The sequence below is a fragment of the Brienomyrus brachyistius genome, chromosome 15 (assembly GCF_023856365.1).
Source record: "Brienomyrus brachyistius isolate T26 chromosome 15, BBRACH_0.4, whole genome shotgun sequence".
Classification (NCBI taxonomy): Eukaryota; Metazoa; Chordata; class Actinopteri; order Osteoglossiformes; family Mormyridae; genus Brienomyrus; species Brienomyrus brachyistius.
The window spans coordinates 22506988-22561167 of record NC_064547.1 but is presented as its reverse complement, the minus strand read 5'-3'; the positions used below and the strand labels follow the sequence as shown (position 1 = coordinate 22561167).

Here is a 54180-nt window from a genome sequence, read left to right as displayed (position 1 = left end):
CCAGGTAGAACCTTTTAAAGAAGATGAGTTTTGCATCTACATAACAGATCCGTCCTGCGTTGTTATTATTATATGATAAGTGCACTGTTACACTGAGCTGCCGTTTTTGTGTTGGCAGCCTTCCTGCTTTAACGAGTCTGGCCATCTGATCTCCTCCATCGACGGGGTGTTTTTAGCCACAGAAACGCCACTGCCTGGATGTTTTCTATTTTTTTTTGTTCTTCACACCGTTCTCCGCAAACTCGAGACCACGGAGTGTGTGAGAATCCCAGGAAGGCGGCTGTTTCTGAGAGGCTGCGGGCGCTACGTCTGGCTCCAAAGATGACACCACCTTCAAAACCGCTTAGATCAGGCGTCTTAGTAGAACAGTAAGTGAACCCCTCGACCTCGTCTGCTTGCTGCATGTATTCAGTTACAGCCATATGATTGGCTGTTATGAAGAACAGGGCCGTTTTTTTTTTTTTTTTTTTTTTTTTTTTTTATTTTTGTTAACAACTCATTGTCCCTAATAAAATGGCCACTGAATGTAATAATAAATCCAATAAGGACAGAAAGAGAAAACGCATGGCTGCCATTGGACGACAAGGTCTTTAAAGGGGCTCATTATGAAGCAGCTTTCTGTTAAGGAAATGCAGACAGTTTGGAGGACAGCACAGCAGTGGAGAGGAACCCGGAGGGCGAGGCGCATGTCATCATTACCTGCGTTAGAAAGGGACGCCCCAGTGCCGCGATTCATGACATCAGCATAAGGACGCAGTGGCAGCGAGCCACGGCCTTCCCTGCACTCCCAGCGGACCGGAACGCACTTTTCCGTCGCGCTGCAGTGCTCGAAGGAAAGCGCGTCTCCGCGGAAGGTTAACTGCACGCCTGTCAAAACACGATCCTGCCACATTCATCTTCAACGGGCACCGCAGGCAGACAGCAGACAGCCGCCCTCTCTGCCTTCCCCCTCCCCCCACCCTTGACATTCCCCCGGGGGCAGTGGGGACACAAAGCCGACAGGGTCAGAGAGGGACACCTGAGGTTCTTGCGTGTATGTGGGGGCTGGGAGGCAGGGGGGTACACACACACACACACACACATTTTAACCATCAGCCCCCGGGCTGCGATGTGTCAGAGAGAAGATGCTCTTCAATAACCTGGCCTGGCACGTACCGGAGTGCGGAGTACAGGACGAGCTGCCCAATGAAAGTAAACACATCCGCCAATTACCTGGGAAATCGCCATCAGTCCGGCCACATGGCTTTAGCCACAATCCTCTGACAGCCGGACCCCAGTTATGAATGAGGCACCTCCGAGGAGTAAGACAGAGTGAACGGGGAGTGAGAGAGCATGAGAGGGAGGGAGGGAGAGCAGGAGCGCCGCAGCGGACCGCTATGCCCCCGTGCCAAGTATAGCGTGGGCCGGATATTTATAGAAACAGAGAAGCAGAGGCCTCAGCACCCGGCGAGCCGAGCATGAATCACTCATACAACCTGGAGAGAAGTGAAGTGAAAAGCCCGCCTGCAGCTGGGGCACACCCCCGCCCCCGCCCCCCGCCCCCACCCCCACCCCCACCCTCACATGTACACCGATACTTACAAACACAGACGCTGACGTGGTTTCGCCTGCCCCCTATCAGGACCGTGAAGGTGCCTGGACATTACCCCCCCCCCCCCCCCCACTCCACCCCCGCCCCCGGCGAGATAACGTGCGGCACTGAGAGAGTGGTAAACGAAGGGAGGGGGACGACTCCTAATCTGTGCCGGCAGAGGGGCCAGGGGGCGGTACCGTAGATTAAGGTGGACAGTGGGTGACAAGCTGGGGCCATTAACCCGCACATGGCCGATGCCCCCCCCAGGGGAGCTCAGTCTGTGATAAAACACTCTGCTGTAGTGATACTTAAAGCTCTAAAACGTTTTACATGAAAACCGCAGCCAAATGCCCTCTGCCTACTAACAATAAAACCTACAATATGCATAAATTACTGATAAAATAAGAAAAGACCGAACAGCCAGATGGAATGTCTGTCTCATGTTGTTTCAAGTCCTACCTGCATGTGCCCCTTTCGGTACGTTTGCTTGCTCCAATCTGCAGTTTTTCCGTGTCGAAGGGGAATCGTCCAGATCCCCCACATACATAAGGTGGCCCCGCAGAGCCAAGCATAAAAACTTAAATTAGCACACTGGCCCGATTTGTGACCTGTTTCGGGAAAGTGACCTCACTCGCGCTCTTTTCCAAACGACCTGACTCATCAAGTGCATCACAAACGCCTTAGTCTCCTGGGACTGATTCAGCTGCAGTGAATCTCTCTCCCTCGGCACTGTCCACACTGGCGCAGTGGGAAGGGCACGCATGCTGGAGGATGCATACTGGCCATGAGGAAACCCAAAGCGGACCTCCTGTGCACATAGAAGACCACCACAAAGACAGCGTCGGAATGCAGAGAATGTGGGACTCTACTTAAGGAAAGCATGGTCCGGAAACATCTAAGATACACTTATGTACCCTATATAAGAACAAGATCAGTAACAGAAATAACATTAACAATAAAACAATGTGCTTAACAAAGGGGGGTCTGAGCATATTTCTGTCGTCATGGAGGGACAGAAGTACATATAATACTGGAAAAAATACACTGGTGTTTCTGTTTGGTTTAAATGTGTCAGATTACTGTAGTAGGTCTTGTGTTTGAAAGGACAAATAAAACTGAATGAGCTGATTTGCTTAGTTTTAGTCTCTCGCCAGTCTCTGCACTGTCCTAATCCAGTCTGGATACAGCTGTGAGCACATGCAGCCTGGGCGGAGTCGAGTGACCTAATTTGAACGGAAAGAATGTGTTTCAAGTGATTTTTTTTTTTGTTGCTACAATCTAAGCCGCCAGTGATGAGAAAAATCAAAACCTGCACGATCAACCTAGCCAGCAAGATTATGGAACGAAACGCAACAGCGCCATCTACTGGGCACTTAAAGAACAACAAAAACATAGGAATTGCGCATGCGTTGACGTGGAGGAAATTTTGTATTACTTGACAATAAACACATGAATTACAATGTAAAACGAGCCACGAAAGCCATTAAGAAATATAATAAAAGTGATGGAATTACTCAGACTGAATCGTACGATGGAGACTCCAGTTACAAATGAAATCTGGAATAAACGAATTCTGATTCTGAAAATATCTCGCATGTGGCATATATACTAGAATTAAACAATGGTAATAGCTCGTGGTTGAAGCAGAGTATAATATATTCATACTTTACAGTGTAAAATAAGAATCGGTTCTTCACTGAGGTTCAGGTATGATTGAATAGAATGGAAATTAGACTGAATTAATTACTGATATCAGAAGGACAATATAAGTCTCTGAATAAAAAATAAATCCGCCACACAAAACGCAATATATTTTTATTTTTAATTAAACGCACGGCTTCAAAGAGTAAGTCTTTTGCACAAAACATTTTTTACGAATTGCAGAGCCGTTCTCAGGAAACGCCAATAAAATACACTTTGTTTCGACCGCGAGGGTTACAAACATCTGATGGTAAAAGTAGTTCTGTATTCGACAGCCTTCGTAAGAGGGATCAGACGCTTTAATCGTGACAGCAGGCTGCCAAAGTTTTAGGAATAATACGTCGAAGGAAACGACTGTGCAAGAATCATCCCCATGTTCCAAATACACACTTACTGCGCCTGAAGCAGTAAGGAAACATTCCAATGGATATAAGTCTGTCTATTAGTCGATTTCACTATGTCTTGCAAGTAATTGTTTGTTACTAAACATTAGCACTGCGTATTTTGTAAAAACTGTATGCCCGGAGACCGTTAAAGGATGACGCCTAGCATATAAGAATAGAGAGATTTCAGCAAATGTGCCAAGTACGGCAGTTGATGATGAAATTTGACATGTGATGAGTGTTTATTGAGAATGCAAAATTAATAATGATACGGTTTTACTCCCATGCGACAAACATCGCTATCAGGATTCATCAGTACCACGTATCACGTAGGTCGGACTTAAGGCGGAATAAAGTACCACCAGGATCATTAATCATTAATTAAGGTACAGGCTGCTGGTTTATCATAGTACCACCAGAGGGCAGGCTTGTCTTATCTATCACCACATTTTAAGCTCAAGAGACGCTGTGAACGCACCTTATCATCGACACTCCAAAAATGAAACTGCTCAATATTTAGCACGCGGGAGGAAGTCTTACTCTGCGTCACGTAATGTAATAACCGTCACGTAATTTTCTGTCAATGGTTGAATAATTTGCTTGATATCTATGCGTATATGTTGTAAAGTGAGTCATTCGTTTTTTTAAATTATTATGATTTGATTTATTTTGTGTATCCAGCCCCACAGACAGCTATCCAGTATTGACTGATGTTCCAGGAACCTCAGTGAGAGAGGAGAAGAGTGAATGGATTATAACAATTATCTCTAGCCTCTTATCTACCCAACAACAAACACCCTGTTCACAAACTAATTTCACTGATTCTCCAACAAAGTGGATCTAAAATGCATCCAACGGACTTAATACTTCATTCAGCTTTTGGCTGAATGTCATACAACTAGGCATGAGCTAAAAATGAATTTGAACTAAATGATAGACAGAGAATTGAGAGGAGCAGATGAGAACAAAGGCCATAATAATGGGCTTTTAATTCATTATGTTAAAATGGTTTTAACAAAATCAGTTTTCAAGCCATTCAAATGGGGGGAAAAATCCATAACATGCTAAGTGCTATGAGTCCTGCTGGTGATAGTGATGTCGTCCATTTCTGTCAGGAATGTTAGTGGTCAGATCAATGATGACCCAACTGGGTGCCACAAACTCAATCATTTACTGCTTTTGTATTCGGTCCAAATGATCCATTTTCCATTTAAACATTAAATAGGAAAAATAGTCATGTGGTTTAGTCATAGGTGCGATCAAGCTCATGTTGATTCCTGGTACTGACACAGACTGCATTTCTCCGAAATGGTCTGTGTCTTCAGGCATCCCATTGTTGTGATGGTTGAGACCATCCACTTTGTTACCAGTTGCCTTCTTTTTAAAAAACATGCTTTATTTGCTATAGTACATTGGAATGCTTCTTTGCAATGACCCCATTTTGCTTTGGGGGGGGGGGGGGGGGGGCGCTGAGCCCACAGGCATAGAGACTTAGACTGGCCCTTTTCATGTTATGCCATGTCATGGTCTTTTTGATGGACTGCTTCTTTGCATAATCCATTCAAAATAAGACAACTTCAATCTGCTAAATTTGCTTCAAATAATAGTTCAGGTTTAATTTTATCGAAAGTCTGCAATTTTCCCTGCAGTACATGATATTCTTAAATGTCTTCGCATGCAGTTAGAAGTGCTTTCATATCTTCATGAAAGAATGTTGATGTTTCCTTCACCGATCTTGAGTTCACAGTGGTCTTCTTCCAATCCAGCTTCTCCCTGTTAATATTTTGCTTATAAGCTGAAAATTGATGTTACGCATCCTGGTCAATCTTCTCGCTGGAGGGCAATGATCTCTCCTGCTCTCCTGAATCTAGCAAGTACATTAGTAATAGGTAGGGCTCTGACCTGTGCTGAATGATCATCACCATTATTTTATTAACATGTGATATGAGGGAAACTAACAACAGTTAGACTGTTAGTGGTTTTATAACAAAGTGGTAGCAATTGGGAACAACAGCCACTCAGCTATGACGTTGCAGGCCACATAAAATCACAGAGCGGGGACAACGCAAGCTGAGGTGTACAGTGTGCAGAAGACCTCCAAACTTCGTGTGGCCTTCAGATTAGCTCAAGAACAGTGCGCAGAGAACTTCATGGAATGGGTTTCCATGGCTGAGCAGCTGCATCCAAGCCTCCAAGCGTCGGATGCAGTGGTGTAAAGCACACTGCCACTGGACTCCATAGCAGTGGAGACGTGTTCTCTGGAGTGACCAATCATGCTTCTCTGTCTGGAAATCCGATGGATGAGTCTGGGTTTGCTGGTTACCAGGAGAACTGTAGTTGCATGACTGCATTGTGCCAAGTGTAAAGTTTGGTGGAGGGGGGATTATGGTGTGGGGTTGTTTTTCAGGGGTTGGGCTTTGCCCCTTAGTTCCAGTTAAAGGAACTCTTAATGCTGCAGTATTCAAAGCCATTTTGGACAATTTCATGCTCCCAACTTTCTGGGAACAGTTTGGGGACGGCCCCTTCTTATTCCAACATGACTGCACACAAACACACAAAACAAGGTCCATAAGGGCATGGGTGAGCGAGTCTGGTGTGGAGGAACTTGACTGGCCTGCACAGGGCCCTGACCTCAACCCGACACCTTTGAGATGAATTAGAGCGGAGACTGTGAGCCAGGTCTTCTCATCCAACATCAGTGCCTGACCTCACAAATGCTCTCCTGGAAAAATGGTCAAAAATTCAATAAACACACTTCTAAATCTTGTGGACAGCCTTCCTGGAAGAGTAGAAGCTGTTATAGCTGCAAAGGGTGGGCCAACTCCATATTAATGCCTATATATTAAGAATGGGATGTCATTAAAGTTCATGCTTGTGTAAAAGCAGGTGTCCCAATACTTTTGGCAATATAGTGTATCTTGGATGACAATGTCCTGTAATACACACTCAAACCAGGGGTGGCGCCAGAGATTTTTTTTTTCTTTTTAACAAGGATGCTCTGAAATTTTGTTTCCCCCTAAGTGCTGGTCGCAACAGTTTAATTTCTACTGCAACGCCCCAAACACATGTATATTAACAGTTGGTTTGTTTTATTTATGTATTTATTTTAAGCATATTTTATTAAGTATAAATTATAGGTCTGGTATTCACACATTAAAATGTAACAAAATTCTAAATGAACCACAGGAATTTCCTGGGGGTGCTAAGGGGGTGGCTATATCATAGGGGTAGCTACAGCGCCCCAAGCCCCTCCTTGGTGCCCCCCCGCCTCACCTCAAACTTGCTTTTAATCTTATGTATCCACCCCATTTCTACTTTGCTGATCATTTCTTTAAGTAGTAAATGCTGTCCTAGTCCAGTCCATCTACGTTTGCTAATTTCTAACATATCGATTTCCACCTTCACCGCATCTGGCTTTCCTTGGTTCACGCTCCATGCATTTCATGTTCCAACAGTGATTCTTTCTGCCCAGCGTTCGAATTTATTTTGTGCAATGGCAGCATTGGTAGACAAATATTCAACCACACAAACAGCAGACGTGCTTTGAATGACCCTTCCTCGGTCACCCGAATGATTTTCATCTTCCAGCAACATGTTTTGGGGGGTGTCCATCCATTTGGTTTCTGGCATGGTATGGATGTGGTTTACCCTTGTCCTCTTTAACACTTAGATTGTAATTTATCGTCAGTGATGTTGTTCCCAGTGCTCGCGCCCTGCCAACACACTGTTTACTACATATTGTCACTGTCCAGTATAGATGGTGGGTTAGGTCTGATACCTCTATTCCAACCTGCCTGCAATAAAAGACCACAGATGACCAACTCTGATAAGAGGTAAGAATGCATGCAAGCCTTACAAACAGTACGATGTAGACTTATTTGCTTAAAAATATTACGTAAAGAAATACATTTACAAAATAATTGCCAGTTTTTAGTTTATCAAAACAGTTTACAATATTTCAATCTATGAAATCCAGTTTGATTGTCATTCAGTGGAACACGCTGGGTATGTTGTCTTTATTATAACAAAACAAGGTGTAACATCGTACTCTCCCTCCTTTCACAGTCACGCAGCGCATATTACAAAATTGGATTTTTTTAAATTGTTTATCAACTTAAAGTTTCATTTGCGTATTGCCGAAGTCATATTCACGAATAACTGTTACTAGTAACAGGTTACTTCGGCTCACCAGTCACCATTTATGTGTTACCTCAAAATGATCAAAGGGGGGCGCCAGTATACCAAGCAATCTTTTTTTTTATCAGCCGTCTTGGTCTCTACAACCTGCTTAGCGTGTAGGAAAGTGAATATGGGATATTTATAAAAGATGACTGAATGTATGTGTAAATGGCCACACCGTTCCCTCCAACCCCACAGTTAGGAAAACAGTGGGACTGTTTCACTTTGAGAAAAACAAACTCTTTGGTCGTGGAAATATTCGTATCTTTGTTTTATTTTCATGTTTTTAACAATTAATTCTGTTAGATTTATTTTTCATCACATTCTAACAATCATAAGACTTATAACTATATTATTATGATTTTCAAATTTTTATAACATTTCGGGAAATGGTTAATTTTAACAAGGGAATTCAAAGAACACATTTGTTTATTTTGGTCCTTAAAATAATAATTACGCCGAATGTAATTACGGTTCATTATTTAAATGTTTAGCTTGCATAATAATATATGGCGCCTGAATTAGTACTAGTAATTGAAGTGCGCAAATGAGCAGAAGAGAGCGAATTCATTCATTTCAGCAGAAATGTGCGTCATAAGTCTGAACGATATGTAGCTTGTAGCTCTTAATAACATTCTGAGTATCTGAATTTTGCTCATGAACACCAGGCTTTGAAAGTCTTTATACGTTTATACGTAGCTACACTAATACATTGTCGGGGGGGGGGATCCTTTATTAACCTATTACAGACCAGCTTTACAAAACGAAAATTCCCGAAACTTCAAAAATCCTGTTTCGGGTCATGAGATATAAGTGTTATGAAGGGCAGTAATTACACGTCAAATGCAGATCATTAGAAACATTCAGTCTAAATCAATAACCGACGAGGAAAAGCGACACTTAAGCCGCTGTTGTTTTTACAGGGAGTTATGAAAAGTGCCATCTATCCACAATGTACCATAACTTGTCACTTCCACTAATTTGTATGCACATTTCCTTTTTTAAAAAGTTATGACAACAGTCTGACCAGCAATTCAAATTATACTGACGATTTTTATACTTAATGACTTCCCGAGAAACAGCCGGGACATACAGTAGTAGAAGCCACACGGCATTGGTGCTGGAGTCTTTGCAAGCAGCGGCCCTTTCTCTTGTTTCCTGCCTTTTTTGAAAGACTTTGGGGGGAGGTATGTGTGGGAAGCTGAAACTGGCAGAGTTTCCTGTTTGGTATTCTTCCATTTTAGCCCTCATCCACCACACCAAGCGCCCGCAATTAGGGACGCGTGTGCAGGATGTTGGTCGTGACGACGGCCTGGCAAATGCGAGACGTACAGGAGGACTAACATCGTGACAGAGAGAAGAGCGCGTTCTGCTACAAACTGCTTTAAGACCCTTTAGAGTGTCATTCAAGTTAAAAGACCGGCGTTTGAAGTTACAGAGCAGAAGTTGGAAATGGCTCGTGACCAAAACTCCATATCTGTTTATGTTTTTATTATGCATATACTATGTGTGTGTGTGTGTGTGTGTGTGACACACAACAGTTTGCGAAATGTTGTTGTAAAATACGAGTGTTTAATTTTATGTGACGTTCTGTTTGCTTTAATTTGTTTAAGAAGGTTAATTGCGCTCAATTGATAGGGAAGAATTGATGTTTCGCGCGTGACTTCTGAAAGTCAGATCGATGCCCAGGCGTTGCAAAGATGGTGTGATTAAAAAATAACAGCGATGAAGCAAGAAGTGAAACAGCGGGAGCCGGAGGCGACGAACGGCGCCGTGTTGTGCTGAACCGAAAGCGCCGGTACATTGCGACATCCACAGGTTACACGCCCGGCTTATCTGCGGGGGTCCCTCTCCTGCTCGTCGCCTGATGGATGAACTGAAGGTCACGGCCGTAATGATACTGTCTTATCGCAATTTGCAAGGGTGCCCTTTGAGATTTACGCCAAATCCAGAGAGTGTCTTTGGCCATTCTTCTTAAATTCCAGTTTTGGTTGATTTAAACATGTATGCAGACTAAATTAAACGTTTTTCATTAAAATTGAAATTTCAGTGTCCAACGAGTATACAGTCATATGAATCCTACTTGTGGCAGCAGTACTGACAAAAATATAACAATAAATACTGACAAACAACATAAAAACGGGCGAATTGTTACTGTTAATCTTATCAGTAACACTTAGCTTACACTTTTAGCTTTGCTGTCAATGCACCGCGCCCACGTACTGGATAACGAAATGTGTGGATGGATGGATTGTTGAAAATGACTGCCTCTATTGAAGCAAAAATTGTTAGACATGGCGCAAAACACTGAACATAGACGGGGTCAAAGACGTCACACACCCACAGCAGTGTGTAAAAGTGTGTAAAAGGCAGAACCGCTTCAATATATTACACTTCTGTGGGTTGGAGCATTTCCTGAAGCGTGACCAGATACAAGTTCTGCTTTTCTCTCTAATCACACCACTCTGTGGTCAGTCTATGACAGATGGACCCACAGTAAGCATTAAAGAAATTAATACGCAACATTTACTTCTCGCAGTTAAGAAAAAATAACTTCTTAATCTGCCAGAATTGACTGTTATTTAACATGTAAAAATGAACAAACTACAAAGCCTCATTTGCGCAGATTTGTTCGCAGTAGCGTAAGTAGCGTATTTTCTGTTCAATCCAAACTGTAAAATCTTACCCTGTATTACAGTGAAAAGACACAGAAACGCCCAGCTCATTAGAGAAATATGCATATTGGAATGCGTTAGATTTTTCATTCATCTGTGGCTCTATTGCTAATTGAGGTCAAACTAGATTTGACGATGATTTGATAACAGAGAAAAGCCGCGGTTTTTCTCAAGTTGTTTATTATACAATTCAGTCTATCGCTATGGATTTACTTATTTGAATAGTGGACTACAGTCGAGAGAAATTGACTGTTATATCCGTAATTTAATCCTATGAAATTATTTTTGCAGTAGTGCACATAAAATCCCATACTTTTCCTGTTTGTGACAGGTATTACCTAATAACTGAATAAGTAAAGTGTATAAAATTTTAATTCTGTATGACAAATTCTTTGTGGTAGTTGGAGAGCGGAATACCTATTCATGTCAGAGTTTATTTCTTGGTTGTTTTATAAAATGACATTCGAAAGTTAGAAGGTAATCTGAAAAAATACGCCGCAGCAGAAGCTGCAGTCCTCGGTTGGCATTACTCTTAAATGATTAGCAGCCTGTGTAGAATTTGAACATTTTTGGATGCTTTCACGTTGCACATATCAACCACTCAAACATGATCAAACATTAATCACTTTAATAAAACCTAAAGTGCATTCAGCCATGTATAATTACTCGAAAATTGAATGTCAGTCTGTAAAGAAAGTCATACTCAAGTCAAGGGTGACAAGGCTGACATTTTTAACTGTCTTTGCCACATATAGGACAGCGTCGCTTTGTCTTAGATTTATGATTATTTATACATCCTATCATTCAAATTTGTTCCGTCACTCTGCCCAATTAATATTTACCTATGTCGTGAAGCGTTTAAACAAGACAATTTTCGTCTATTTTATTTATTTATTTGAAGGACAATGCGAAAGGCAACGATGAGCCCTTCCTATGCATATCCATATACAATATTGGTCTACACAGTTTTTTTTCTTCGCGTTTGCCTTCGATAAAAAAAGCAAAATAATAATGAATCATTTCATAAATAATGGGTTTAGGGGCTTATCGACAACGAAGTGGCCACTGCCGAGCTCTTATCTCGCCTGGCCACATTGCTCCCGTGTTCCGCTCCCCATACTAAGAGGCGCGCTGGACGTGATGTGGAATTATATAGACCTCACTTCCAGCTGCACAGAGCTCTTCAGTGAATCTAAAACCTCAGACATGGATGACCCTCGACAAAATGGCTCCACACATACAGTAACATCAACAACACTGCGAAAACGGTAAGGGGAAAATATAGCCGTATCCATCGACCTTATAGATTTATTGCAAATCTAATTCGATACGAAAATATTGGCATTTTCATAAACATATGCATTTCAATATGTCGGTTATTGTCCATTAGCAGGGATATTTGGTTTGTTTTATGAATCGGTTTTTGGGATAATGAGGCCCAATTTCCTTTTCTATGTCCAAAGTAACGTTACTGACCATTTTCTTATAAACTGATGCGGTACTTCGAACGAACCAAGTTCAACAAAGCTATATATTTTATTTTCATTTTTTTAAAATGGCAATACATGACGCTTTATTTCTTTAAATGAAGCTCTGTCCCCATACGTAGCGTTTTTTATTAATCGCCTTAACCGTTAAGTTGATAATTCTACTATCGACATTTTTAGATTTCATAATAAAACGCACATGGCAGTTGAACCCAAACCTGAAAAAACAAACGTTTGTTGGAGATGAATGCTGCAACGTGCGCACATTTGAGAATATGATATTGTGTTTTTGTCTGGAACACGTTTAAGGATAAGCATGCTTGTTTTCAGGCAGCATAAAAATACCTTACTAGTAAGAACTATTTATATAGTCCCATCGATTCAAATAATCGTCGATAGTGTTTCTTACTACATAAATATCACATTAAAGATACATTAGGTTTGTTACGAATAAATGGAACTTTAAAACAAAGTCTTGCGATTTCATGTTACGTAGGCCCATGATTTATCACATGATTTGTATTTATTACAAAGGTACTTTGTGCTTATATATTTAAATTGTTACGCCCATATGAAAACCACCAATAAAAGCAACAATATAAATTTACGTGCATGTTTGAAAAAAAGAAAGATGGAGTCCAGGAGTAATAAACACACAAACACGCAACAAACGATTTTTCTGAGGATAAGATAATTTCGTGGAAGACACAAATCATGTTACAGGCTACATTACGATTGTTGCTTCAGGACTACCTACACATGACCGTTAGTCAAAGGAATTTTCGAATTTATTTACTCGACTTACTGTCTGTATTATTTCCCGAATGGAACAATCATACTTAACATTTAAGGGATATGATTACCGAATCGAAACGTAAATTCAGTCGAACTGCTTTACAAGATATCAATAACTGTATTTTAGATTATATATGTCGCGCCTTGGATATTTTAGTGTAGATGAGCAGGTTAGGTTGATATAATTTTACAAACGCTTGTGGCAATTTTGTTTTTGAAGATATGAGAAATGATAGAAGGATTGGTTTATATGGAGGCTAAATGAAAAGATAATGGCTGTTGTAAATTAAAAGAAAATTAATTATTAAAACGAAAACAAGAATTAATTACTGACAAACCATTTGTTAATTGATGCATTATCTGAATCTTTACATTGTGAAATGAACATAATGCACATTTTTGATTATTATTATTACTATTACTATTAGCCTATTATTATTATTATTATTATTATTATTATTATTCATAGTTTATATCACCAACCTCTCTAGAATAAGAACATGTTATTATATGTGTCACGGAGACTGACGAATAATTATATTATGTTATAATGGATATGATCAATTTATAACAAAATGATACCTTTCTTTTCCATCCCTGTGGAATAAGAAATCGCAGTGAAAAAGAAATAACTTGTTCTGAACGGAACATTGCTGGCCGAATATATACGTCGAGGCAGATATGTGAGATTTGACCACATATGTATTCTGTATAAAGATCTCGACGCTATGGGAGGACCCGTTATATAAGCCTGACATAGTCTGACAAAGAGCAGTTCGTATTATGTGGAGACCAATCAAAACATCTAGCTGCCCAGTGATACACATGAACGTCAGTTAAACTGTACGCCGCCTGATGCGCAGGATCTAACAATGTTTCTGGCTGATAAAGTCACACCCCGTGCTCGCTTACACTTCAGGCGCCTTATCGGTGGATATAAGGCAGGTTGTATGAAACTATACCTCAAGTTAACATACCTCAGCCGGGGAAAAGGAGGTAAAAACAACATCAAGCGTGGAATGTAATCTATATGTGTTCAGGAGTGTTTGTACTATGCAAACAAATTAAAGTTCTAATAAATGTATTTAGCTCAAAATCCGTCAATCAGTTATAGTTTATTCCCCAACAAACAGTATTTTTTTTCAAGTATTCTAACTCATTTTACAACACTAAATTATTAGTAGGAGTCGAGTCATATATCACGAACCACAATTTTCTAACTATGCTGAATTAAAATGATTTAGGGCGTGACTTCATTTCAACCTGAAAATTAAGGAAAACGCGAATAATTTACGCAGTACTCTCTATTAACACGAAAACCCCTTATGCCTATTCATACAGAAAGAAAAAAAAAACAACAAGACAGTTATTATAATACAGTTACAAATAAATTATCAAGTATAACTGATAGAGGGACAGCCTACCCATGCAGTATGCATAAGACGGTAGTAACGCCTGGGTTAGGTACACAGTGTTAGGTACACAGCAAATGGGAAAGGAGTACATTTGTCTCGGATATAAGTTCAGCTTCTAAATCATATTTTTCTAATGTTACACATGCACTTCATACATGCTCTTTTTCAGGTTGCATCACGGATAACGATTGGTGGAATGCGAGGTTCGCTAAGGATTTTGCCTAAAACGTTTTCATACATTGTCACACGCGGCCACACGTTTTATGTTTTTCATTAGTTTAGTCGCAAAATAAAGATAATGATGGAAAAATTGAAATCGGAGCTCGGACAGAGGAGTCCCGAAGGAGATGCGTGCGAATCGCCGCATCACGACGCATCCACCCCTTCTGCGGGTCTTTTCGGCGCTCAGGGGGGCGAGGCATGTGAGAAACAGGAAAGCACGACTGCGGACTCGGCTGAGAGTGAGCGGAGAGATGAGACCGTCTCCGGGGACCACTGCAACGGGACTGTCATCGTTAATGGCGTTGCCAAGGAGACGGCTTACAACAGCAGGGAGCCCAAAAAGGAAGTGCCAGTGATCGAGCTGGGCAGGAGAGGAGGGAGTACCGATATAAAAGCCAGAGACAATAAGGCAGATAGCAACCACAAGGTGCAAACCACCGAACTGCGCAGACCGCCTGTGTCTCTGCCGCTGACTACCCGGGACCCGCTAAGCGAAACTCGAATGGTGCAGTTGAGCCCACCCGCTTTTCCTCTCCCAGCAAGAGCGATGCTGTACAGTAACGTGACGCAACCGCTCTCCACCCTAAACAGGTAAGACTTTAATCAGCACTTACAAACATTTTCTCTATTGCATTGAATACCAGGCTACAGATTGTACTTGATGCATTTTATGTAGTTATTTTAAGAAGTTACAGTTAGTTAAAATGTTTAAATGGCGGTTTCAAATGACAGGACGCACTAGGAAGAAACTTTCAAATTAAAATTGATAACATTTCATTGAATGACAATAAATGGCATAGTTATTAATATGATCACTTCATACCCAAATTCGTACCCAATATTTAATAAACCATGAATAACTTCAGTTTCAGAATGTTGGCGAAAGACTTCGTTTTAGATTTCGATTTAAAAGTGAAGGACAAGAGTGTTTTGATAAGGTCGCCGTTTTATTTTCAAGATTTTAACGCTATTGAATAATATACATTATGCATATATATTATATACTTAATATAGATTTCAAACGTACAAAATGAATCGATTTGCATGTTCTCTGCAAACGGATATTTTCCACAATGGAAATTCATAATGATAGGCCTACGACGACATGATAATTATATGCACACCATTTCTTGTTGATCGTGGGTTAACGTTTTTATTTACTATATATATTTCGCTCTATTCATTATATGCATAAAGGGACCTAAATACAGGTTTTCAGAAGCCGTGTAGTTCACCTCTGTTTGGAGCAATTCACTGTTATCGGTGCCGTTATTGAATTAAAAACGCAGTTGGGTAGAGACACGGTCGCTACAGGTTTTAACTGGATGACTAAGTTAAATTATTCAAAAATGTTGTTTTTGCTATGTAATTAACGTATGACGGAATCTTGTGCCCACAGTGGGTTTGGTGACGATCCGGAGCAGTACGGAATGTACCCCAGCAGCCGAGTAAAGCGTCGACCTGCGCCTTATGAGGTTGAAATCAGCGACGGTAGGCGGATTTTGGGTCTTTATAAGTAAAGTATAAGGCACTTTCGTTGTGTCTTGTTTTTATCCTAATTATACTAGCGACCTTGTATTTACTCCGTCTCTTTGACGCACTTGTCGACAGTCAACTTTTAAAAAAATATATTTATGCCCATAAAGTATAGTGTTTTTTCCTCGAACAGCTGATATCAAAGACTTAAATATACAATGCTGTCTACAGTCACGTTCTTTTTATTTACGCATTTACTTCATTGTTAAAATATAAGGTGAAATCAAGGCAGGCGGCACCCTTCGCCAAATTTTTACCTCTAACATGTGCCTTCTGAAATCAGCGACGGCAACAGCAGGATTTATTTTCGTCGGCACGATATTTTATGCAAAATAACGTCAAAATGTTTATAAGAATTCCCCTCGAAAATAATAATTCCCTTTCGATTTGTGCATATATTAAACACACGCGTGCACACACACACACTGAGACACACAAAATCTCGGGCAACTGGCACAATTTAATTAATTTGGTGTTTTTCTCAATTTCGTCCCCCTTTGAAAAACATTCCGTTATGGATTCTGTGAGTCTAAGGGAGGGATAACCGGAAGTGCGGAGGCTCGCTCTGAGGCAGCCCCAGGCACAGCTTATCCAGCGCAGATAGCTGGTGGATGCCCATAAAAATGCTAATGGTTAGCAGTGGACCCGGGTGCCGTGGCGGGATTAGACGTGAAGGCAGAGCTGTGTTATAACCTGATATAGTTTCACATAGGTGGGCCTGTTTTCATTTGATCATTTTCTGCTTAGGACAGCACTTTGACGAGCAGCCTTCAAGCACAGATTCATTCAAGTTATTTTACTGTATTCATTTAACGCTAGACATGTTTGCTTTAACATGTTATTTCTGTGAAATTCCTGGATTTGTGCAATATAAATGCAAAATGTTGAGTCAGTTAAGCCAAATTATTTGCCTGGGTGAGAAGATTGCAATGCAAATTCCGCCAGATAGAGTAGCAGGCCAACATATTCTGAGACCTGAATGTACTCAGATTGTTGCAGGTTGATTTAGACCAAATGTAAGCTAACAAATAAGATGGTTATTTAGATCAGCCAGTTTGTGGTCCAGTGAAAAAAAGCATTCGAGACAGCAAACCACATACATATGCAATTATTATATATATGTACGATTATGAGAATCTCCCAGAGAAATGAACCTGATCAGAAATGACAGGAAAGCTAGTTCTGTTCTTTAGAGGATGTTGTAATTGTAGTCCAAACAGGAGCACAGGCCATGTGGTGCTGTTGCTGGTGGACACTGGGATAGGAAACTGACCTGCAATCAGTCATATCCATTTCACTGGGATATGAAACCTACCTTTTGCGCTGTGAAACTGACCTGCAATCAGTCAAATCCATTTCACTGGGACGTGTGAGGTCAGATTAGACGCCGTAAGCCACTATTCATGCTCTCCTTCTCCCTCTTGCTCCTTAGGCTCGCAGCCCAAGGTCGTGCGGCGGATCTTCACCAACAGTCGGGAGCGTTGGCGACAGCAGAACGTCAATGGCGCCTTCGCCGAGCTCCGCAAGCTCATCCCCACGCACCCGCCAGACAAGAAGCTCAGCAAGAACGAGATCCTGCGGTTGGCCATGAAGTACATCAACTTCCTGGCCAAGCTGCTCAACGACCAGGACGACATGGTCGGGGCTGGGAACGCTGTTGCCAGGGTGCGGGAGGGCCATGAGGCCAGCCTGGCCAGGGAGGACCTGCTGCAGGAGATGCTTTCGCCCAGTTCCAGCTGCGGCAGCCTCCTGGACGGCGACGGCAGTCCGGAGAGCTTCACCGAAGAGCAGGACTCCTCGGTGGAGATGCGACCTGCCCCCAGGGCTTTGCACCACCATGGACTGCCATCAGACGGGAGCCACCAGCGATGATCGACTCGGCTTTCAGGAGAACGAGAAAGCCAAGTTCGGAGGGGAGATGTTTCGCAGGCTCTGGATGCTGGGAGAGCAACAATGGGGGAGTGAAGACGGCATCCAGCAGCATCCTTGGAGAAGCTCCTGCCCTCATGCTTTGTTGACCATACGGCTTCTGTACCTAGTTCTGTTTCATTTTCTTGCCCTGTTGTTTTTCTTTCTCAGTCTTTTCTACTGATGCTCCCCCAGCAGAGTCTTCTCTAACAGACTGTGGTACATGGTGGTGTGTGTGTGTGTGTGTGTGTGTGTGGGGGGGGGGGTCTCCAGCTGATGTAGGTCTGTTTTTCTTCCTGCTGTTGTAAGCAGGTTAAGGACTGTGGGCCAGCAAGACGTGTTCCAGGACAATTTCAGAATTTCAGCTCATGAATCAGCCCAGCAAGAGAAAAAGCAAACATAATATTACAAGACAAAATGGGACATTAAATGAGAACACTGATTCCAAAAGGGTAGCTTGCGTTCACCAAAAATCACAGAAGGTACTGTACAACAGACTGATGGGAAGATTACAGTGGGATTGTACTGTACTACACAGGTAGTACAGCACACAGGTTGTAAACATACCATATTAACTCTTTGCTTGTAGCAGACTATAAACAGCATTTCTTCGAGAAAGCACACATTTTAGGCAGTACTAAATCAAACTAAAATGGTATTTTTTAAAGCATACAATTACCTATGTTGGCACAGGTTATGCATTGTGTGTGTGGGGGGTGGTCTAGGACGGAAGCATCATTTTATTTCGGAACATTTTGTTAACTAAAGCAGGTTAACAAAGGTTTGGATGTCGTCGTTGCCACAAAACCTTTTCAACTTTATTGCCCTTTAAAAAAGGGAGAAAAGACCACGGTATTCCAGGAGGAAACACAAAATATTTAAGGTATAGAGAGGGACATGTTGGTAAGTTACAGGAAGTACTTTTCAATGGTGTGAGGTACAAGTGGTCTGAAGTGTTCAAATGGGGGAGGTGTATATCTGCGTTCGTTCCCTATACCACTCACTTTGTACATATATATATTTTTATTGTGCTATAGTATGGTACATTGGATTTCTCTCCTTCTACACCGCCCCCATTTCATTGGTATTAAAGGCACCGCCAGACCGTCCATCGACACACCTTGGTTAAGTAAATGTTTTATTAGTGTTTAATATAATCAACCCCTGCTTTCTTTAGCAGGTGTTTAAGTAACCAGTCTTGGTACCTTCAACTCTTTTATGTATTGAACAAAAAAGGAGAGTTTTGATGTGACATTAGTAGAAACATGATTGTTGTAAAATGATTATATCTATAAATAGATGCGGTGTTATCTCAGAATTTATTATAAAAAAATCGCAATAAATACAATAACAAGAAGGACTTGAATTGTATTCTTTATAAAATTACAGTTGGCGATGGCTTTACTGAATGATCGCAATATAAATGACTCATGTAGACCTTAAATGTTGTTTCTTTTGAATTCACATTGAGAAAGTCTTAATTTACCTCTGATGGTGTACAGGAATCCGATAGCAATCACAAATGAACGCGAGTACAAAGTACGCCAAATTTATATCACGTGGTTTTCATCTTGAAACACATTTGGAAATTGGAAGTTGGTCAATTTATTTGAAAACGACGTTTAATGTAAAGGCATGGCAGACTGGACTGAGCACAAAAAAGCCTCGCTTTTTCCAGATGTATATACTACATGCATTGTAAATAACGAATGAAAGAGAGAGGTACAGCTAAAACCAATTATAACAACGTCACATGTGTCATGAAGTGTCATAGATCTACAGTAGATTGAGACCTAGACTGGCACACACACAGCGCCCTACAAATCGCAGTCGGGGTGTTATAAAACATCGCACCATTACTGATATGTTACAAACGGTTCTTTATAAGAAAGTATACATTGAGTTGATTTTTTAAAATAAATATAATGCACAAGTCTTACACATTTCAGACACCGTGAGACTTTCTGGACAAAACCAGGAAACCTCGATCGCGGACCGAAGCCCGAAGCTACCGTTCTCCTTAAAGTGAGGCTTGAATTCAGATTCAGATAAGAGCCAACCGAGACACGGTTAACGCTTTTATCTATTAGCCATTAATGCCCTGAAACAAAAGCACTTTGTAATTTAATTATACAGATTCAATTACACCTTTTCAAGTGTGAAAATACAGTAATGTAGGATACGTGAGGCACAACGAACAAATTATGATTAATGTACTTAATTAGGTATATTTCTGTCCAAATAACACTTGATGATACGATACAAAGAGTGGCTACAAGCCCCTTCTTTTGGCATTACATCTGATGGTACACCTGGGGCGATTTGTTGGACTGAAGGAGGGGAAAGAGTGAACTAGCGTTACCTTTTCTGTGCCGAAACGCCAAAAGGACATACAGTACAAGCCAACTAATAAACTCACCGTAAACACTAGTGGCCACAATCGTGGAAACACTTCCGGCTTCAGAGGTTGCAGAACTTTATTTAACTGCTGCTCCAGTTACTTGTTTATTCGCCCGGTGTATGATATTTGTAAACATTTGTAACATATTGTGACTGTTTATAAACATTACCGTCAATATTCGTATAGTAATTTTTGAAAGCGTCAAAAATGCTAGGTGTTTGCACAATTTTGGTCATTAGTGTATGTGAGCAATAATAAATAATAATAATAAGCAGGTTAGACCCACTGAGATTTAAAATTTCTTCTAGAAGGGGGACCTGGCCAAGAAAGGCTACTATAAGCATAGTTTCATAGCCAACACATAAATAACGCGTATAAGTGCAGTGAAGCAATTGTCACGCTTTTTACCGTTGGCGGTTGGCTTATTTCCTGACTCGCGGGAACAGGTCACGACCTAATATGAGTGAAATAAAATACTAAAGTAAATAAGATATGAAATACCAAACACAGGTGCATCTCCAAGATCAGCTCTGACATGTAAGGGCCCAGCAGATAATACACTGTCACTGCTCGTGTCCCCAGCTCTGACTTAAGGGGCAGTCAGGACCCCCGGAAAGACAGAAAGCTCATTTGGTCCAAAAGGGATAATTACCAATGACTGATAATGAAATCCTTGATGTCTCCCCCCAGTTTCCCACGTTTGGAAAGCAGTTGATCATGTGTTCATATCACCAAGTCAATGTCTGCTGTGGGTGGGGTAGGGGACACTAGGATTTACCCCAGAGCTGCTGTAATGGGTGCCGGATAGTGAATCTGATGTCTGACAACATCTTATGCCAATGAAAAAGCAATCAGGCCCTTCTCCAATCCCACTGGGACGGGACAGCAGCCTGACAGCAAAACCCGAATCCCAGGAGATTCCCAGTGGGATCATGCACTGATTCCCAACACAGACCCCCTGTCGCACCCTTCACCCTGCAGAGCCAATGGAAGGCAGCGGAAAAACACTTAATACATAAAAAAAGGCAAATCTTTATACCGATACACCTACCGATTACATGTCTCCTACATAGAGTATATTAATCCATCGTAAAAAATAAGTGGGATCCCAAACAGAAACGTTCCTATCAACGCCCAACAATACAGATTGTAATACTTTTAAGTATAAAAATATCTGCATTAAAGCTTTTTAAACATTGTGCTAAATAGATGAGTCAGTACGAATAACAGTGTCCATTATCTACCCATTAACTCATCCATCTTGTATGTTGCGTACATGCCAGTGATTTAAACAAGTCTGGTGGTCCCCAAACAAGCCATTTAGACCTGCTAACTAAATCAGCACAGGGTCTCACAATAGTTTTTCTTTTTTTTAATTAAAATGAATAATTCCTCAGTTTTCCCATAGAATCCCACGTGAGAACAGGCAGGACCCAAACTTTGATAGATCTCAGTGGACCATCCTTTCTGTTAAAGACCTGCTTACAGGGCGATAAAAACCATCACCGAGGCCTGAGATACGTAGATAGGGGAGAAGAATTCAATTAAAGGGCTCCTCCCTCCCCACTGAAGGGACGGTCCACAGGGACCCACGGGCCTTCAGTGAACCTGAGAGCGGGCTGGTTCTCAGCGTCCGCAGGGAGTGATGGAAGGAGCCCGCAGCGTTCTCTCATCAAGTGAGCGATCCCCTGAGGGGGCGGGGCATCGTCAATGAGAAGGGGAGGCAGCGAGGGTGGGGAGGGGTGCATGTTCATGAAAGAGTCCGCTAATTTGGCCCACCGAACAATGGCCCACCGTCACAATGCCGGGCTCTCCCATAGTGCAACTGAGCCGGGCTCCCACCCTCACGAGTCCCTGGGGGCCGCGAGAAGGGTGTGGCCCCTGCCCTTGCAAAGGTCCCTTCCCTCCGCACCGCTAATCAACCCCGCGACCAGTTTCCTCATCATCCTCGGCCCTCACAGCCACTGCAGCAGTTTGTCACTAAGGCCTCTCAGCAGTGCCTGTAACAATAATGAAAGAGACACACATACATGTCTAACAAGGTAAAAGGATAAAGACAAGAGAGGATCTCTTCCCAACACATCCCAACCCCAGGCAGCACCTGTAGCTGCTGTTAAATGACATCAGAATTAAGCTGAATTTTTGACATCCTGCGTAGGAGAAGTGGGTGTAGAAAATGGATGGATGGATGGAGGGATTGGCTGGATGTATGGATATCTGTGTATCTGTGCCATTTATGAATATGTGACAATTTCAAACTAATATTTCTAAAAGTGTCTCAGACACTTGTAATTTATAAATGTAAATCTGCAAAATCTGTAACCATGCAAATAAAAGAATCGCCATAACACTTTTCTTACATTTATGACGCATTACTAAGAACAAGAGAGTCTCAGGGGCGGCATGGTGGTGCAGTGGTTAGCACTGTATGGGGTGGCATGGTGGTGCAGTGGTTAGCACTGTATGGGGCGGCATGGTGATGCAGTGGTTAGCACTGTATGGGGCGGCATGGTGATGCAGTGGTTAGCACTGTATGGGGCGGCATGGTGATGCAGTGGTTAGCACTGTTGCCTCACACCTCTGGGACCCGGGTTCGAGTCTCCGCCTGGGTCACATGTGTGTGGAGTTTGCATGTTCTCCCCATGTCGTCGTGGGGTTTCCTCCGGGTACTCCGGTTTCCCCCCACAGTCCAAAAACAAACTTGCTAAATTGCCCGTAGGAATACATGAGAGTGAATGGTGTGTGAATGTGCCCTGCGATGGGCTGGCCCCCCATCCTGGGTTGTTCCCCGCCTCGTGCCCATTGGGATAGCTTCCAGACCCCCTGTGACCTAGTAGGATAAGCGGTTTGGAAAATGGATGGATGGAAGACAGTCTCAAGCATATTTAACTATGGATAAGAAGTGAGGGTCACACATTAAGAGATGCTCCCTGTAGTTACGAGGACATGGTGCAGCATTTTAGCCCTTTGGCAGGACTACAGAGTCTCGCACCTGGGCTGTGAGGAGGTTGTGTGTGTGTGGACAGTTTCTCAGAGTCATGCTGTTCTGATTGTAACTCATTTGCCATTAATGTGTGTACAGAAGCATGTTTATTGCATTCCATTTGAACCCAGAAGTTGGAATTTCTGAGTTCCTAGTCGGAAATTTCAACTGGAAAGTTGAAGGAACCTCTGCATCTCTGACTTCAGAATCCAAGATGGCTGCGTCCTTCGTCAACAGAAGTGAAAGCTATAGTTTTATACGGTTTATTAGCACTTACGTCTTATTTGTGGCTCATTAAATCGGTCGTACGCACAATACTGTCCAAACACTATCTGTGGATGTGTTGGTACAATGTTTGTATGTGCCAAATACCACATAATACATTATCATAAACAGGTATGGCTAACAATGGCTAACACTTAACTGGGCTAGAACTGGGGCCTGTTTCAGAATGTGGGATATCTTGCTTAGCCGGATAACATCGGATTTAAGGTTGTCTGGGCTAAATATAAGGGAACATAGATAAAGGCCATTTAAACTGGGGTACTTTAAATCCAACAGGTTATCCCACTAAGCAAGAAATCCTGTTTTTGAAACAGGTCCCTGGTATTGCTAAATAGCTTTGCGACTTGTTATATTGGAATGACGTTAGCTTAGGTGTGACGTCATTTCCAGCTGCGAGGTAAACGGACCGCAGCATTATTGCCATGCCAGGGTTCTGACACCCCCATGAAAATACCCAGACCTGCCTTTGATACATACTGCTACATACAAACTGACTAACTTCGGAAAACACTGGACACTGTATAACCCACACACTAACTACAGCAACACTGCATACTTTCTAGGAAACTGAATGGGTCTGTCAGTGGCAGCCATCATTAGAGGACGCCCCCCCCCACCCCCAAGCACTATCACTCTCAACATTGCTCCTAAGGCCATTAACAAAAAAATGCTTCCTGGTCCAAATTAACTTGGAAAAACATTTCCCGAAAACCAGTTTCTGTAAAATGAAAACTGACGGCAAACAGCCAATAAGCTCATTTAAACTGTGCCCTCATTACCTTCAGAGATTGTGCACGTCTGGACATTGAGTAGCTGGATTTACCATAAAAATAGTCAAAGCTTTACAGATACAGGCGGGGGCTAGATGTGCTTATCTATTCAGCACGTACTCTGCCATCACTCGGCTGTCTGTTTACCTTCAGAGGGGTGCTGTGTGGACAATGATTGACCGGGGAACTGGGAAGGTCTAGGAGAAGAAACGGCAGATGATTCCTCTCCACTCTCTGAGGCGCGTCTGTGCTGCTCGGACGATTATTTCTGACTTTGGTCTTCCGCAAGACAGTCTGGAGATCATGATGAAGGCCACCACTGCTGTCCCGCTCCTGCTTTTGCTGCTGCAGGGGAGAGCCACAGCCCAGGAAGGTAGGGGGGGGAAGGCCCCCATAGCTCGGCTTCCTGAACCCTAACCTCCATTACAGTCCACATTGTCATGGCTACCTCGAGAAATGCGATTTAAGTCAGGTTCTTACAGAAGACGCTGCGCATGACGATGGTACGGGGTTCGTTTGGCTCACATTTGTGGTAGCTAATTGGGGGGGGGGGGGGGGTAAATCCTGTACTGCTACCACTGCTCAGAACTATGCAGAGCAACACACCACTTCAGAAAACTGCAAATGTATAGTTTAACTGCTGTTGCATCATTGTTTTTGTTCTCTAGTTCTCTGCTGAAGGTTAAATCCCCGTTTTTCAGGCATGTTGGGTGAAGCAGACTGAGTAGATGCATCTCCGGTTGGGTCAAAGTTATCAGAGGAAGAGAGAGAGAGAGACACCCAGCCACTTTTAAATCAGCACGGCTGGGGTTTAGAGAGCGGGTTATGGACCACAGGCGGGAAACGTGGTCTTTGCTGAAGGGCTAGAGCAGTTTTTAAGAGGACACAGCAGAGAGGTTATCTGTGAATGCAGGTGAATGCAGCAAACACACACACACACAGACAGGCTCATAGCTGGTATATGAGACAGCTGGCACCTCTACCTCTGTACCTGCCTCCCAGACAGGGAGCAGCGGGTGCTGAAGCCCTGGATGACCGGGATAATGGCAGTGACCGTCTTCCTCTTCCTGGTTTTCGTGGTCTTCCTTGTGAAGAAGGCGTGGTGCGGGGACTCCAGGTAACACGCCACGTGGAAGCGTAAGGAAATGTGGTTGCGCACCAAGAAGCCCAGAGCATCTCAATGTTTTACAAGAAGAAAAAAATCACAGCGATGTGCAAGCACAGCTGACTGCGTCATTATGAAGTAGCCAGAGGAAAACTGTAGGATGGATTGTCAACCTGAGGGACAGAGCTGGGGGGGGGGGGGGGGGGCTTAAGGATACAGTTATGATGTCACCCTTCAGGAGAGCAGTGCTAATGTTCATGTGGTTCACATCATCCAGCACCATGAACATCTCCTTGTCAGGAAGCACACGGTTAATATGCTGCCTACTTCTCTTAGTAATGAGGAGGAAGCGGCCCAGGGCAAAGACTACAGCAGGACTAACGACTCCATGTGCAACACGAACCTGAATATGGTCAGGTAAGGCTGCCATAACGACAAAACATTGCGAAATCCGCCATTTTGTTTTGTTTACTTACACTGAAGTACTTCCTGGGTTACTAATGTCTACACAGTGTGTGAATGTGATGACTCAACAAGACCCTAAAGGTCACACAGAGCGCGGATCAGGCGGTGGGCTGCAGGCCTTGTTCTGACACGTGCTTTCTGCATGTCTGTTTTCCAGGAGTGATGAATATGACAATGCCTTTGATAACATAGCTGCAGAGGGGAAGGGAGTGATCATCACCGCCATGTGACACCCAGCCACCAATAGGGGCTTACTGTCCGTCAGCCCACCTGACCACTGTCTCCCAGTGTGTCTCGCTGTCTTTGGTACAAGTGCCGCTACTTAGCATATATCTAACAGTTTTGCCTGGTGCTGGTGGCAGACTGAGGAAGCAGAAATCTGTAGGTTTTGGCAAACAGCGAAACCCCAGCCGAAGACGACTGAAAACCACACCGACGACACAGGAGAGTCACAGCTTAACACAGCTAAAATATCCCTCATCGAATCTCTCGTTCTTTTTAAATGCAGTGTGTTGGTGATCTAATAGCACTGAGTTACTGTTCTTGTGCAATTTTGTCTATTTTTTTATATGTTGAAATTCACTTATTCTATTTCTGTGAGAAAACCAGTCTTTGACCACGGCATTAAAGGTTAAACGCGTGCACACCTCACTTTTGTGCATTTGTTCTTGCGCTTACATTCCACCTCAGAAAAAAAAATCCTGTACCAATAGAAAGGGACATAAGGGTGAATTATTACCCAGATGCTGTGCTGAGTAAAGGAGAATGTTTCTGCTGAGCCTGAGGTTTGAAGGCGTAAACTAGAACTCAGTCCACAGGAGTTAATAACCGACTGACCAACAGCCATGCAATGATTGGACAGTTAATCATTTCAGTGGTGTGATGTATGCTGTGGCCAGAAAAGAGCCTTATGGGATGTATGATTAAACCGCAAAGCTGAGAGTCATGACCACTCCACAGCCGAAGATCACGTGTGCATCGTGTCTTTTATTACAGCGTTAAGTGATTTTAACATTTTCTTTGGATGTGAAGACATTCTACATCGATTGGCCGACAGGTACAAAAAGAGACCCTTCTATGGCACTACAGGGGACAGCACTCCGTCACTGAAAGGTCTGAGAAGCTCTGAATACTGCGTTCTGGGTTAGAGGATTCGGTGCACGGCTCCTAACTTCACCATCGGGCTGGACACACCTACTACTTTTTCTCAACGGACAGAAAGAAAAAGACACAAGCAACAGACATTGTGCTGGACACGAGATCCGACACTCAGCAGTCAAGATGGTGGACGGGTCTCAGGAACGGGCCTGCAGACAACCGGAGGATGCTGGGAAGGGAACCAGCATCTGGACAGAATAAAAACATGACAGGGAAGGCCTAACTAACACAATGCAACTCTGATGTCATTTTCAAGGGACAGACTCCAGGATTGGTTATGAAGAATGCAGTAAGTTACAGGGCTGGTTTCCATAGCAACGCAATAACCAATCAAACTAGAGGCATCAGATAGAGGGGCAGACAGGCCAAATGCTTCAGCACAGCTGGTATGTGTATGACAGTCCCCTGGTACGTGGTAAACATCAGCAGAGCTGGGTGCATTCTGGTAATGCTTGTCCCGGTGTAGTCCGGATCCCAGATCTCAGCTTTCCCAAGGGAAGATGCCTTCTGGGAACCAGACCCTCGAAATCCGAAGCCCATGCAGAACCACAGGCCAGCGACTACAGACAAGGTGGGATGTCATCAGCACCGGAGAGATTCAGGCACGAGAGGGGAGACAAATGGAGGCAGACCGCTGGACACAGCGGGCAAACGTACCAACACAAATGGCATGAGGCATGTGAAAGACGAGGCTTAGCGAAACTGCTACTTGGAATCAATCAGCATTTACTCCATTTTTAATTAAACTCAAGGTTTTTCTATGCTGAATGTTGCTTTAAGGTTCAGGACACGGAACAAGTGGCACCATAGGGAGACCCAATCCTAAAACCTCTGCAGCCTGGCACTCTATTTACCGCACACCGACTTGTCTTCTGGTGAATGAATGTGACGTTGCAGAGGCCAGGCTTCTGCCCAGCCAATCAGAATGCGGCGCTTTGAGAAGAAGCAGCATCTGGATGAGTGTGAGCAGGTTCCTGTCTCCCCCCGGTGATGAAGAGACGAGGGCAGGGAGCATCTCACAAGCTGCTGGAGTCCTGTGCCTTGGTGTCCTCAGTCCCTCGGTGACCACGTGACAGGTTCGGTCCACACTCCGGCGCACCACCCAGGCCTCCAGGCTGCACAGACCTAGGCTGCGTGAGCATTTCAGTGGGCTGGTGATTTTCAGACACACATCTGACAGACCTGGCAGGCCACAGTCCTGACCGCAGGACTGTATGGCACCATGCAGGGTCCTGATCGGATCACCCTCCTCATCCTGACAGCTCTCCTACACTCACGGAGTTAAAAATTGTGATAAAAAAGGGACAAGGACACGTCCTGCACACTCCACAATCCCAATTCAGTGGTACCTTCCGGAGCAACGCATATCCCATAATCCTTCAGGCCAACCTAAGCTCCTCTTTTGGAAGAACAGGTGAAGTGAGAAAACTGGGCCAGGCTCTGCCCATCTTAGAACTCCTCCAGTCCCCGTGCTCTCTCCCTCGCTACCCCACCCCACATCCCCTTCATGGCCCATAGCTCCCAGTCAGTAGGGGTGGGGGAGGGGCGTTAGCTAGGTCAGGACCTCCAGTGTAACTGTCCCTCTCTGGCGCTTCAGCACAGCCACTGCCTGCTCGTGTGTCACCCCATCCAGGCACTCGCCGTTCACGGACAGAATCTGATCCCCTCGCTTTAAGCGCCCATCCATGGCTGCTGCCCCCTGCAGGTGAGACACAGAAATAGCATCACCAAACTGCAAAACGTGGAGGGTAGTTTCCATTGTATGGATTATGTATGGAAAAGAAAAAGGAAAAAAAAAAAACTCGTATAAATTTTCAGAGAGGAACAGAAGAACAAGCTAAATTTAATTAAAATACAGTAGTTGAGTTAGAAAACTTTCTGATTAAATTATACATTTATCTGAAAGAGGACTAATTTAATTTCACATGGACTAATACTTCTTATGCTGTTAATCCCCATCCATATTTTCAACTTTTGCATTGAAAGCATAAGACATTTGTAAATTCCTGTCTTTTCTGCCCAAATGTTCAAATTTGTATTTCAAGTAAAGTGTTTCAAAACTTGAAAGTTGGCTCAATCCAAGCAAAAAACATTATTCTCCAATTATTTATAGAACAAACGGGGAATAATGGCACATTTTATTAAAGATAAGATAACGACAACTACTCAGAAGTGACCACCTGTGACTGCATAACGATTGTACAGTAGATTTTTATATTTAACCACTTGGATCAATGCAATTTTATTTAAATCTTTTGTATTTGATACTTGACATTTAAGAATATCTGACACCCTGATATTTAGGAATTGATATTTATTAAATGTTTGACTCTAAATGGTTTGGTTTACACTGTATAATTGTATAATTGGAGCTCCCTGTCTTAAGGTCATGGGCATTCTCATAAAAACTGACTGGGGAAGGTTGGAGGGTTAGGCGAGAGAGCTTCTCTGCTGTCCTGCCTGCACGAGAACATGGGCTTTAACCCTGTGAGGCAGAGTGAGGCCGCAGTCATGGAGGACACTGTGTGAGCGTGAAGCTTGGGACGAGAGAACTACATGCCTTGGAGAAGACAGTCTTGACGTAGATGGGGAGGTCTCCGTGGGGGGCTTCCATACCCCCCCACAATGCTGAAGCCCAGGCCATCGCAGCCCTTCTCCAGGGTGATGTTTTTGGGCTGTGGTGTCCTGCGGGATTGGGGGGCAGGCACACAGAGCATCAGGGTGGCCGGTGGTACGACGGAGGGGCATCGGTGAGGGGGAGGGGGGGTGGGACACAACACTTACTGGGGCTGGCCTGCCGGGGCTTCCGGCACGCTGGGGGGGGTGGCGCCGCTGGACAAGCTGCCACCTGACTGGCGATGGCACTGATGTTGGTGTCTGCGATGACCTGGGGGCAGAAGTACAGACTGACACGTCACACTCACTGGCTCACGCACACGCAGGGCTGCATGCCCTGCCACACCTCTGCGGCAGCTTCGAACCCAGCACCCAGACAACAGGACCGGCAAGCAGGAGGCTGGAGACAGACTCCTCATTCACACCCCCGTCGTCGTGCAGGAGACACAGCCAACCGTATTTTATGTGTCTGCTGCAGGGACTAAAGAGGTCATGGAAATATTAACAAAAATGAAATTTTACTGCACAGTGGGAGGATTGGAGGTGGAAGAGCAGTGGCAGATCGAGGTCTAATATGGAGTGGCACACAGGCCTGGGGGGCAGGTCAGCCCCCACGGCCATGGCTCTGCCTTATCTGCCTGACACAGCTTCTTCAGGAGGATGCTGTAGACGGGGGCAGCAAGTTATGGCGCTCTGGGAGGGGGGGCAAGTGGGTAGGGACATTCGGATGTAGAGGGGGAACACTGGGGATGCGGATCTCAGTGGGTATAGGCTGCATGGTTTAAGGGTGTCTTTCTCTTAGGGTATATATACATAATGCATGTGTATATGCAGGTATGTGTGTGTGGGATAGTGGGTGTGTGTACATCTCTGTGTGTGATATGGTGTGTATATATCAGGGTGTGTGTATGTATAATATGGTGTGTGTGTGTGTTAATATGGTGTGTATGTATATGGGGTGTGCTTGTGTGATAATGTAGTGTGTATATACACCCTAACAAAGGTATTGGGACACCCCTCTCCATATTATTGAATTCAGGTTTTCCAATCACTTCCATAGTTACAGGTGTATAAACTCAAGCACTTAGGCTTGCGGACTGCTTCTACAAATGTTTGTGAAAGAATGGGTCACTCTCAGGAGCTCAGTGAATTCAAGCATGGTACCATGATAGGATGCCATCTGTGCAATAAGTCTGTGAAATTTCCTCACTTCTAAATATTCCACGGTCAAGTGTTAGTGGTTTTCTAACAAAGTGGAAGCAATTGGGAACGACAGCAACTCAGCCACGAAGTTGTAGGCCATGTAAGATCACACAGCGGGGACAACGCATGCTGAGGTGTACAGTGTGCAGAAGTCGACAACTGTCTGCAGAGTCAGTAGCTACAGACCTCCAAACTTCGTGTGGCCTTCAGATTAGCTCAAGAACAGTGCGCAGAGAACTTCATGGAATGGGTTTCCATGGCTGAGCAGCTTCATCCAAGCCTTACATCACCAAGTGCAATGCAAAGCGTCGGATGCAGTGGTGTAAAGCACACTGCCACTGGACTCTACAGCAGTGAAGATATATTCTCTGGAGTGACCAATCATGCTTCTCTGTCTGGAAATCTGATGGATGAGTCTGGGTTTGCTGGTTGCCAGGAGAACTGTAGTTGCCTGACTGCATTGTGCCAAGTGTAAAGTTTGGTGGAGGGGGGATTATGGTGTGGGGTTGTTTTTCAGGGGTTGGGCTTGGCCCCTTAGTTCCAGTTAAAGGAACTCTTAATGCTGCAACATTCAAAGCCATTTTGGACAATTTCATGCTCCCAACTTTCTGGGAACACTTTGGGGATGGCCCCTTCTTATTCCAACATGACTGCACACAAACGCACAAAACAAGGTCCATAAGGACATGGGTGAGCAAGTCTGGTGTGGAGGAACTTGACTGGCCTGCACAGGGCCCTGACCTCAACCCAACAGAAACACCTTTGAGATGAATTAGAGCGGAGACTGCGAGTCAGGTCTTCTAATCCAACATCAGTGCCTGACCTCACAAATTCTCTCCTGGAAGAATGGTCAAAAATTCCCATAAACACACTCCTAAACCTTGTGGACAGCCTTCCCAGAAGAGTTGAAGCTGTCACGATGAAGGCAGGTGTCCCAATACGTTTGACAATATAGTGTATACTGGGTGTGTGTGTGGGAGATATAGTGTGTGCGTGTAATATATATATATATATATATATATATATATATGAGATATACGTGTGATATGGTGTGTGTGTGTATATATATATACACACACACACACACACACACACACACACACACATATTATATATATATATACACACACACGTACATACATACACACACACAGGGTGTTCGTGTGAAGGGGTGTATATACGGGGTGTGTGTGTGTGATAAGGTGTATATATATATGGGTGAGTTTGAGCACACTGCTCTATCTGCTTGCTGGCGAGCTTGCTTGCCCATGTACATATACACTGTAAGTGTGTGTGTGTGTGTGTGTGTGTGTGTGTGTGTGTTTGTGTTCGCGTGTGTCTGCTAGAGCAGTAAACAGTAATTGGTCTCCTCGGTGCTGTAATCAGCGGCTGGCAGACATGCCCCCCCCGCCCCCCCTCCCGGTTTTAAAGCCTGGCGTACTCCTCCTGGAGCGGCGCTGATAACGGCTCATTTGCATAAACGCGCAGGATTATCTGGCAGCACGCGCCCAACGCAGGCGGCTGCAGGCGGCTGATAGCCGCGCGTCTCAGCGGCGGGTCCTGGCGACGCAGCCCTCACCAAGCAGGCCCATCGAGCGCCGCGGGGACGCGCCCCTACCGCGCACATGCACACGCACGCCGGCCATGGATGGGGGGGGGTAGAAATGCCGAGGCTTGCGGGCGCAGCTATGGCGGGATGAAGAAAGTCCACACACACACACACACACACACACACACACACACACAGAAAATGCTGAAAAACGCACACTGTACTGAATATACACAGGGAAGAACATACACACAGTACTGAACACACATTCATGAACACGCTATACTGAACACACATCTACACACAGTGCTGCTAATTGCTTGGAAGCTGGGAGGACAGGTCAGTTAAGTCGAAAGAGGACTCATTTAGGAGCCTGAATTATGTTGTTTCTGGCTTAGAAATTCAGACAAAACCACGCCATTAAACAGGGAGCTTCTGCTGGTCGCTCTGAGAACCAGGGAGCTCGTAGATTACGACCTGATGGGCTACACACTGGTCTGAAGTCAGCTGAGCCATCCCCTGTGTGTGTGTGTGTGTGTGTGTGTATATCTGAGTGTGAGAGTCTCTTACACTCTGTCAGGGCCTGAGTCATTGTGTGGGTAAGCTGTAGACGGACACGTACAGCAAGTGTGCTTGCGTCTGTATGTGTATGATGGACCAGGGAGTGAGTACGAGCGTCAGTGTGTGTGTGTGTGTGTGTGTATGTGTGTCACATGGATGTGTTACACTTGTGTTAGTATCTGGGGATAAGAGAGAAAGATGGAGAGCATGTTCATGTGGACATGCTGGTCTCGCATGGATCACGGGGTTATAATAACGACACTCCTGTGCCCCCTCCCCCGGCCCATCCCGTCCCGGAACCTCACTTTCAGGCTGATGCTGCCAAAGGAATTCTTCAGCATGTTGACCACCTCGCCGTGCGACAGGCCCTCCACCGCCTGTCCGTTGATGCTCACAATCCGGTCGCCCACCTGTGGGGGCAGGGCCACGAAGCATTGGATCATTGTGCAGGAGCACAGCCATGGCGACCGGTCACTCTCTCTCGATTGGCCAAAGCGGCAGGAGGAACAGCCTATCTGAGCGAGGGAGAGGGGGATGCAGCAAAACATCTGGACCAGAAGACCTGCACCCTCAGCACGCGTCTAGAGACCCAGAATACGGCCTTACATGGAGCAGATTTACAGAGAGATGAGTATAATGTGATACCGCTGAGTCCTCCATCAGATGATGGAGAAAGGAAAGGAAGAAGGTGAGGAAGAGGAGGATAGAGGAGAGACAGCAGGATAGGGAGGACAGAGAGGATGAAGGAGATGAGATGAGGAAGAGCAAGGAAACAGGGCAGAGGGAAGGGGGTCAGCAGCCCACCTTGAGTTTGTGTGTCCGAGCTGCCATGCCGTTGGCCTGGATCATGGCGATGAAGATGGGAATGTCGCCCAGGGGGCTGCCCTTACCCCCGGCAATGCTGATGCCCAGGGCGTCCGCAGGGCCCTTCAAGGAGAGAAGGGGGGGCAGGGACAGGACTGAGCACTGGAGGGCAGGCTCATACTGCTTACACGCACACGCACGCAGAGACACACGCACGCAGAGACACACGCACGCAGAGACACACACACGCACGCAGAGACACACGCACGCAGAGACACACACACGCACGCAGAGACACACGCACGCAGAGACACACGCACGCAGAGACACACGCACGCAGAGACACACGCACGCAGAGACACACAAACACGCAGTACAATCCTGATGGAAACAAAGAGCATCGGTGGGTCCTGATGGGACCGTAAACGGAAGAGGAGGTTCGGACAGCATTATCACACCACTCCGACACTGGCATCAGGACAGAGGCGATAAGTGCTCCTGGTACCCGTGTAATCTCTACGGTGCGCATCCCCACGTCGCCTCCTACAGGGACACAGAGAGACGACAAGCTGTCAGCACATCCCCGGCTCACACCCAGGCCCGTCTCTGCTCCTCTACACCGCTTTCATTGTCCCCCCTTCCTCATTAACCCACAGGTACGTATGGGTTAAGTGCAGGATATCCCACATAATCTCACTGCAGATTTGTAGAGCACCACTGTCCCCATAACAGGGAGGTCAGCGCCATGGGCTGGAGCAGAATTTCCCAATCCGCTCATCGGGGACCTGCAGACAGTCCATGTTTTTACTCCCTTCCAGCTCCTGGTAATGTGTACTGTCTGGCAGGGAGCTGGGAGGGAGCAAAAATGTGGACTCGCTGTGGGTTCACAAGGACTGGATTGGGAAATACTGCACTGGAGGGACAGATCCAGAGGGTGGCTACAGCGGGGGGGTGGGGGCTGTCTCATACCTGGGCTCTTGACGGCAGAATCGACCGCAAGCTTCCGAACACTGTTGGTGAAATGGGAGGTGGGGGGGGTTGGCAGTCGGCGGCAGGGACCCGGTGCCGGAGCCATTGGTGCTGCCGTGGCTCATCTGGAGGTGGGGGGGGGGGGCAGGATGCAGGCTAAACAACACAGGGGGGTCTGCCAGCACTCATTTGACTTTCATGTCACCCAGCCCCACTTTCCAGAGCTCAAACAGGTCACAGTCTCTATTTAAAGACTGAAAAATAGTGAAAGGCGTGCACACACACACACACACACACACACACACACACACACACACACACACACACACACACACACCTGACTACGCACCTGGCTCCCCTGCGAGTTGTGGCGGGACGACACCCAGGAGGCGGCCTTCAGCCGGCCGAGCTCTAAGAGGACCAAGCCCTTGGCGCACTGGAGGGTGGGGGAGGAACAGCGGGTCAGGAATGGCAGCTCACAGCACACGAAGCGTCCCCGAGCGGGACATTATCACCGCGGCCATCGGCGGGCTGGCCTCATGCGTGTTTCCTGCCCCGCCAGGAGGCCCGAGTGCTCCATCACACTCACAGTAAGGTGCCAAGACTGGCCTACATAGACGCGGCTGCCGATGTGTGTGTGTGTGTGTGTGTGTGTGTGTGTTAAAGGCCCCGTACAGTCTGCCAAAGACTCTGCTATGACACTGTGCTGGTATCCCGTAACCAGACCAGCGCCACCAACCACTCAACCAGTCAGTAACTGGGTCCTTTTCAGCAGCACCTAGCAAACCCCTCACTGAGGAAACTAGCAGCATCGTGATTGAATAAAGCAAGCTGCATTTCAGTAAGACTGCGTGTTAATGGCGGAAGAATCCACATCATAACACAGTCTCTCCTAATGGGCTCCCGACCACAGCCCACCCCTCTGAACCTGAGTGGTGGCACGTTCCTGCCCTCGCACTAACTCACACGCATCATTTCAGTACTGATGGATGGATGTCAGACAGATTTAAAATGACAGTGTTTCAGAATTAGATTTTAAAAAGTTACACGTGTGTGTGAGAGAGGCAGGGCGTGGAATTAACTGCTGGGGGTTTGAAGGCATCAAGGTTCAGTGGCGTGTCACCCATAACAGGAAATTGGATTAAAACTGAGCTGGGGGGTGAGAGATAGATGAAACCGCCCCCGAATCTGAAATTACTCACCTGACTCTGAGGTTAACTGCTCAAATGGAATGTGTGACATTGCGCATCTTCATTCTTTCATTTTCATTTCATTTTTCCATCTTTATACTACTGGGGCTTCCATTGCGCAAGTTTGTTTAATACATTTTACAAAGAAGTGCATTAATTAGGCTGTGCCACCTCTCTGCTGCAGACTGTCAGGCTAAAGACTCAGTGAGGGAAGTGATTAATATTCATGAGGTTTTCATATGTTAATTCAGACTTCCTTTTACAAAGAACTGATATGGTATATCCTCTCAAACATAGCCGCCATTTCTATAAGCAGCCTACAGTGCCGCCTTGTGGCAGACACAGAGAACAGCAGGAGACCTGCCACTGGCAAATCATTCTGCGCCGCAGAAGGCCCCACTCGCGCCTAATAAGTGCTCCCCCCACTACCTTCACCTTAAGGATGGCCGCCACGGTTTCCTGTGAGGCCTGCCTCATGTCCTCCCCGTTGACGGACAGAATCTGGTCCCCCTGCATGAGCCGACCATCCAGGTCGGCCGCCCCACCCTTGACCACGTCTGAGATGAACACGCCGGGTACCATTGCTGAGGGGGCCATGTGGACGAGGAGGGAGGAAGATAGTGAGGAGCGAGAAGGAGAAAAGCAAGATAAATAAAATGGTCAGAGGATGTGAAAGAAGTTGCTGCTCTTCAGAACAATTACACTGATCAACCAGCCTAAAATACCACACAACAAAAGTGAGACTACAGCAGCAGGTTAGTTATCCATTCATTTTTCCTACACACAGCAATCAGACAGGCAGGGCCTTGCACAAGGGCCTGACAATTTACTCACCAGACATGGGATTCAAACCCACAACCTTCTGGACAAAAGTACAAATTCTATGCCTACACACCACTCACAAAAGCCCGCATTCACACAGACTCCCAAAGCACTGTAAGGCTACATGCTAACAGTGTTTTTGCTAACTGTAGACGGGACAGTGTCCCCGTTACCGCTTGCCGACGATGCTGAGGCCCAAGCCGCGGCCGGTTTTCTTCTGCAGCTCTACGCGGAACACGTCCAGGTTCTCCTCATCACGGTACTGGTTCTCATCTCGCAGCACCATCAGGCGCACTTTGGCCGGGGTCTGCCTCAGCACCGTGATGGCATCCTCATGTGCAGCGCCACGCAGGTCCACGCCATTCACCTGCAACGTGCACGCTTGCCATTGCTGTATGCTTTCAGGGGGGTGCAAAGGGCCAGAGCGCATTGCCAACCTCGGCCACTAGATGGCAACATCACGTCAGCTAGGGACGCACAAACACAGCATTTCCTTAGGACAACTACAGTGCAACGCCGGCCTATTTTCCCCTCTGGCGATCAGGTTACAGAGCTGTCAGGCAGATAATGTGGGGCTTTGGTGCCCAGGTGAGCGTGCTGTATGGAGGCGAGGCCGTAAACTCACCTCCAGGATCTGATCTCCAGCCCAGAGCCGGCCGTCTCGAGCTGCCGCCCCCTCTTCGTACACCTCATGGATCACAATGGCATCCTGGCAGTGTGAGAGAGGCAGAAAGGCATGATGCCCGAGAGCCCCTACTGGCTAAGGTCCCTCATTTCTGTTAACACCCTGAAACGGTTTTTCCTTAAATAACAGTGAGCAGGAAGCGCAGCAGCCCTGAAGCACAGCAGAGGGCGCCGCAGAGCAGGACGCGGCGTTCCAGTGGGAATGCCAGCAGCCGGGCTTATTCCCAGGGAGCTCTCGGCATGTAGCGTCGCTCCAAAGGCCCCAAACGTCCACATTCATCGAAGCCCTCATCCATCTCCGGCTTCTCCATCATGACCCTCCGTTTCTTTGCGTTAATTAGAAAAGGCCCGATTCAATTTGAAGCGGCTGTTGCTTTCAGTGGCTGCCGGCCGTGACAGCGGCTGCGAGACGACGCTGTTGACGAGGGCTTCATAGGGATGAAATTGGTTTGGGTGTAGCACCCTCAACCAGAAGATGAGAAATTAGGGTCTCAATCTGAAATGGGGCAGGGGGGGAGGGAGGAGTGGGGGGACTGTGATGGTCAGGATAGGCTGAAGGCAGACGCCTGTCCACAGCTACAACCCCCCCCAGGCGAGCTTTTGCTGGAAGGGGGGGGGATGCCTTAGAAACCACACTTCTATTCCATTTATACATCATTCTCAGGTAAATGTGCTTAGTTTGGGTTCCAGCTTGCAATTCCTCTTCCTAATGGTCAATATCCCGACACTATCCTACGTCCATTGATTTTGGTTAATATTTACACCCTCGTTACGCTGGACGCTCATGTGGGGGTGCTCCTGCTGCCCCAGTCCTGCCTACACTGAAAAAGCACCTCCCACCTCCCAACCCCTCCCCCCCCTTCCGGCATTACGGCCCATAATCTCAGACAGCAAAGGACAGAGTAGAGCGCCAACCCTGGCATGGCCCCCCCCACCATCCTGCATCCCAAGACAGGAAGCCTGCATCCGCTTTCGTCTGGCTAGGAAGCCTGGTCGTTTATTTCAGAGCATGCAGGGAGGTCTGCTCAGGCTGTCACCCTCACACTGACGATCACTGCTGCTAATTTCAGTCCTTTCTCCACAAGTCTACGGAGGTGTACACGCGCCCTGGGGGGGGGGGGGGGGGGGGCCCTGGGGCTGGCATCACTAACTGATTCATCAGTGAAATGGCCCTGTTGAAGATGACAAACCCTAATACTTGCAAAGATAAGTGGAGGGAAAAAAAATATGTATAAGAGCCCAACCAGGGGCCACTACCAGGCAGGGCTGTGTTCCCACACCCTGATGGTGTCGGCAAGCTGTTGGTCAGCTCAGTGCAGCTTTATGAAGCTACTTCAGCAGGTTCATACTAACCCTGCGAGCCACTGTTTACACAGCCAGCCGGTACTGTGACCGACAGCGGGTGCAAATGCTGAGATGAGAGGTTAATATGACCAGCTAGTACCAAGACTGTACAGAGACATACAGTAAGCTGTTGGGCTTCGACATCTGCAAGGGAGGAGGAGCGGTTTGGGAAGGGGAGCAAAGGCTTTGCTCACCAGCTGTGTGTCCCGCCCGCCCACGATGCTGAGCCCCAGTCCCGAGCGTCCCTTGGAGATCTCAATGACCGTCTCCTGACCGGGGACAATGGGACAAGTGGCTGGATCTGGAGACAGAGGAAGACAGAGGAGAAATCATGAGCGCTAACTGTGGACGGTCCCTCTGCCAGCGAGACTGGGCGGGGCAGGGCCGTACCTGGACTGCAGTACTCAGGGTCAGGACTGGCACTGGGTGGGGCAGGAGCTGCAAAGGGGGATGTGGGCTTGTCTAAGGGCAGCATGTTGAGGCTCTTAGAGAGTTTAGGGAGACTGGAGACCTGGAAGAACAAAGCAGACGGTCCTGATGAGGAGAACAAGGCCAGGTCGGTCAGGGTGGGCGGGACCAATGTCACACTGTCAATCATAACCTGGTTTCACCCAACAGAAACCGAGGCAACAAAAAGGAAGCAGCTTAAGCTGACTGGTTACTGAGCACTACATGATGCTCCCATCCCCAGGGCGCCTTCCCGCCATGACGCTCACCTTAGAGGCCGATTCGCTCTCGCTGAGGGTCCTACGGGCTGTGTCCCCAAAGGAGGATTCCATGCCCCCCACAGGCTCCAAGGCGGCCACCTCCTGTAGAAGAGAGGGTGGGGTCACTGCTCTGGACAATAAAATAACACCCAGCTAAAGAGAGGGCAGCCCTGGACGTGGTCTCTTCTCATGAGACCCCTGGGCAAAGGCTCACCTTGGCCGCAGGGGTCTCGGGGCGGTCTGTGCCGAGGGCCAGGCTGTCAACTGCCAAAGGCGTGTCCTCGAGGGACACGGCATTCTGGTAGGGCTACAGAGAATAACAGACAGATGGATCGACGGGGCTGGAACACTGCATATATTCAACATGTGCCATTCAGTTGCACCAGTGTTTTCCACTCCGGTCCTTGGGGATCCGCAGACAGTCCATGTTTTTGCTCCCTCCTAGCTCCTGACATCCACGTTTTTGCTGTTGGGAGCAAAAACATGGACTGTCTGTGGATCCCCACCGACCGGAGTGGAAAAAACTGGGTTATACTGTTGGTTTGCACAATGAATGGAATGAATATATTTATTGACAAGGGTGGAACCTAAATTCTCAAGCAAATGTTCAACATGGAAAACGTTATGCTGATTGTGGCTGTGAGTTGGTTACGGCAGAAGTGCACCCAAAACTGAGGAGTGCATTGAACTGTGAATTTTGAGTACTGTTGCACCCAAAATAAATAGATAAGATTATGGAGAGATAAGACAAAATATATAGATTAGATAGACAGAGAAATTAGAGAAAGATAATAAGGAAAGACAGGCAGGCAGGCAGGCAGGCAGGCAGGCAGGCAGACAGGCAGGCAGACAGGCAGGCAGGCAGGCAGGCAGACAGACAGGCAGGCAGACAGGCAGACAGGCAGGCAGGCAGGCAGACAGGCAGGCAGACAGGCAGGCAGGCAGGCAGGCAGGCAGGCAGGCAGGCAGGCAGACAGGCAGGCAGACAGGCAGGCAGACAGGCAGGCAGGCAGACAGGCAGGCGTCATCAGTCTCCGGGGGAACATGGGGACACACGGAACAGGACTGCACATCCTCTCCATCGTTCAGGCCACTTGCAGCCCCCTCAGTGAACACAGCATGGAAATGTGAGACGTGTCGATTTGTGACCCGCGGTATCGACCCGTTTTCATGGTGACGGTAGCCTGGAGGAACCGCAGGTCTCTGCAGGGAGGTGGGGGGGAGACACGGCTCACCTCAGGCGGCACGATGGGCGGCGGCGGGGCTGGGAAGGGCGGCACGGCCATCTGGTTGATCGCATCCTCGTTCCTGCAGGGAAAGAGGACAATATGCACCGTATATACACTCATCGGGGGGGAGGGAAGAGAGGAGGAGGGGGGCGAGAGCGACCTTCACTGCAGGGAAAAGTAGCAGAGAAACCAACAGCGGAATAACATCCTCTGGAGATGTATGGTACGCCGACACCTAAACATGCCTCACAGCATCACCATGATAATGTTATTAATAACGACAGTACAGGTTCCTATTCAAAGCAGCCGGCGGTATGAGAATGAGAGGCCCTGATAGCATCCCCGTCTCGGAAGTGGAAGAGGACGTGGAGCCCCATCTGCTGATGCAGGGGCTCCCACGCTCTCCACTCTCTAACAGATGTTCGGGCGCTAATGCAGGGGACCCGACACGTGGCCCCGTGCTGCATTCAGAACTCATCAGGGAGGACGTCCAAACATGTGAGGTGGCGCTGAGAAGGGGTGCCAGGGGGACCGGGGGGGGGGGGGGGGCATGTGCCAGCTGCATGTCAGAGCCACGCCGGTGCCCCTAAGCAGTCAAGCAGAGCCAATTACACAGGGCCATGCGCACAAGGGTCGCTGCCTGCAGGGTGGCACCAGGGAGTCATGCGACTGGTCGCATGAAAAGGCAGATGGATTTGAAGTAGGGATCAGCGAGGTGTGATTAAAATAAACATCAGAATGGGGGCAAACTGGGGTGCAAACGGGTCAAAGGTTGAGATCTGCACAATCCGAGGGCTGGCATCGAGGCACGAGCAGCACAGACAGAGCCGGTGAGGTGCTGTGTCCTGGGGACGCGGAACTGGGAGAGTGCTCAGGAGGAGAGCGCTGCTCAGGACAGGCGGCGTGGCACCTTTCCTTACCGTATCCTGAGCACCATTTACTTCCTCTTAAATTGTATTTCATCCATCATTTTAAAAATGGCAGAACATAGAGGCTGGGCACCATATAAAACCACACAGACCTGAAACTGCAGGGATCTGCCCCCATAAGGACAGAATAACAGAGGATGGAGAGGCAGAGCGCATCACCTCAGACCGCAAAGGACAGAGCAAAGCTCCAACACTGGAATGACACCCGGCATCCTGTCGTCTTGCATCCCAAGATGGGAAGCCTCTCAGCAGGCTGGAAATCCACTTCAGCCCACTCAATGACTGAATTTCAATTACAGCTAATGTGTTTTTTTTTTTTTTTGTATCATGGTGGAGGAAGAGAGGGGCAGAGGATTTACTGACCCATCAGCCTGCAGCTTACACTGATAAACAAACAGCAGCCGGGAGGACGCCGCACGCTCGGCACCGGCGAGAGCCCAGCTCCACGCAGGACGTGGACCACTGCAGGCAGCCAGTGTGCCTGCACCCATGGTAACTACTGTCACCATGGGAATAAGACAGAACCCCACCAATCAGTGTTTCGATGGGTGATCTTTGGCCCTTGCATGTGATTTATGATAACGATTGGTGCCAGTGGCATTGCTTACAGGAACGCAGAGACGGTCCACACTTACGAATGTCATTCTGAAAACATTCTGAATAGGGTTTAATCTAACTTTTCTTCACGTGATTCCACAGGACCCGTGCTGCATTCCTCAGAGCAAGACACCATAAAACAGTAGTGGGTATGAACTGAGAGCAGGCAGCATAAATAATGTGATTCTACATGAATCACTGTTGGGAGTTGAGAGTTGGTCCCAGGTTTATAGCACGCCCGCTTCCTTGTGAAGGAGTCCTTTAAAGCATCTCCTCATAGACCCTGACAGATCCACTTCTTTTGCTGCGTTCCATTTGTCCTCGGAACTCGGATTCCGGTTTTTGAAGCCGGAAGTGACGACCTGCGCGCTCCCGTTTCTCGGAGCAGTACCGAGGACCCCGAGTTCAGAATTCAAGATGGCTGCACCCTTAATCAACAGAAGTGAAAGTTGTAGTTTTGTACTGTTTAAGCACTACTCCTTTGTGGCTCATTAAATCGGTCGCACACACACACTATACCGTCCATCTTATCTGTGGACGTGTTGCTACGGAGTTTTATACGTAAAGCAAGCTGTGCATAATGGCTGTAATGTGTTAACTGATATAGCTAACAATGCTAACAATTAACCGGAATAGAACTGAATTTCATGATTAGTCGGACTATTTGTCGGATTTAAGGTAGTTCGGACTAGTTGTAAGTGAACGAAGATAATGGCCATTTAAACTGAGGTACCTTAAATCTGACAAGTTGTCCGGCTAAGCAAAAAATCTTGCTTTTTCATATGGGTCCATGGTTTTGCTTTCTGCGGCAAATGGAACGCATCCGACTCGGTTTTCACAAGTTTTTAGCGATTGTGACGTAATCTCGGAATGCGAAAATCGGATCCCAAGGAAAATGGAACGCACCAAAATCGACGATGGATTTAATGGGGCCTCCCTTTCCCACACAATGTGATTACACAGAACCTCATTTCACCAAAAAGTCTAGTGGAGGACAGGACTGGAGACCACAGCCGTGGGAGCTCACAGCCACGGGGTCCTGGTGTCACACTCACTGGCATTTACATCACAGGTATGTAAAGCAGACAGTGGAGTAGTTCTCTCACTGTGTTTGCTTTGGGGTGTGTGCTGATGAGTGTGTTGCTAAGTTACGCCCCTAGCCAATATGGGTAAATAGATCACACCATTACTTTGGAACCTTTGAGCTGGATCACCCCTGACAGATACATGGGTGTGCACTGATCTGGACTAACAGGCCTGGGTCCAACCAGACCTCTCACAAGGAACAATTTGCAACACGATCAAACAAAACACGTAGCAGCCCTGGCAGTTTACAAGAAATCACAGAGGGACACATCACTGCAGAGGGCACAGCAAAGGGAGACACAGCACAGTAAATTAAATATATCACAGCAAGGACAACATCACTGCAACGACACTGCACAGAAAAACACAGTACAGCAGAGGGAAATAATTCTGCACAGGGCGCTGCACAGGGAAACATCACGACAAGCGAAACACAGCAAAGGAGAGAGAAATGTACAGGGAAACACAGCACAGTAGCAGGCACTGCACAGGAACACATAGTACAACAGAGCGAAACAGCACTGCTAGGGCACTGCACAGAAAAACACAGTACAGCAGAGGGAAACAGATCTGCACAGGTCGCCCCACAGGGAAACAGCACAAAAACTGACACATGGCACAGAAGAGGGAAACAGAACTGCAAAGGGAACCGCACAGGGAAACATAGCACAGCAGAGGGCATACCAAAGAAAGACACAGCACTGCACAGGGCACCGCACAGGGAAACATAGCACAGCAGAGGGCATACCAAAGAAAGACACAGCACTGCACAGGGCACCGCACAGGGAAACACAGCACAGCAGAGAGCATACCAAAGAAAGACACAGCACTGCACAGGGCACCACACAGGGAAACACAGAACAACAAGGGAAACAGCACACCACAGGGAAACAGCACAGCAACCAACACATGGCACAGAAGAGGGAAACAGCACTGCAAAGGGAACCGCACAGGGAAACACAGCACAGCAAGGGAAACAATTACTACAAAGGAAAGGATCACTGCAGAGGGCACCGCACAAGGAAGCATAGCACAGCAGAGGGCATACTAGAGAAAGACACAGCACCGCACAGGGCACCGCACAGGGCACCGCACAGGGCACCGCACAGGGAAACAGAACAGCAAGAAGAAACACAGCACAGCAAGGGCGCGGCAGAGTGAAACACAGCAAAACAAGGGACACACAGCACAGCAGAGGGAAACAGCACTGCACAGGGCATCACACAGGGAAACACAGCACAGCAAGGAAAATATCACTGCAGAGACCCTACACAGGGAAATACAGCACAGCAGAGGGAAACAGAACTGCAAAGGGAAACAACTTACAGTAGCACAGGGCACCGCACAGAGTAACACAGCTCAGCACTGGGAAACAACATTCCACAGGGAATCAGCACAACCTTGTCTATAGAAGTTTGCATTTCTTATGTGAAAAAAAAAAAAACTCGTCACTACCGCTGTCTTATTTCCTTAAAATGTGGCAGGCACTTTTGTTAAGGTTTAGTAATTCATTACAGAGGGAATCTAGGTAGGCCACGATCTCCTTGGCGACCGGGCTGGAAATAACTAATCATGGGGAACAGGGTGGTGGGGTCTCATCTGGCCTGTGTCCCGCGTCCCGGACAGACGGGCCGTGGGTAAAAACAAGGCACTCCAAGGGCCGCAGATGAACGGCCGATCCAGGGCATGCCGTCGATGACAAAGTGTACGGCTCTCTGATGCGACAGGGGAGCTCTGGGACAACTCAGCGTCTCGTCGAGGGGGAAGCTCACCTGATGAGGATGATCCTGACCCGGGAAGGAGCACTCTTAATGATCGCCGAGGCATTCTGGTGACTCCTGCCATACAGAACCTGGTCGTTAATCTTAAACGAGAGGAAAGAAAAAGAGTTTAACACATGAGTCCTGATGATGTCATAAGCACATTCATCATCACCATCACCATGTAGCACTGTCCCAGTTCAGGTCACAAGCTGGACAGGATTCAGGTGCAAACTGCCACCATAAAGATAATGATGCGACCGACCTTTAAAGGGCACAGGAAAGCATGTGAGGCAGACAGTGTTATTTTCCGCTACATATCCCGCATTAATGGGAGGTCATAGTGACACAGCAAAGCAAAGGTGGGTATTTCCACCTAAATGATGCGACTGGTAAACAGACCTTCCCAGCGGATACCTTTGGATTAGTTTAACCACGGAGAGCCCTTCTGAAATGCACAGAGGGAAATGCGTCTCCCTGCGGGGGAAGCGAGAGTGCTGTCCATCATTAATATTAAGCGGGAGACGCTGCTCCTCCGGGGCCCGGAGGCATGACTAGGTTGATGGAACTGAGGGAAAGGCCTTATTTTGCTGGACCCAGACAGTGAGGCAGAGGGGGGTGGGGGGGGGGGGGGCTTACCTCCAGCAGCTCGTCCCCAATGCGAATGCGGCCATCGCGGGCCGCCGCCCCCCCGGGCGCGATGCCCACCACAAAGATACTCATGCAGGAGCGGTCGCGGTTTCCTGCCAGGCTCAGGCCCAGACCCTGCCGCTCCTTGTCCAGCTCCACCAGCAGCAGCTCCCCGGGCAGCTCGCCGTATCTCTGCCTGATTCGCTCTGCGGAGGCGAAAGAGAGGATGCGTTTACACCGGAGCCATCCTGGGTCAGGCCCGCCACCCCCCGCCCGCCCCAGAATGTGTGACGTGTGTTTAACACAGAAATCACCACTGATTTTTGGGAAGACAAATTCATAGAGCAGGCAGCCGGCAAGTTCTGGTGCGCCACAAGCAGAGTGTAATGTTCTGCTGCCCATGATTCAGTGCTTCCAGTGCCCTGAAGGCTTTGAAAGGGTGCACAGGTCACAGAGCTCTCCGGACGGCAGGCACACTTTTGGGGACTGGTTGACTTTTTTTGGTTTTTGTGCTGCTTGCCATCAGAACTCTGTGTCTCAACCTTAGGATGGCGGGACTCAAGGGAGGGGAGGGGAAGCAGATATGAGCAGCTGACAGACAGAGAGACCTCCCCTCCTCAGTCTTCAGCTCCCCTCTTACCCCACTGCCCCCTACCTGCAGCCTGAGGGGCCTGTCGTCATGGAAACCAGCACCACGCAGCGTTTCACATTAAATCTTAAAGAGCTTCTTTCCCCTGCTAGACTTAAGCTAAAGGTCTCACACCCTCCAGGCAGACCCTCCCTGCAAATCCCCTCCCCCCCCACCCCGCTAACCCGGCACAGACAGAAGCTCATCTGACAACTGCATTTAAAGTGACAGCCGCATCAGTTCAGCAGGAACCTGCGAGATTGTTTCATTAAGGAAAGACTGTTGGGGGGGGGGGGGGGGGGGGGGGGGGGGGTCGCGGGCGGGACAATGCGCTTCACTGAGAGCTGAGCTTCCATGCACACAGTCGTTTAAACACCACCTGTGAAAGCGAGCCTGCTTTGCAGAGGGGGGACCCTGCCTCTCCTGTTTCAATATTCAATTTATTTTTACGGCAGGGAAGCTATTAATTCTGCAGCGATGCAGGGAGGAAATTAAAAGCCCTAAGAAACATATAAATTCAGGTGGATAAACCCGTGGCTTCATCTCCCCTGGGGCTGGCCTCACGCACTTGGGGATGGCTGGGGACAGCAATCTGCTCCCACGTGATTAAACCCCATCTCCCCAGGGCTGGCCTCGCGTGCTCAGGGATTGCTCGGGGATGGCTGGGGATGGCAATCTGCTCCCACGTGATTAAACCCCATCGCCCCAGGGCTGGCCCCGCGCGCTCGGGGACAGCAATCTGCTCCCACGTGATTAAACCCCATCTCCCCAGGGCTGGCCTCGCGTGCTCGGGGATGGCTGGGGATGGCTGGGGATGGCAATCTGCTCCCACGTGATTAAACCCCATCGCCCCAAGGCTGGCCCCACGCGCTCGGGGATGGCTCGGGGATGGCTGGGGATGGCAATCTGCTCCCACGTGATTAAACCCCATCTCCCCGGGGCTGGCCCCGCGCGCTCGGGGATGGCTGGGGATGGCAATCTGCTCCCACGTGATTAAACCCCATCTCCCCAGGGCTGGCCTCGCATGCTCAGGGATTGCTCGGGGATGGCTGGGGATGGCAATCTGCTCCCACGTGATTAAACCCCATCGCCCCAAGGCTGGCCCCACGCGCTCGGGGATGGCAATCTGCTCCCACGTGATTAAACCCCATCGCCCCAGGGCTGGCCCCGCGCGCTCGGGGATGGCTGGGGATGGCAATCTGCTCCCACGTGATTAAACCCCATCTCCCCAGGGCTGGCCCCGCGCGCTCGGGGATGGCAATCTGCTCCCACGTGATTAAACCCCATCTCCCCGGGGCTGGACCCGTGCGCTCGGGGATGGCTGGAGACGGCAATCTGCTCCCACACAACCCCCTTCCTAGGACTAATCTGCAAGTTCAGAAACTGCAATCCCCCCTTTCTGCTGCTGCCCCACTAAATACATGAAAGGTCACAGAACAGTAAAACACATATACTGGTGGGGGGGGTGGTTGTGGTACTGCTTGGAAGCATGTTTTAAGGATGACCTGAAAGAAACCAGAGCAGCTCTCGGGAGGAACCGCTCTCCATGACAATTACCCAGAAACGCTCAGGTAAAAATACTCAGGAACAACAACAGGTTCACTGCTCTGGGGGGGAAATGAGCCACTGGATGTGACAGCAAAGGGACCGGCGAATTATAATGATGCACACACACACGCACACGCACACGCACACGCACACGCACACACACACGCACACACACAGTCCACCAGGCTTTGTTTTAATACATTGGAGTGAGAATGAGGTCTAATTATAAAATGCAGTTTTTTCTCCCACAACATGTCATTATCTTAGCAGCAATTATGTATGCATATTCAAATATCATTATCATAGAAACATAGAAGTGTAACTCAGAGCTGGTTAAGCTGCGCTTAGTCCTGCTTTCCTGTTTCCGGAACTGGCTGCAGACAGACACGCACACAGCATGTCTGCTTTTCTAAGCCACCGTATCTTTCGACGGACGAAGGCCCAACGTTTCAGTATCAACCAGAAAACAGGCGAGCACAGAGGGAAGCATGGAAATCGAAAGACAATTTAATGAAAGACATAAAAAGACCCGTGGGAGCTTAAATCATCGGGCAAGAGGAGGGGATCCATGAAGCCTGGACTGGCTGCACCAGGTGAGAGAGGAACGAAGCTGCAGGTCCACCAATCAAAGTGGGCTACAGTTCTGAGTGAGCTGAGGGTCGGCGAGTAGAGACTGACAGTTCCTGAAAGGACCCCATTAATTATACATACTGCTCTGGGAGCACCTCTGCCCAGGAAGTGCAGGTACAGTCGCCCCTGGCAGTATTTCCCTAAGCTCCAAGGGTCAATATGTGGCACTGATGAGTTCAGAAGGATTCTAAAGAATGTGACCCTTGCTCTGTGCTGATGGTTTTAAGGGTGTGAGACTACAGGATGTCTGCCCACACTGGCTCCATAGCAAGTTTCCTGTTAGCTGGAAAAAGGCTCATTTAGCAGAATGGACCATTATTAAATGGAGGAATCGGCTGGACAAAGAGACTCGCAATGAATATCAGTTTAACCGCGTCCATGTGGACAGCTCTCACTATACATCACACCTCCAGCCTTGTTCCGCCTGAAACTAGGGCACTGACAAGCACCTTCTTCCCATGAGCCTCAGCAGTGGAAAATGGGTCTCCAGGTGTGACTTAGCCCACGGACGCTTGCATCCTGGCAAAATCGGCTTTGGAAAGTATGTTACAGTGGCTCCTTTTCAAAGCTGCTGGCTTCTATTGATCTCCCGCAGCTGTGGTGTTGAAGTGCAACGTTCCTCCATGAAGTATTGACCCCGTTTTGGCAGAACACAAGGACACCATGTCACAGTGGAGCTTTTAAAGGTGTTTATCCCCTTGCTCTCCATTTACAGTCAGGCTACAATGACTTTAGACCAGCTTCTCAGACTAGGAGTTGACTGGCAAACTACTGACAAATTTAAAAAATTATCACAGCTGCACTCCTGTGTGATGAACACAGATGTGAGTCCAAAGACAAAGGGTAACGGTCCATAGCAGGTTCTAGTCACTCCGAGGGCAATGATCCATAGGTCTCAGTCACTCTGAGGGTAACAGTATGTAGGAGCTCCTTGTCACTCCCATGGAAACGGTCCATAGGAGGTCCTCATCACTCTCTTGGTAACGGTCTGTAGGGGCTCCCAATCATTCCACGAGCAATGATCCAATAGAAGCTCCCCATTACTCTCAGGGTAATAGTCCTTAGAAGTTCCTTGTCACTCGGAGGGTAACAGTCTGCACTAACCTGTTTCTGAGCAGTGGGAACTTTTCCATGACTGGAAGGCAGATTTTTGCCTACATCTGGTAAATATGACAATCATGCACTGTGTTGCTAGCACATCTGGGAATTTTCTGATGCGCACACAGTGAAAATCTGAATACCCCATGACCACCGGCTAAGGAATCCTGAGAATGACATCCTTTGATCTTTGATTTATTCACACACCTAGAAATCTGCTGGCACTCGAAGCAGCTTCACAATGACAGAGGAGGAACACTGCTCCTGTATTCTCTTGGGAAGGAGAGCCTAACTCCGCCTTCAGAGACCAGGATGAGAACCGATGTCACTTTAATGAACCCGTCATCCAGCACCCCACAGAAGCAGGCCATTTCAGCACAGGGAGCCAGAGCTGACAAAGCAGCAGTAAATTGGTCCATGCTAGAACCTGCTGTTTGGTCCGCTAAGTGTCGGGGAACATGTGGCCCCCTGGCAGCGCCAAGGTGGTGCAAAGGGCACCGGGGCCCACTGCAGCACCTGACGACGCCAGTGATAGGGGCTATGATCATTGCACTACTGTCCCCGGATCACATGGGTCCAGAACTAGTTCTGAGGATACCAGAGCAAGTGTACGCTGTGAAGTGACTGCTTCACAAGCTGTCAGCCCAACTGACAGAGCATTTACGACAGTAAAAACACTCTTAACACATCACATTATCTTCTTCCACACAGGAAGAACTGTGGACTGCAGTCAAGAAAATATCAACCAACTTCAATCATGTACAAAAACTTCCAACCAGAATATTAAACCTTATAAAGAAAATTGTTAATTCTTCTTTTATTATTTCCATTTTAGGGTTATTATAATTTACGTGTTAGTTGAACACAACAGACTGCAGTTCCCTTGAAGTTGCAAGCCTGTCATTTTCTGCATACTAGTTCAGGGTAATGCAGCTTGTAGCATGAGATGGAAAGTGGTTTGAAAATGGATGGATAATCCAGCTGCCTTATAACAACAGGAAGTCTAAGATGGTGGTGAATGTGTAAATGAAAGGGAAGAGATTTTTGGAAAAAAAGATTTTTAGGGGAATCTGAAAAGGGCCTGTTGTCTTTGCATCGCTTAACCTATATAACTCAACTGCATTTATTTCTGTATAGTGTCCTTCACTAAGCTAACCTAAGGGTGTCAGAGTGTGTAGCAGCTAAGGAAGCATCCAAAATGCTGGTGGTTCACATCTGTCGTACCTTTGAGGGAAGTACTAAAGCTACATTAAATTACAAAGTGCCACAGCAGCAGTTAAAAATCATACAGTATTAAAACAGCCAGAGGGCAGAAGACAGAACTTCACTCAAGGAGAAAATAAACGGAGGTCCAAGGCCAGCCAGCTGATGGGCACCCCCTGGCCAAGCAAACCTGACAAGCCAGAGGCTGATAGCCACATGCAGCCTGAAGGTTACACAGCTGCTTACAAAGTCCTGAAGAAAAGCTTGATGCACAGAGGCAACACAATAAAGGCGAGACTGACATCTGCTTCCCAGTCAGAAGGTACAGCATCACCGCCCCCTACAGGTGTGGGTTGGTAATTCAGCTGACTCACCTCTAATTAAGCCAACCCCGTCAAGCAGCAGAAAGAAACCCCCACACAGAGATGCAGATTAAACAGCTCCCCCTCCCAAGGCACCCGCCCGTGTTCGTGAGCCTGATTCAGCCCCCTGCCATTCCCCCTCCCCCGGGAAAGTCAGAAGCGCCCCAATGTGCACAGACAAATACCGTATGCTTAGAGTTTATTTTTTGTACATTATATTTTTAGCTGCCTTACACTGAAACTGTCTCCCCTCTGACAAAGAACACCTGCCTCCCTCCTCTTTTTGAAAATCCAGAATGTTACAAACTCCAGAGGGACTAAATCAGCACACGAACCCCACACCCCCCTCCCTGGTTAGCGTCGACAGCTGGCCCTGCAAGCCAGCCTCTGTGTGGTGCTGACACCTGGCAGGCCATACGCAAAAAAGAAAAAGGGGGGGGGTCTGGAATTAAATCACGGCCACCTAGAAACCTTAATAAGGGGATGGTGCAGAGGTGCCGGGACTGCGGTGTCAGCCTGAGCCTGGTGCAGTGACACACGGCCTGAGGCAGTTGGGTGACCCGTTTAAAGGAGGGAAAACAAGACTCACAGCTCACATACCCTCAGTGTCTTTCCATCAGTGACGTTTAAAACAGACAGTGTGCTCTTTTGGGCCGAGCATATACAGGGGCTCCCAGGACAGCCACTGATATAGCATCCTACTCTGAGATCTCCACTGGGGAACAGGTGGGAAAACAACAGGACCTGCCTGCCATATGCACCCCCAGGCTCACTGCAGCCCCGTGCAGGATCTGCACTTCCCTGTCCTGACAGATCAACCCCCACACCTCCAACCCACTTGCCACGTGACACGCAACTCATAATTCTTTCCAAGTTTCCCCGCAGCACGGATTATGGGATCGGCAGCCGCATCGGAACAGAAGGTGAACGAGCGGACTTCGCCGATGAAGGAGACAGAGAGAGCAACACAATGGGAAGGCCAGGTCTCAAGCCGGGAACATCTCTGCACAAACTCGTCGCAGTCATATCTGTGAGAGATGCCAAGGTCATCACGCAACGGCCATCCTCTTCTGCGGGCACATCACAGCTTTCACTCAGCACACAGCGGCCAATCAAAACAAGGCCCTCGATCTGGCACCCTAATCTAATGAGACGAGGTGCCAGTGAAGACGGCGGGGAGCTCTGTTTTAACAGAGCATGTTACTTAAAGGGAACAGCACCCACTCATATACACACAGGCTCCATGACGCTAAGGTGCACATCCGCGGGCTGGCTTACCGCTTTAATCGCATTAACGTTCTGGGGGGGCGGGGGGCATTCAAAGATCAAAGAAAGATGGAGGGTTAATAGGGGATGAGGACAGAAGAGTAAGCAGCATCTACATGAATGACCCACCCCCCCCCACCCAGGAGATAAGATGACTTTCCTCAAGTATGCCTGTGCAACAGAGGAGCAAAGTGATGCCACAGCTTCAAACTGCAACAATGAGGTGATTGCGCGCGCACGCATGCGCCCCACACACACACACACACACACACACACACACACACACACACACACACACACACACACACACACACACACACACACACACACACACACACTGTGGTGGATCCAAAATCAAATCAGTCTTCTAATAGTGAGTCATTACTGTTTACCTACACGCACCCCAAGAGACCAAAGTGCAGACAGAACACACATACACAGACCCACAGTCTCTCTCTCTCTCTCTCACACACACACACACACACACACACACACACACACACACACACACACACACACACTCACCTGGCAACATAGTCCATGCTTCAGCGTCCCAGTGCTTCCTAGCTGAAGGTCTGCATGCACAGTGTGTGCGTGCGTGGTGGTGTGCGCGGGGCCGTGCTCGTGTTGGCACCTGCCCTCTCCGGTGCCTAACCTCGCGGTGCTGGACGGGAGAGCGGCGGAAGGTGAGGAGTCATGCCGGTGTGGGCTCCGGGAGGAGTCATGCAGGAAGACGCCTCCAGCGGACGGAAGCACAGAGCTGCTATGTGCCTGAGCGCCAGCTGCAGTCTCTGCTCTACAGCACGCAGGGAGCAGGCGCACTCCCCCCTTCCCTTAGCAAGGTCTGCCGCTCTCTCTCTCTCTCTCTCTCTCTCCCCCCCCCACTCCCTCTCTCCCCTTACACTTACACGGCTCCCTGCACATCCTCTCTCTTTACACAGGATTCATTTTCTCAATTTCACAACCACTCGCTCAAATCGTGCACAAAATGTGAACAGCCCCCCCCCCCTTTTCCAAGCTGCAGTGGATGGAGCATCAGTGAGGTGTTGGGGACATTGCGGGCTGACCCAGGTGCAGGGCGATGGGTCACCTGAGCGCGAGGTGCTTGCTTGGCAAAAGAGAGCAGCATGGGCCAAACACACTGCAGTGCAGTGGGGAGGGGGCGCCCCGTCAGCCCGTCCTGTGACCCCCGCTGCCAGTGACAGCCCACCCCTCAGGCTCCTCCCTCCCCACAGCCTCCATCACAAGGCGTCACGGAAGACAAAGTGACATCTTTACATGCAACTCAAGGGGACTGACTGAGTCATTTTAGCGAAACAGCGCTGCACTCTGTGGTTTGGACACGCTCCAGGAGCCATAAAGCCCACCAATCGCGGCTGTGGGAAAGCAGCCGCCACTAGGCTTCAGTATTGTTTTGGGTTCCTCTGATATCGCCGCTAAAATTATACTTTTAAAATGATGATGGTACCTGCACCAGTACTTTAAAAATGAGGCACAAAACGAAGGTTGATGACATTAAATTGCTTTTTTACTTCTAAGGCAAACTTGACTTTAAATTGAATATATTCAATTTAATTCGACACCCTAAATATACAAATATAGATGAATTAGATGAACAAGTGTTTTTAAACATTTGTTGTACGTCCCAGTGTCAGAATCCTTAAGAGTGAAATACCGCCACACTTCAGACCGTTCAGATTTAGGCACTTTAACCGTGTTTAAGG

At 47.4% G+C, this 54180-nt stretch overlaps 3 protein-coding genes across 3 annotated transcripts; 2 read left to right on the top strand and 1 right to left on the bottom strand.

The window, feature by feature from the left end:
- The first annotated feature begins 11668 nt into the window (after positions 1–11668).
- On the top strand, positions 11669–19234 carry tal1 (T-cell acute lymphocytic leukemia 1). The gene is made up of 4 exons (XM_048977430.1): positions 11669–11779; positions 14378–15021; positions 15830–15921; positions 17399–19234. The coding sequence occupies exons 2-4, from the start codon at positions 14507–14509 to the stop codon at positions 17836–17838; spliced, it is 1047 nt and encodes a 348-aa protein (XP_048833387.1). The 5' UTR covers positions 11669–11779; positions 14378–14506; the 3' UTR covers positions 17839–19234.
- Positions 19235–24407: 5173 nt separating this feature from the next.
- Positions 24408–26534, top strand: pdzk1ip1 (PDZK1 interacting protein 1). The gene is made up of 4 exons (XM_048976471.1): positions 24408–24686; positions 25316–25430; positions 25755–25835; positions 26041–26534. Exons 1-4 carry the CDS (start codon positions 24530–24532, stop codon positions 26111–26113), a joined length of 426 nt encoding a protein of 141 aa, XP_048832428.1. The 5' UTR covers positions 24408–24529; the 3' UTR covers positions 26114–26534.
- A 316-nt stretch (positions 26535–26850) lies between these two features.
- LOC125709369 (inaD-like protein) lies at positions 26851–53272 on the bottom strand. The gene is given in 19 exon segments (XM_048977692.1): positions 26851–28740; positions 29602–29726; positions 29826–29928; positions 33276–33380; positions 33775–34247; positions 34280–34317; positions 34744–34868; positions 35093–35179; positions 36369–36517; positions 36915–37122; positions 37381–37464; positions 38978–39084; positions 39174–39294; positions 39500–39592; positions 39705–39797; positions 40726–40798; positions 45104–45195; positions 45731–45927; positions 52982–53272. Coding segments are annotated over 19 exon segments (2430 nt in total). The 5' UTR covers positions 52992–53272; the 3' UTR covers positions 26851–28593.
- Positions 53273–54180: the final 908 nt, after the last annotated feature.

Coding starts and splice junctions, on each gene's coding strand:
- tal1 (XM_048977430.1), top strand. CDS start 14,507: ATGATGGAAAAATTGAAATCGGAGCTCGGACAGAGGAGTCCCGAAGGA. Junction 15,022..15,829: donor CCGCTCTCCACCCTAAACAG/GTAAGACTTTAA, acceptor TTGTGCCCACAG/TGGGTTTGGTGACGATCCGG. Junction 15,922..17,398: donor TGAGGTTGAAATCAGCGACG/GTAGGCGGATTT, acceptor CTTGCTCCTTAG/GCTCGCAGCCCAAGGTCGTG.
- pdzk1ip1 (XM_048976471.1), top strand. CDS start 24,530: ATGATTCCTCTCCACTCTCTGAGGCGCGTCTGTGCTGCTCGGACGATT. Junction 24,687..25,315: donor GAGAGCCACAGCCCAGGAAG/GTAGGGGGGGGA, acceptor CCTGCCTCCCAG/ACAGGGAGCAGCGGGTGCTG. Junction 25,836..26,040: donor ACGAACCTGAATATGGTCAG/GTAAGGCTGCCA, acceptor TCTGTTTTCCAG/GAGTGATGAATATGACAATG.